Source organism: Ochotona curzoniae, unplaced genomic scaffold, assembly GCF_017591425.1.
Source record: "Ochotona curzoniae isolate NIBS_2020 unplaced genomic scaffold, NIBS_Ocur_1.0 contig_883, whole genome shotgun sequence".
Taxonomy (NCBI): domain Eukaryota; kingdom Metazoa; phylum Chordata; class Mammalia; order Lagomorpha; family Ochotonidae; genus Ochotona; species Ochotona curzoniae.
The window spans coordinates 50,490,726-50,560,744 of record NW_024466599.1 but is presented as its reverse complement, the minus strand read 5'-3'; the positions used below and the strand labels follow the sequence as shown (position 1 = coordinate 50,560,744).

The following is a 70,019-nucleotide window of genomic DNA, read 5'->3' as shown; positions in this document are numbered from 1 at the left end:
AACCTCAAATAAGTAAATAAAAATTGCAAGGTCCCCAAGGATAATGCTGAAATGCTGTGTAATATATCCAAGTGCAAGAAGCCTGTGCTGTGGTTTACCGAGAAAACACGTGGTAAACTTTGTTCAGGCTTGAGGTAATGTGAGATGGGCCACATGCCCAAGGTTAACAAGTTGACAGCAAGTTTAGATAATGTATCTTTACATAGAACCACACACTGTGCATCGATGGGTCGGTGGCCAGGTCATCGCGCCAGGCACTAACTTGTTCACCGCTTGAGCACCTGCAGCAACCTCGTAGACTATGATGATTACAAGTAGACAAACCACCTTCATTGTTATGCTGGGAGGTAAAGGAGAAAACAGAAAATACAAAATGCAGCTCCACGGTGATTCACATAGAGGTGCCTAAGGACCAGTCCTGGGAGGGAGCAGGATATTTTATTCTTGTCATCATCAGATCTAAGGGTCAAAACTTTGCAGCAGCCTTCCTTCCTGATCCACTAAAATCTGCCCGGAATTCCGGCATTCTGAACTCCTGCACGGTGTCTAGCTGATACATCCCTACACTGATGCACAGGACACCTTGTTTGGGTACACAGGCCTTTTCTTGTTTCTCCCTTTTCTTGTATTTTTGTTTTATTTATTTAAGGAAGCAGAGCATCAGAGAGAGAAAGATAGAGCTTGTTTTTTTATCTACTCATTCTCTCCACAGTGCTCACAATGGCCTGGACCAGGGCAGGGCCAGAGCCAGGATCTCATTCCAGGTCCCCTGCATGGTGGCAGGAACCCAGGTGCATGAAATGGCATTGGCAGAAACTGGAGTCGGGAACCTGAGTGAGGAATCAAACCCAGGTGTTATTTTTTTTTAAAGATTTAAAACATTTTGATTGGAAAGGCAGATCAGTTTTATGGAGAGGAAGAGAGATAGAGAAATCTTCCATCGATTGGTTCACTCCCCAACTGGCTGCAATGGTGAGAACTGAACCATCCCGAATCCAGGAGCCAGGAGCTTCTTCTGGGTCTCCCACATGGATGCAGGATCCCAAGGCTTTGGTCCAGCCTCAACTGCTTTCTCAGGCCACAAGCAGGGAGCTGCATGGGAAGTGAAGCAGCTGGGACATGAACTGGCGCCCATATGGAACCCCAATGCTCGCAAGGTGAGGATTTAGCCACTGAGCCATTGCGCCAGACCCAACCCAGGTATTAAGATGTGAGATGCAGGAATCTTGACCAGTAGGTGAAACGCCTGTCTTGGCTTTCCCTCTTAAAGGGTGTAATTGAAGAGGTGTTTGGGCAAGTTTGTTTACAGAAGACTTCTTCACAATAGTCAAGTCTCCATCAGCAGATTGTTGGACGAGTATCACGCAGCCTACGCAGGCAGTGGAATAGACCTCAATTTTGAAAAACATGGGCTGGCAGCGTGGCACGGCATGTTAAGCCTCTATGCATGTGGACACTGATTCAAGTCCCAGCTGATCCCCTCCTGATGCAGTTCCCTGCTAATGCGCCTGCACAGCACTGGAAATTGATCTAACTGCTTGGATCCCTGCACCCACGTGGGAGACCCACATGAAGTTTCAGGTTCCAGGCCTGTCTGTTGAAGCCATTGGGGGAGCAAACAAGTCAGAAAAGGACCAATGCTTACATGAGGTGCTCTACACAAATTCACAGCCACAGTATGAAGAGTGGAGGTTTTGGGGGGCTGTGGAGAGGGCAGAGCAGGGAGGAGTTGCTTGAACGGCCTCAAATTTCTGTTTTCCCAGGTGGAAAGGGCTCTGGAGCTGGATGCCACTACTTATTGTATAGAGCTGGGAATGTGTTTAGGGCCATGCACTTGCCCACGCTCCGCTGGTTCAGGTGGCACTTGAATAAGGTGCATTTTGCCATAACTCTTCTAAGAGCCCAAGAGACCCTGCCTACTCTGTGGATACAGATGAACCAAGTGCAGTAGCACTTTTGTTTTGAAATGGCCCAGAAGCAGAGGCAGCTTTTAGGGTGTGGGTGAGTTCCCACTGTGTCTTCCTGCAGCCCCTTGCTCCCAGGCTCCAGGCAGTTCCAACAGCATCCAGCAACACACGTGGACTTCACGGGCCTCACTCTTCTGGATCAGGGCCTTCTCCTGCCAGCCTGATGTTGCTGAGGCTTCCCAGGAGTCTGCAGTCGCTTGGATCCCAGGGAATGGTGGGAGGGACAACAGTGTCATAAAAAGTGAGACAAGTGGGAAGGAGAAGAATGTGGTATTGGCTGCCAGTGAGGATTGGCACAGAGACACCGCCCAGCTATGCAGAAAAACCTGCTGTCATGTACCCACTCCACCGCACCCTGACACCTCCCGGCTTCTGCCAGCAGACAGGCCGTGCAGAAGCTGCAAGCCTTCACCCTGCCCACGAGGTCATCCCTCGGGTGAGGGCTGTCTCAGGACCTCTCAGGATGCAGAGTTCACTGCGCCGTAGCAGGCAACCCCTGCCTCAGCTGTGCACCTGCCCGTGCCCACCAAGGCCACTCAGCTGCCAGCTGGGGGATCCCCCACCCTCCCCAAAAGGGATTCTGACTTCTTAGTGAACCTCCATCGGTCACCTTTTAAATTTGCACAAGGCTTGTTTCAAACAACATAAACATGGACATGGCCCCGCATTCCAAAACCTGTCCTCAACCTGGCTCTCCCCAGGAGCCAAGGCACTGTTTGGTGAATTGGCTCTCATTTCAGAATTATTCTGGGCATCTACAGATAAATGTGCTCACACACACACACACAGATAGACTAGTCTCTGCCTTCTACAGCTTGCTCCCAAAGTGGCCACGACAGCCAGAGCTGAGCCAATCCTAAGCCAGCAGCCAGGAGCCTCCTCTGGGTCCCAAGGATGTTCGACTGCTGTTCCAGGCCACAGACAGGGATGTCAGTTCTTCCAAACTGAGCTCTGGAGTTAAGACAATAAACAACCCAAGGGGTAGATTCCGACAAGTGATGCTAACTTGTGTGTACAGCAACAGGACTAGGCAGGGGGTGGGTCAGATATCTCTTGAAAGCAGCAGAAATGTGGTTACCCGCCCTTTCTACTCTTTTGGTGACTGTAGTTTTGTGGAAAGTTCCAGAACCCTTGTGTGATTCCTTCAGGCTCTGTCTGATCTCATGGTAAACAGGCTTCTCTTCTTTTTCTGAATTACTTTGTTGAGGTCAGCGCTGTGGCTTAGCATGTTAAGCTATGGCTGCAGTGCTGGCACCTCATATGGGTGCCAGTTCAAGTCCTGGCAGATCCACTTTTTTTTTGAAAGATTTATTTTATTTTTATTGCAAAGTCAGATATACAGAGAGGAGAAGAGACAGAGAGGAAGATTTTCCGTCCAATGATTCACTCCATAAGTGACCACAACGGCTGGTGCTATGCCAATCCAAAGCCAGGATCCAGGAACTTCCTCTAGGTCTTCCATGTGGGTGCAGGGTCCCAAGGCTTTGGGCTGTCCTCAACTGCTTTCCCAGGCCACAAGCAGGGAGCTGGATGGGAAGTGGAGCTGCCAGGGTTAGAACCGGCGCCCATATGGGATTCCGGCGATGCGTGTTCAAGGCAAGGACTTTAGCTGCTAGGCCACCGTGCCGGGCAGATCCACTTTTAATACAACTTCTGCTAATTCATCTGATAAGGCAACAGAAGATGGCCTGAGGTCTTGGGCCCCTGCACCCACGTGGGAGACCTGAAGACACTCCTGGTTTCAGCCCGGCTTCATCCATCTGGCCATTGAGGCCATCTGGGGAGTGAATCTACAGATGGAAGATTGCTTTTTCTCTCCCCTCTCTGTAATTCTGAATTTGAAATAGAGAAATTTTTCTTAAAATAAGATGTTATTTTGTTGGCCTGTAGAAGGGGTAACCCCTGCTTGTCCACATTGAAGTATAAGAAATAAGACCCTATGCTTGTCTTCAGAGGGCTGGGTAGGCACCTGCTGGATCTGCTAACTCCTCCCTTGATGGGCCATTCTCACTCAGCAGGACAAAGGGATGGAGTTCTGATGGGCCTGAGAATGGCAAGGGGTTCAGATTTGAAATGTGCTGAACTTGATGGAGTAGGACCGGGGCTGGGGTGATGTGAAGGAAGTGGCCGGATTGCAGGTGCTCACTCCCAGAATTGGGCACGTGCAAGGTGAGTCTCTGCAGAGGAGTGTCCCAGTGAAGAGGCCCAGGGGACAGGAGGTGTGTGAGGCTGCTGGCCGTAGAGAGGTAGGCTGAAGCGTGGGGGTCCTGAAGTCACCAACCAACATGGTGTGAATTTAACAGGAAACAGAGGGAGAGCCAAGGAAGGCTGCAGTGACATCACAGGAGGTCCCAGCGAGGAATTCAGAGAGAAACCAAACCTACAACTGAGCCACTTGGTGCCTGTGCCAGTCCCCTCCCTCCAAGCCTTCAAGGGGACACATAACTTCCTGAGCAGATGGTTCCTCCCCCGGGGCAAGTCCAGCCTGAAAGCAAAACAAAAAGCCCAAAGAGAAGGACAGGGAAAGAGACAGCGTCAGAGTTCCCCCCGAGGGACTTAGAAATGTCAGGGCAGAGCTAAGAGTTGATGGGAGGGGACCCAGAGTGCCCCGCCAGTCACTGACCACAGGGCCATCAGCCACAGGCCAATAAGTCTCACAGGGCCAGGCAGGCATGGGCAATGGTGCAGGGTGGCCTGAGGGAGGAGAGGGCACAGAGAGCCAACCATACAACCACACAGGATGACGCAGGCTGGGTGGCAGGAGAGTTGTGATCCAATACAGACTCCAGCTCTTTTATAGAGAGATGGTGACAGCCTGTTCTAGTCAACAGTGGCCTGAAAAACAGGTACACTGCCCAGAACAACAAGAAATGCCCCAAATTTGGATTTGTTTCCATGTGAAATATCCTGTTTTAAACCACAGCAACTTGTTCAGATTGGATTTAACACTGTGTTAAAGAAGACATTGCAGGCCGGAGTGGCCGTGAGCCCCTATTTGCAGTCCCTGAGCTTTCTGGAAAGACCAGCTTTGACTGCAGTTCAGAGGGGCTGGGTTTCCTTCCCCATTTCCCATTCACTGTTCCAGCTTTGGCTGAGCTTCTAGCCAGACAGAGGACTAGAGAGACTTCAGCAATGGGAAGCTGTCCCCCAGAGGCACCCCTCTGACCTTTCCTTCTCTTCCAGGTTTTCGGCTTCTTTGTCTGGGTCCTGGTAGCGGCCACCCATGTGGCAAACCCCCTGCTGCAAGGATGGGTGATGTACGTCTCACTCACTTCGTTTCTCATCTCTCTGCTGCTCCTGCTGTCGTACTTCTTTGGACTTTACAAAAAAATTGAGTCGTGGAAAGTCCTGGTAAGAACAGGAGGGGTGTCTCCTCCCAGACTGATGTGTGTGGCTGGAGGACAGCTGCCCTTCTGAGCAGGCTGGGAAGAGACCAGGGTGGGCTGGATCCCCATGGGACCAAGACTTTGGATGGGAGTATGCCAGTTGAAGCATGTTGATTATAGTATGCTTGTTGCAGCATGTTGATTGTAGCATACTGGTTGCGTTATGCCAATTGTAGTATGTTGATTATAGTATGTTCTTTTTTTTCATGTTGAGTCTTTCATCCTTTCAATATTGCATCACTGATGCTTCACACAGTCTATTATCTTGATCGCCATCTAAGAGTTTTCTGTGTTGAACAATTTTGAACATAGTAAGCGTGAAGAGGATTGCTTGGCTTAGAGGTTAGGAGGAGGGCCCATCCTGAATGAAAGGGGTCAGAGCCTGGCCTTGAAGTTGCTGACTGCTCACTGGCTTTAATTCCACACGCTTGACGGGGTTAAATCAGATGTGAAAAATGGTTTGGCACGATACACACAGCCAGTGCTTAAATCGTGTAAGCTGACACCATGTTGTGGGTATCTACGCACCCCTTGTTGTTTGTTACACAAAGCCAGAGCTCGGCAGGGGCCTTGCCCCCTCCCCACCCCACTTTCTCACTCTTCCCTCCTGGAGGTGAGAGTGGAGCAGGGAGAAAACTGCTCTTCCCGGTGACCCATTTCCAGGACAGCCTGTACCATGGGACCACCGGCATCCTGTACATGAGTGCGGCCGTCTTACAAGTACACGCCACCATCCTCTCTGAGAGCAACAACGTGCGGATCTACTACATCAACACGGCTGCCTCGGTGAGTGGCGGGGCCAGGGTGGCAGCCGGCTGCCTCGGTGAGTGGCAGGGCCAGGGTGGCAGCCGGCTGCCTGAGGTCAAAGTCAGAGCCTGCAGGCTGAGGAGCAGGGGGCAGAGGGAGGGGAAGGTGTGTGTGTATTGGTACACGCAGACATGCTAACATCTATGCCCAAGGCTCCTGCCTGTACTTCCTGCTTCGGCCAGGCCAACACAGTGCTGTCTTCAGGATGCTATTTTTTTCCCCTCAAATTCTAAGCTCTTGTCTCTATTGAAAACCCTCCAGTGGATTTCCTTGGCGGTGGAACCAGAAGCCCACTGCCCACTTCCCCACTCCAGCCTCTCGCTCCCTGTGACTGAGCTACTGTCTTTGCTTTCAATGACAGACCACCACCCCCCCCCCCGCCCCGCCACCGAGATGCCTGGTATGTCAACTGGCAGAACCCAAGACTAGTGGTCCCAGCCAGCTGTCTCCTCCCCAGCAGTAACCCTCTCACTTGCCCACACAATCTTCCTCTCCCTGGCAAATGGCACCCCCATGTGGCCGGGAGCTCAGGGCAGCAGAGGTCTGACTTGGAGGGCCTGACCCTCCTTAATCCTACACTAACACCACAGCAGGTCTGTACCCTTGCCCAGTGCCCATGGAGTGTGGGCCCCTGCTCCCCGCAACAGGCCTCAAAGTCGTGGTGGGAGGAACAGCTCCATGGTGACGTGCTGTCTCCGCAGCCAGAACCAGGTGCCAGGGATGGGTGTTGTGTGGGTTAAGCCACCACTTGGAATGTCAGCACCCTCTATGGAAGTGCCAGCTTGAGCCCTGGCTCCTCCACTTCCAATCCAACTCCCTGGTTATGCATCTGGGAAAAGCAGCGAGTGAGGGCCAAAGTGCCTGGAGCTCTCCACCCACCTGGGAGACCCAGATGGAGCGCCATTCTTCTGGCTTCAGCCTAGCCTTGCCCTGGCTGCTGAGGAGTCATCTAGCAGGTGAAAAATTTCCGTCTCTCTCATTCTCTCCCTCTCACCACACACACCATAAATACACGCTCTCAGTGGAAGGCCCATACTCCATGATGGCGGGGCAGCTCCCTGCTCTGTCCGGACTTTTCCCTAACACACCCATGGCCCATACTCCATGATGGCGGGGCAGCTCCCTGCCCTGTCCGGACTTTTCCCTAACACACCCATCTCTGTGGCTCGTTTTCCCTGGGGCCTTCCCCCTGCAGGTGCTGCGTGCTCACCTTCCTTATTTTCTGTTCCTTGCCCTGACACGTGAGCTCCAAGATTTTTCAGGGAGTGAATGAGCCCTGAGGGAGGAGGATAGAGCAAGGCTGGACGTGGAAGGGACCCACAGGGACAGTGGATTCCCTCCTGGGAAAACACAAGCACTGTCAGTCAGTTTTGTTCATGAAAACCACACAAACTGTCCTGCATAAAGGCATGATTATGTATATATTCTTGATCATCAATAACATACAAATTATTTATTATTCACAATTACACTTTCCTTTGGAGTAGATGAGATAGAGTGGGGACAGAGAAAGTGGAAGTGTCTGAGCTGAGGCCACTGGAAGGCCCAGTGTGGGATGACGGTGGCTGAGATCACAGGGATGTGGTGCATTTGCAGATAGCCAGGTGGCCATGGCAGGTGCAGAGAGAGAAGAGGCAGAGAGGGCCACAGGTGTCAGCTGGGCAGCTGGGTGAGAGGAGGTTCCTCAGGCCACCAAGAGCTTGAGGACATCTGAGATACTCACAAGGAGCAGAGGAGCACAGTGGAGGTTTGGGCCAGAGAGCGAAGCCATGGGAATCAGCAGAGATGCCCAGACTGGAGGGGAATGGACAGGGAGAGTGACCAGGGCATGGGAGTGGCCGGGAGGGAGGACAGCCTGTTCCATGGCCAGCCTTGGAGAATGCACCCATGGATGGGGGAAGAGGGAGAGCATGCTGAGGGCTGGGGAATGTCCAGTGGGACAGGGTTACTGGCCGAGGCTGTTGCCTTCAGTTCAAGCAGTGGCGAGATCAGAACACGTGTCCCTGTTGGGAGGCTGCAGGGGGACCCCTTGGGGGTCTACAGGGAAGGGCAGGGATTGTCTCTGAGCCAGTGACCCAGCAGCCCTCTCTCTTCCTCCAGTTCTTCGCCTTCATCACCACACTGCTCTACATCCTCCATGCCTTCAGCATCTATTACCGGTGAGGCAGCCGGCAGGCGTGCCCAGGGAGAAAGCCCACCGGAAGCCCGGATTGCCAGCCCCGCTGCATGTCTCCTCATTGGCCGTCTGCATGGTGAACAAAAAACTGCTGAGCCATCCAGGGCGCCAGCAGACTGTCTTTCCAGGCTGAGCGACGAACCATACTTGGCAGCTTTGTTCAAACACTCAAAGTTCCAATGATGTCCCCAAGAAAGTTGGTAGCTTCTTTTTCCCAGGAAAGTTCATTGTGTCTTAGAATTACCTGGCCCTAACTGTTTTAGAAAACTGCCACGCAGAGTCCTCACTGCCGAGTGTCCCAGCTCCTATCGGAGGACTTGGCCTCAGCAATGACTTCCCCATGGTAGGTAAGGGGAGCATCCCATCCCATCTCCTTAAACACTAAGAAGCCCAGTCGAGGCTTTTGGAGTTCCTGCAGGTGCAAAGATCTATCTCCTGGTGCTTCAACTGAAGGACAGCGAGCCCCATGGGCTCCACTTGGGGCAGCTACTGAAGACGGGCCATTTCTCCTCTTCACATCACTTTGTCTCACCCATAGCAAGTGTGTGAGTGGGAATTTGGTGATCGATGCTACAAATTAGGTAGGTCTGGGGACAGGAGCTGGGATGTGGACAGAAAGGGCATAGTCCACTTCTCCAGAACTTGGATCTCTTGGAAAACTGTGGGACTGCCTCCAGGAGCCCACTCCCAAAGACTGGAAGCCGCCTCATCTCCCAGAAAAACCATGGGGGTGTCACATCCTTGGACTTCCCCTCCTGGGCTCCTGCCAGGGCCACGTGGCAAGACAAGGGCCCTGCTGTGTCACCTCAGAGGGCTGTGAAAGGACCAAATACCCCACCCCAGGGACCACTTCCTCCCGCTCACACCCTATGTGGCTGAGTGAGGCCAGGGGGCCAGCTTGTGGCAGCCTGGACATTGCACAGGCTTTTGTCCACCAGCCCCATTCTCTAAGGCAAGGCCAGTGTCGCACATTCAGAAATGCCGATTCAAGGTGCTGGGCTTCAAAGCCAATGTTTTCAGAAGAAAGCTATGTTCTATGGCACCGTTCCAAGGAGGGCACAGCTGAGAGAATGCCAGTGCCCACCGTCAGCTTGAAATGCAATAAATGTTTATGTGGAAGGGCTGCGTGGTCACTGATTTGGGGGCTTCTGGTTTGGGATCTGCTTTTGTTGTTGCTGTTTGGTCGCCGGGGAGAAAGCTCTGGCTGCATCATGTTTGTGCTCTTTCTGATTGCCCTGTTAGCTTCAAAGCCTCCATTCATCTCTGGGTTTTGTGAACCGATGGCTGTCTGGGGTGATCATTAGTCAATATTTACCAAGTACCACATGCAAATAAAAGGTATTTGTACAACAGCAAGCACTGGAGTCGGTCGCCTCTGTCTTGCTGGCTGCTAGGACTGTCCACCCCTTCTTAGCTGCTGGCCACAGAAGTGGCCCTTGGAGCATTTTAAGTCCTGAGCACTTGAGTGTGGACAGAGGGGAGGGCTGCAGGGAAGGGAGGCCAAGCTTCCCAGGGCTCTGGGTCTGTGGCCTTGATTCCGCTTCAGTGAGGACAGAGAATAAACATGGGTAGCTGAAGCAATATCAGGTTGGGGGGTGGTGCACCAACCAGGCTGGGGGAAGCGAAGCATCCTCAGTAGAAGCACTCACCCCTTCCCTGGCTCCTGACGCGCCCCCCCCCATCTTACTTGCCCTTCTCTCCCCTTACACTGCAAGGCCTGTTCACATCCCAAAGAAACATGCCTCTACAGCAACACTCCCTGCCCCTGTCCCCTGCAAGCTGACCCCCGGGGCTGGGGACCGGCACCTGTAGCTCCTGCAGTGCTGCTGCCTTCCTGTAAGAGGCGCTCTTTGCCTGGAGGAATCCCCCCCAAGATTACTTGGTGGGTGTGAACCCTGGTGCCGATTTTGCTGGGTTTCAGTCTTCCTGACTCTGCACCCTCTGCACCTTCTCCACTGGGTCCCCAATGTCCTTCCCCTCCGGGGTTGGCTTTGGAGGTCTCAAGACAGCTGACCCCTGGGAAGCTGGGTCACGCTGAGCCATCCACCAGCGGGGGTTGATGGGCAGCTCCATCCAGGACAGCTTAGAGCAACAATAGAACCCAGATCTCTAGAATAGATGGGAAGAAACAATAAACTGTTGAAAATTGGAAAACCGTCTGGGGCCTGCCCGAGCCTGGTTGCTGAGCTTCCCATAAAGCACTAGAAGCACAGCCACTTGGCGACACCAGCATCCCACATCGGAGTGCCCACTGGAGTCCCAGCTGCTCTGCTTCCTGTTAGTGCAGCCTGGGAGGCAGCGGGGGATGGCCCAGGGGCTTGCATCCCTGCCACCTATGTGGGGGGAAACAGAGTGAGTGCTCAGCCCTTGGCTTTGGCCTGGCTGTTGTGGACATTCAGGAGGTAGATAGAAGAGCTGTCTCTTACTAACAATCTTCCTTTAAAATAGATGAAAACTAAATAGGTATCCAGTGGTCAGATGGGCTGTTGAATTATACTTAAAAAAAAAAAAGGTAGGAAAGAAAGAAAGAAAAGACAGACCAACCAGAGGTTCAACACAGTGAGCCTATCATGAGAGGTCTCCAAGGTTCCTTTTCTTTCACTAGGTTTTTGTTTCACACTCAAGAAGAATAAGGAGCATGGACAAGCATGAGTGTGTAAAGCAGAAGCAATTTCTTGAATGAAAGCAGAAAGTTTAGGACAAAAACAGAAAAATTCCCCAGCCACACTGAGGGTCCCTGAAGGAGAGAGCCATCCTAAAGCTGATGGTTTGGGGTTTTATAATATGTAAAGGCGGATGGTCTTGTGATTGGTCCAGAGAAGAAACCTTTTTTAAAAGAGTTTTTAAATTTACTTAAAAGACAGTGTTAGAGAGAACGAGTGAGCTCCCATCTGCTAGTTCACTTCCTAAATGGCCATAACATCCAGGACTAGGCCAAGCCAAAGCTAGGAGCCATCAGCGTCTCCCATGTGGGTGACTGGAGCCGGACTACCTGGGCTGTCCTCCACTGCCTTCTCAGGCCACAAGCAGGGAACTGGATGGGAAGAAGTGAAGCAGCTGTCATTCCAGTTTCAGAAGCTCCACATCAAAGACGAGAGTGGCATGAGGTGGGATGATGCCCAGGTACCTGGTGGCACCATAGGCATAGTCTGGGGAGATGGTCAGTTTGGCCCTCTGACCCACACCCCACACTCATGTGAAGTTCCCATGCTGATGCTAGGCCACCCTGCCCAGAGGTCTAACTGTGGTCAGCGTTTCCTGATTGAGACAAGCAGAATCACATTGCACGGAAGAGTAGGTTATCTCAGTGTGCAGGTGTAGGAAGGGAGTGTAAACCGCTCTTATCACCTACATGTGACTGATCAGAGAAAGAACATGGGGGATAGCAACAACATAGCGGGTTGCCAGGATATCGCTTTCACCCACCCACACATCTCAGGGCCCCTAGGAAACATGCAGTCTTCTGCATACTCATCTGGCTTCTCCATCTCCTGGGAGATCACATTGCTGTGCGCTGGCCACTGGTCCAGTTGCTGGGTCCCACATGCCTCCCTGAGCACTGTTGACCCCAGTCCACCACATTCCACCCAGCCCCAGAGCCCTTGGGCGTTGGGGCCAGAAGGGGCATCCTTGGCCCATCTGCCCCTTCCCTGTCCTACCCTGCCCGCCACAGCCCAGGTGCTCCCTTCCAGCTTCACTCCTGCCCCTGACTCTTTCATGGACATGCCCAGTAGGCATCCAGTCCTCACAGGTGAGAAAGAGGCCAGATTTCATATGCAGAACACATCCTCATTGAGCCTGAGATCGAGGTCTTTGGAGACTAAACCTAAGCGATCTCCATGTTTCCTTCCTCAGCCTGGTCCATGGTGGCAATGAGGAGTTTTTAAAGCATGGGAGACAAAGCCAAAACACTGCTAGTTGATGATAGCATGTAGAGTGTGGTACCAGGCTTGTGTGGCAGCCCCAAGCAACACTGTCCCCCACTTCCCCATGAGCTCCAGGCTGGGAGAAGAAACTGGTTATTTCATTTTAAAATGCCTCTGAACAAACCCCCTGACCATGCCCACTTCTGGTGTCATCTGCACAGAACCATGGGCAGTGCTTTGTCCAGGCTGCCTTCCCTAGGGGCTCCTCTCTGGCCTATAGCAACGGGGTCTCAGAAACCTTGGTTTTCCTGGTGAGTGTTGGACACAATTGACTGGCTGAGATGGAGCATCTGGGGACAGCGCTGAGACAGGCCATGTGTTTGCAGAAGACTTGCTGGGAAGAGCTCCCAACTGATGCCCCCAAGACAGGTGCCAGAGGTAGCACAGGGCAGAGGAGGGGCGGTCCAGCCCTGAGTTTGTCACTGAGGCTGTGGCTGCCCTGCAGACCTGCCCTGCCTGGGTCACTGGGGACACACACAGGCTTTCGTCTCCTGCATCAGCCAGGAGAGTTACTAGGGCAGGTCTGAGGCCTCCGTGCCTGGCAGTGGGAAGCACTTCTGCCCAAAGTGGTGATCTAGCAGGGCATCCCTGCACCTGCCACACTGCATCCTCTTCTTGCTTCCCTGAGCAAGGCCCTTGCAGCCAGGCCTGCTGCCAAGGCGCTGATGCAGACACCTGCCCAGACACTCTTGCTGTTGGACAAACTCCACTGCGTCTTGGCTGGGACTTCCCAGGGATGATGACAAAGTCCACCCACTCCCCACTGTGGTCGGCCCACTGACGCACGCAGCCTGGGAGGGGCGCCCTCTCCCACCCTCCACTGCACCTTCCAGCCTCATCCCAGGGACCCTGCCTCGCCCAGGCCCTTGTTACTGGGCAGGGCAAGCCCTACTCCCCTTGAACCTCAAGCAGCTATCTGCGACTCCCCAGCCACTCCCTCTCAGTGCCCAGTACTCCACCTGGGTGCTACCAACCACACTCTGAGTGTAGCCCCAGGATTGCCAACAGGAAGGGAGACTGATCAAGGCTGTGTCCAGGCTGCTGCAGCTCCTGAACCCCACCTTGTCCCCCCAAGTCCTCACCTCCAATGCCTTGGGTGTCCCTGTTTCTTTTCTCCCTGGACTTCCATGTGGCAGATCTGCATCTCCTTACCCTGGAGCCCCCAAGGATGCAGGAAGAGATGCACCGCCCACCATTAGGGGCCCAGTCCAGCCCTAATGGCATCTGGAGCCATGTGCTGTGGATGGGGAGGTCACCCCCTTGGCCCTAGTTGGCTGGCTGGCTGGCTATAAGACTGCCCACATGCCTAGTTCTGGGGGGACACACAGCCTCTTAGGCCCAGTGCATAGTAGAACTAATCAGAATGCATTAAAGTGTTTCCCAGATCCCCAAAGGGCTGTGTGTGGATTTGGGAACCACTAGAGCAGTACCTCTAACAAACATCAGAATCAAACTCCACAAACAATTGGACTTGGGGGACCCAGGAAAGGTAACTGTAGCCTTTGAGTCTGAGCTGGCAGGGTCCTTTGCTGCCCACAAGGAGACACAGGGAGATGCAGGCAGCCATGGCAGAAGCAACTCTTAGCATTCTGCCTCCTCAGGTTACTCCCCAGGAGACTGAGGGGTTGTGACTTATATTATGAAACAGAACTCCTAAAAGCCTTGGAATTGCCAAAGCCATGCCTTATCTAGGTGAATGAACTGGCTGGGGACTGGAGGCTGGGAGCGCCACAGTGATTAGGGACTCCACTTGTACCCCAGTCTCCAGGGAGGCGAGAGGGTAGCATGCAAACAGACAACGACTAATCACAAAAAACACAAGTTACCCCAGCTGTGGGCAATGGCCTAGGTTGCATTGTACCTAGGCAAGTGTTACACTGCTGGGAGAAAAGTGACTAATAGCTGGTAGGCATCATGAGCTAACCATACCACCAGGCTGGCAAAGTTGCCTAGCCTATTCTATTTTTTTCTAAAGATATGTGAGGGGTTGCCAGTTCTGTGAATGCGGGGGTTTGGTGGGGACAGGGTTGCCTGGTCCTTAGGCCCGCCTGCGTGGTGGGTACTAGGTCTGTGAGCCTCTGGCAGCGGTTGGGAGTGAGGAGGGCCTACAGGGCCCAGGTCGCCTTACCTGGAGCGTTAGATCTGTTTGCATGGTGGGTACAGTGTTCATGAGACTCAGAGGTGGGGCATCCAGCAGGGCCTGGGTCACCTGGCCTGCGTCCTGAGTCTCACCTGTGTGGTGGGTGCCAGGTCCATTAGCCCTGAGGGCAGGGTGTCCAGTGGGGCCCAAGCCACCTGGCCTGAGTCCTTTGTTCCACCTGCACGTTGGGTGCCGGTTCCATGAGCCCTGAGGAAGGGGAGTTTGGCAGGGCCCAGGCCAGGCCACCTGGGGTGCCCTCAGAGGAAAAGACAGAGTAGTGGACAGCTGCCCACATGCACACAGAGGATATGGCAGCCCATCTGGAGTCTGCAGAGGACATCTGGTACCATAGCAGAGGGAGGGTGGAACAAATCAACTACCCCAACCAAGCGATGACAGCAATTATCTGGGTGAATGGAGACTCTAAGGTGAATTATGTCAGCCAATGGACCTTGGAAAGATTTCCTTATCCTTGGATTGGCAAGATTGACAGCATTTCAGAACAACTAAAACCACTTAAGCAGAACCCTTGAACCATGCTCCACATCAGGGACCTTGGGTTGATGTTGGGTGGCCATTTCCTATCCCTGGGTACCCTGGGCAGTTGGGAGGCTGGGTGTGGCTTCTCCCCTTATCTATTCCCTTCCCCCAGATCAGGAAGAAGAAAAAGAAAATTTGGAAACAATGGTCTCATCCACTCTCCCCTAACCCTTGATCCTTTCCACCCTGATCAACTATGTAAACATTATAAAAAATAAAAATAAAAAGTCAGAAGCCAGTGTGTGGCTGAGCAAGTGATATGGCTGTGAGCACAATGCCTATAATCCAGGTCCTGGCTCTGCTGTCAGTGCCCGCTTCCCCCAGGATGCAGCAGGTGCCTGTTGCATACATAATGGCAACAAAAAAGCAAAGCAGTAAGAGCAGTAGCAGAGAGGAAACGGAGATTATGGTTTCAGACACATCCTCACTTTAAAGATTTACTTATTTTCATTGGAAAGGCAAATTTACAGAGAGAAAGAGAGACAAAAATCTTCTGTCTACTGCTTCACTCCCCAGGTGGCCGCAATGGCCAGAGCTGAGTCAATCTAAAACTAAGATTCAGGAGTTTCCTCTGAGTCTCCCACATGGGTGCAGGGTCCCAAGACTTTGGGCCATCCTTCACTGCTTTCCCAGGCTACAAGTGGGCAGGCAGATGGCAAGTAGAGAAGCCGGAACATGAACCAGTGTCCTTATGGGATCCCAGTGCATGCAAGGTGAGGATTTAGGCACTAGGCTACCACACCAGGCTCTCCCATATGCTCGCTTTAAGACAGGCTAGAACACAGATATTAGATGACACATGTCGAGCAAGGTTGCATTTGCCACACCTGCCAGATGCTGAAGATACACTGTGCACAGGTGGTAACCACAGTGTGGGCAGGGAGCCATGCAGTCCCTGCCCAGCATCACTGACGGCATGCCACTATCATGGAGAAAGATCCAAACTCAACTCGTGGAGAAGAGCTGCCAACGTGATTCCCTCTGCCAAAGTCAAAGCACCGTGATGCCAAATCACCTACCCAGGGAACTCTGCGATGCTACCTCCTGAACTCAGGGACCCAGACGGGCAGAGAGGACCGGAGTGTGGAGGCAGCCGCGTCCGCCTCGCTCAGGTAGGGCACATCACTATCACAAGCCGGATTGTATGGGGATCCTGCAGCTTTATGTTTATGAAGCAGGGGATGGGACCTTTGCCCAGGTTGGGTGATGTCAAGGGGCAAATGGGTTACAGTGTTTGGTTTTGATGCCTGACCAAATCAACAAAGTATGACCAAGGTGCAATTAGACCAGGAGTACAACAGCAGTAGGTCTGGGGCGGGGTGGGGGGTTGTGTTCAAGCCTGGCCAGGACCCCCCAGAGTCTCCAGCCATAAAAGAACCCATCCCACTGCCACTGCAACTTGCACTTCTCCCTACACACAGTTAAGACTGTTATTTTAAGGAACACAATTCGAGGATTCCTCTTGGGCAGGAAGCAGGCTGAAAAAGCACAGTTTTGTTCCCCGGAGCTCCACTAGGTGGCTCCTGGGTTCCTCTCCCAGGCCCGGAGGGGCAGCTGGTGTGAAAGGCATGGAGAGAGCAGAGCTGAACCTGGCAGGCACCCCTCCCTGCTCCAGCTGGCCCTTTGCGGATCTGTCAGGGAAGGGTGTTGCTGTTGCAGGGGGTGACACAGAGTTGTTTTCTGCCTCGGAGCTTTGCCTGCTGTCTCCCTATTCGTGGGGACATGAAGGAGGGGACAGAACACGCCCTGGCTGTGAAAGCTGAGAGAAAGGGGGCAGGTATCACACGGGTCGTATGGCAGCCTTGATGAAGAGGCCAGCTCAGGGTAGAGGGCGTGAGGAGGTGGACGACGGTGGCCTGAAGCTGCTTCCTGGCCAGTCACACTCAGCCCCATCCCTTGTGCTGTGCCCATCTCCGGGACCCTGCACCAGCACACATACCTACCCCAGAGCAGATGCAAGTCTCACTGGCCACTCCCAGGACAGCTGGAGGAAAGAGAAGGGAAGAACCCGGGCCCACAGCATTAGGGGAGAAGCCCAGCAAGCCAACGAGCCACATGGTAGTAAAAACTAGCTCTTTCTTCACAACAGCTACTGCTGCAAGTACCTGCCCAGGAATCTGGAACCTTCCAGGAGCCCCTGGAACTTCCCAGCTACTGTCCCTCCCTATGGCCAGCACCACACCAGGTGTGTTTGCACAGACATAGCAGGCTCAGCCTCTGCCTTTGGTGCCAGCCTCCTATATGGACACTGTTTCCAGTCCTGGCTGCTCCGTTTCCAATCTAGCTCCCTGCAAATGGCCTGGGAAAGCAGCAGAGGATGGCCCAAGCACTTGTGCACCCCTGCAAGGAGCTCCTGGCTTCAGATCAGCTTAGCCCTGTCATTTGTAGCCATTTTGGGAGCAAAACAGCAAATGGAAGATCTCTGGTTCTCCTACTCTTTCTCTGGAAATCTGCCTCTCAAATCAAAATAATTTGAATGATTTAAAAAATAATAATAAGCAAGCTCCTCCCAGCTCTAGGGATAAACACAGTCTGTAAGGTCCCCACCTTCCCTGGAAGCCCCACCTCCCACCCCCCAGCTCTTCTCCTGACCCTGAGGCCCTCTGGGGGTTGGGATACATGTGGATGCCTTGCCTCAAGGCTGCTGTTTGCAGTTACAAGTTCGGTCCAAGTGTTCTGCAACCCAAGGCAGAGACACAGGCACCAATCTCCCAGGTAACCCCTCTGGATGCAGATTAGCTCAAACACGCACCTTTCCTGAGCAGAGTCGGAGTGATGCCTCAAGAATGAATTCAAACTGAACTGTAACTAGTGGGCAGTCACAGCAAATGCTGATGGACAGCCAGCTGGCTAGGAACTGGGGGTTCCCTCCTGGCTGTTGGAGTACAACAGGTCTGGTGTCCCCAAAACACATGCAGATGTTTAACTCTCGATGGTGTGTGGGTGGAGTCCTGACTTGATGATGGCTGCGGGGGGGGGGGGGGGGTGGCCGGGAGCTGGTGACCAGTCTGCACAGCCCTGGGGATGTGCCTCCGAAGGCGGCTCTCACAAGACACCCAGTGATTTGAATTCCAATTCAGGCTGGATTTCTTCTTCCAGTCTCCTCACGTGATGGCTTACCTCTGCACCTGCCAGGAGCAGCGCCTGTCCGATGTCAGGCCGTGGGGCTGTCAGATGCTGTAAAAGCCAGCTGCCTTCTCAAAGAACTTCCTCTCAGATATTTTAGTCAAAGTGATGCAAAACAGTCTGATGTGCTGGGCAACTCATTCGTCTTCTCTCCTTTCTCCTGTGAGAATGAAGTAGCCAAATGTGGATCTAGAACTGCTTATAGGGGTCAGTGCTGTGGCATAGCATGTTAAGCCTCCACATGTAGCACCATCTTCCCATATGGATGCCAGTTCAAATTCAGGTTGTTTCACTTCCCATCCAGCTCCCGGCTGGGTGTACCTGGGAAAGCAGAAGGAGATGTCTCAAGTCCTTAGGCTCCTGCACATTAATGGAAGACCCAGAAGAAGCTCCTGGCACCCAGATTTGGCCTGGCCCAGCCCTGGTTGTTGTGGTCTTTTGAGAAGTGAACCAGTGATGGAGGATCTCTCTTTTTCTCCACCTCTTTCTTTAACTCTGCCTTTCAAATAAATGAATGATTAAAACAAAACAAAACAAAACAAAACAAACAAAACAAAACAAAACCTCTTCGTATTCTACTTCCAAATTTTTATGCAGCATGGAATCCTGGCTTGAGCTCTGGACTCAAACTTCCTGCCAGTAGCAATGGCTCCACTTATTGGCTCCCTGCCATTCACATGAAAAAAAGACCTGGATGAAGTTTGTAGCTCCCAGCACAGTCGGCCCGGGGCAGGCCCCTCTGTCGTACCCATGGACTTCTCTCAGCATCTCAGGCAGGCATCTGCATCTGCAACCATCAGAACTTCACACTGGAAGGCCAAGGCCACGCAGAGGGAATGCCTCAGAGTCACCTCTGTAAGGTTTCAATCTGGTAGGAACATGTCATGTGCTGCCTTGTCCTGGTGCCTAACCACAAAGTCCTCTCCCCTCTCCCGTGTCTCCTGGCCAAACACACTCCCTCTCCTGGGAGACGTGTAGATCCATGCTGATCTCTGGCAACCCATCACAGCATCAGGTGGGAACAGAGGTCCCTTCCCTCATCCCCTGGTCACCATGAAACCCATCTCGTGCAGCCCCTGCTGCAGCACCTACAATTTGTGTGGCCCCACAGGCCCCTGATGCCTCTTCTCTCAGGCTGTGAGTTTGTGTGATGCTAACCAAGGTGCATTTCATCAGCCAATGTCATGTGTCAAGGTCAGGTGTCAGCCAGCTACCCTTCCTTACCCATGGACACGATGGGAGGCAATTGGAACAGCCCTTACCCATCAGGCCTACGCTCAACCCCATGCCACAACAGTGCCTAAGGAAGAGTAGATTGTCACCAAGTGTGGAATCAACTTTAAAAAAGAAGGTGGTGCAAATCAAATCTGGCATGGACTAGGGTGTCTCATGCTCACCCCAGAGCTAAGAGCTGGCAAAGGCAAGAGCAGTGCCACATTGGCCAGATCAGAGCATCTTATGGGCTATACTGGCCGGGGACAAGTAGCTCCAGAGTGTGAGGGAACAAATGCCCCAGCTACCTGCACCTATGGTGAGGGGATTTTGTGATTATTTTTTATCGTCTGGCCCCAGTATGGAGGCCCTGGCTGGAGGGCAGTCAATTTATCTTCTTTTGAGCAGTTCATGAACCCCATACCCCAGCCACTTTCCTGATGGGGATCTCACGTCCATCCCCATTGAGCACCAGCCCCCATCAGAGCCCAAGTATTATTAGACACCTGGAAACAGCCCTGTGTCTTATGAAGCCTTGAAATGAACCAATGCTCCAGGGAGCCTGTGGACACTAGCTGCCATCCTCACCCACCCTCAGCCACCCCTGCATGCCTAAGCTGCCCCACAGACTCCTGTCTCTGGTGCACACTACCCCCTCCCCGCACCCCCGCCTGTCAGCCTGCTCTGGTTTGCAGTTGTGAGTCACACAGAGCTCTGCCTTTCATCTGAGCGTCTTTGTGCTGTGCTCATCATCAAAGAAGCTTTAAACTTCATCCAACAATCGGTGCTGTGAGCAGGGTGACGTGCAGTGACCGCTGACTCTCGGGCAGCTCTCGGCTGACTGGTTGGCTCCTAGCTGCCTTGAGAAGGGAATTGAGCTAGCGTCTTGACCCTGTGGCCTGCTGCTGTGCCTGCTAGAGGCAGTTGAATCCCTCCTTACCTTCCTCACACTTGACACTGACTTTATTATTATTATTATTATTATTATGAGTTACAACACAGTTAATAGAGTTTATTATCATGGCAACAGAAGGTGACAACCTATACTTCCCTCTACCACCAGCAGGGACTTTTGTTGGTGACAGAACAAAGGGTGAGCCCTGTCGGGGTTCACACTGGGGAGGGGAGTGGCAGGAACCGGGGTCACACCCGCGAGTTCACTCACAGAAACACCAAGTGCGCCTTCAGGCCTCCACAATGCCAGCACTGCGAGCTCACTTGTCGTGTTCGAAGGCAACTGGGTTCTTCCTTTTGGACTTGGCAAACTCCTGATGTAGACCAGACAGAACACAACGAACGGGGGTACCGCGTGAAGGGCAGACTCCCGGGCGCAGCACGTCGGGGATGCCCTTGCTAAAGAAGTGCAGGAAGACTCACTTTTTGAAGGGCAACAAACAGTAGCTGACCACCTGCTGCACCTGTGCCAGGTTCACAAACTTGTGGCCCTGAGGGAACCAAGGCAGACAAGGACCATTGGCTCAGCCTCGGGGTGTGCCACAGGCCCAGCCACCCAGGCAGCACCCTCAAACTCCTGGGGACCCCCCACCAGCCACATGAGCCCCAGGACGGACACACTGGGGTCAGTTTGGCACCAACTTTAAAAAATCTTCATATCTTCCTTGAGTGAGTTTCATGGGACATGTGACATATTTCCATATATGAAAAGACTCACTATGCATAAGATTGTCTTATGTCTTTCTACCATCCTTCTGGATTTTTCACCCTGTCCAATTTCATAAAGGCTGGGGTGGAAAACCCCCAAACCAGAGCTTCCTAGAACTCAAGTGGGTGACTGGACACTTCAGGTGGCCCAGCTGCATGATGGTTAGCGAGTGAGGTGGACTGCTGAAACACCCATAGGGGTGGGAATGGCCTTAGAACAAGACCATGGAAGCATGGTGGGGGTAACCAGCTGGCAGTGCTCAAGCTACAACATGCACCGGATGAATGCGTACACCGCATGCATTGCATCGGGAGTCTCTCATTCAATAATTGAAGTTTAATGGCAGAGATTTTGTTTCGAGGGACCATCCTCGTTTGCTTTCTGGAATATTTGACATATGCCCCGAGGGAAATGCTTCCTAACAAGGAGAAATTCTTACATTTAAAAGTTGTGGTTTCAGGAGGTACCGACTTCCTAGAAGATGATAGAGGGGAAAAAATGTCGAAGAACCAGGAAAAGAACGCAATGGTGACACTTGTCATTGAATGCATTAACACTGCAGTCGCCTCTCTGGAGCTTTCTCAGAGATTCTTCGTGGGGGAAAGGAGAGCTTCTCTGAGATCAACTGACTTGCCAACTTCAACTTCTGCATGCTGTTTCTGTAGCGTTACCCCTCAAAGGGTGCAACTATACAGTTAGTTATGATTACTTGCATTTATTTAAACATTTAGATTGGATTGCAAGCTATTGCTCCATGTGAAGATAGGTTATCTTTCAGAAAACTACATTTTAAAATTTCCATTAAAAACTGCAGCACATATACTCAAATTGGAACCATAAAAAAATGCTACTATTTTTTTTCAAGAGAGAAAAATATAAACAGTTGATTTTAATGCACTTTACAGTGACTGCACGTTACTATCAGAGACCATCAACATGTCAAATTTACTCCCTCAGCCAATGTTTTTACTTTTCTCCAGTAATCCAGCTATGGTGCTTAGAGCTGGCACCTTCAGGAGGGGATTGGATTGAATCCTGATGGTCTTAGAAGACATAGGTGGCAAGCATGTCCCCGTTTCTTGCCCTGGACTCTTGCTGCGGACCGCCGGCAACAGCACCATCCGCCGAGTCCCAACTCCAATCCTGGACTATGAACCTGCAGAAGAGTGAGCCAAAATAAACCTCTTTCCTTTACCCCTTTAGGCTGCTTCTGATACTTCAAGAGCATGATGCCAAGTTGACTCGTACAAATGGTGACAGCTCATCCACCTGAAACCCCAACTCCGGGACCATCACATGAGATACCACCTGTCACATCTCAGTGCCCTTGAACAAGCCAGGGCTGCTTTTACCCACGCCCATACTGCATACTGTCACCAAACCAACACAGACGCCCGTTTTGTGCACTCTTCAAGAGCTTTGGAGAAGAAGCTTGGTCTGAAACGGATCTAGACCAGGACTGGAAAAAGGGAGATGCCCCACCATCACCACCACGAGCAACCCTGAGAGCTTCCCATGGGTCTTAATGCCCCAGCGGATCTGCACCCCAGTAGCTTGTTCTATCTGCAATGAAGCATGAGGCAGGTGGACACCAAATGAGAAGGCAATTTTTACCAAAAGTCTTCTACTAAAAAGAGCAGAGGGGAGCTCCTGAGAAACAATGCGGAAAGAAAAAGGGCCCTGCAGGAAAGAGATCTGGGGGGTATGATGGAGATCTTTGGAAAGTTCATGCCAATTCCTTTAAAAAAAAAAAAAAAAGCGCATTTTCTGGGGCTAGCTCAACAGGCTAATCCTCCACCTGTGGCGTCAGCATCCCATATGGGTGCTAATTTGTGTCCTGGCTGCTGTATTTCCAATCCAGCTCCCTGCGCATCATCTGAGAAAGCAGTAGAAGAGAGCCTAAGCCTTGAGACCCTGCACCTGTGTGGGAGCCTGGAAGAAGCTCCTGGCTCCTGACTTCAAATTGGCTCAACCCCAACCAACAGACGAAGGGCTTTCTCTCCATCTCTCCTCTCTCTGTAAATCTGCCTTTCCAATAAAATAATTTTAAAATGTTTTTAAAAATAAGACAAGATAAGAAAAACATTTCTTGGGCCCACCGTGATGGCCTAGCAGCTATCATGCTTTGAACGTGCACCAGGATCCCATATGGTCACCGGTTCTAATCCTGACAGCCCCACTTCTCATCCAGCTCCCTGCTTGTGGCCTGGGAAAGCAGTTGAGGACAGCCCAAAGCCTTGGGACCCTGCACCCGTGTGGGAGACCCGGAAGGGGCTCCAGACCCCTGGCTTTGGATTGGCTCAGCTCCAGCCATTGTGGCCACTTGGGGAGTGAATCATCAGATGGAAGATCTTTTTCTCTGTCTCTCTTCCTCTTTGTATATCTGCCTTTCCAAAATGAAAAAATCTTTCAAAAAAAAAAAAAAGAAAGAAAGAAAGAAAAAAAGAAAAAGAAAAGCATTTCCTGTGCAGCCAGTTCATCCTCCTTTCTTCTCTCCCTTCCTCCCCTGTGGCTGTGCCCGACACAGGACAGAGGAACAGTCTGTCTCAGGACCTCTCTGGGGGGCAGCTGTTTGTCTTTATCCTACCCCCCAAGCTGAGCACTGGCACCCCCTGTCACCTGGCCTTCTGGGTGACCTTGGCACCATAGTCTGCTCTTTTCCCCATAATCAACACAATTCTTTGTGCCTCTTTGACAATCACACTTGCATTCTAGCTCAGGCCTTCTTTCCAGGAAGGCTAAGATGCTGCTCATGACATGCGGGGCCCATGACTCTCTCTACCCTTTCATCATTCCCACTGTGACACCTTTCAGTCCTAGGGGGGAGCAGGAGGACAAGGCGGGAACCCTGGGGGCCAGACTTTGAGGCCAGCAGGTGCCTCCCTGGGGTGGGCAAGAGCACTCAGTCCCCTTGAATTGGCAGTGCCAGAGCAGGAGGTCAGAGGTTGTCCCAGAGACTGAGTGGGGACGTTCTGGGATGGAGGCCAACTCAATCCTACGAGCTCAACAGGCCCCTGTCCCGCCTCACAAGAGGCCACCGGCAGGTGAAGCCTCCGGAGCCAGCTGACAAGCTGACTGAGCCCCAGTGTTGCCCAGCTTGTGCAGGTCAGGACACAGTGCCAACTGATGGCAGTGATGACCGGTGGAGACAGACCCCTGAGGGTCGATTGTCCACTGGAGCTGGTGGGAACTGAGACTTCCGAGGATGTAACACTCACACTGCGAAACCACAGTCCCTTCCAGCATGACCCTCGTGTTGACCTCTCTGGTCTAACAGCAGGTTGGGCCGGCTTTGTGGAGTGGCACAGAGGTGGTGGGGGGTGCATCTCATCTTCCACTTTGTGAGATTTCACAGTGCGGTGCTCCTGCAGTGACCAGAACAGGAACTTCCACTCACTCGAAGGGAGGAGAGGCTCAGAAAGAGCCTCGGGTGTGGGAGGTGACCGCCTGGAAATTAGGCAGAAAAGCAGGTGTTTTAAGCACACGTCAGTGCGTTCTCCCAGGGAAACTCAACCCGGTGAGAAAACGCCGGAGAGCCCAGCTCTGTGGCTACAGCGTATTAGTCGGCTCTACCTGCCAGGAGCTTCTTAGAAAGAAGGCTTATTGTGGCTCCCAGTCTGGGGTTCACACTGGGCAGCCCCCTGGGCCCAGGCATTTGCTGAGGCCAGAAGATGAGGCTGGGGAAGGACCACAGTGGGAGCTGAGAGGCCTAGAGAGAACTGAGCCACCTTCAGCTTCTAGCCCAAGCCCTCCCGTGAGAACCACGTGCCCAGGTGTGCCCCAGAGGGACCTCAAACCTGCCCCCTTCTCCATCCCCCACTCTACCCAGGCCCACCTGCTAGAGGCTGTGTCTCTGCCCTTAATGCATCAACCACGAACATTCAAACATTCACGAGGAACATGAAGTTTGGGACATCAGCATCCGCATGAGTGTGTAGAGCAAAATCCAGCTCAAACTATGACACAGGGCACACGCCTGGGTGATGGTCTCTGGCAGTGCCAATGCCAGCTTCTGCATGAATGATCCCCTTTAATCCACAAATAGCCCAGAGAGAGCAAGACTGGCAACACCACTATAAAGGAGAAGACACCGAGGCACAGGCAGGTTGAATGATCTGCTTAAAGTGCACAATGAATGAATAGCTGGAAATGTTTGAGCTGATTTTATTATTTATTGATTTTTTTTTTATTTGAAAAAGCAACCATCAATGAGAGGAGGGCATGGGGAGAATCTTCTACCTACTGGTTCACTCCTCAAATACCCTGGACATTGGGAGCTGAGCCAGGCTTGAACCAGGAGCCACCTGGGGAGCAGAAACCCAAGTCCTAGGGTCATCTTTGGATGAACTCAGACACTCCTTGCAGGACACAAGTGTCCCAAGTGGCTCTTATCCCATGTGCTACAATGGCCACACCAGAAGGGAGGTTTTACATGCAGCCTCAAGTTCACTGTGGAATATGGTGGCTCTCAGCTGTCTCTGTGCGTTCAAGGTGGGACCGGAAGGACGGCAAGGGCTGTAAGCAAACAGAGAAGCCCAGGCCTGACCCAGTTTGTGCCTGGCCATAGGGAAGGTGACACGCAAAAGGAAAGGCCAGAGTTCCCTGTGTGGCTGGGTCCTCCCTCTGGAGGACCAGCATAAAGGTGGGGGGTAGGGGGGACTGGAGCATCAGTAACAGCTTCATTGCCAGAGGAAGCCCAAGTGAGCCAAGAGGACAGATGAAATGTTTGCTGGCCTTGGGGACAATACCCAGGCTGTCCACCCCGGCCCTGGAGACAGTACCCAGGCTGCCTGTCCTGGCTCTGGGAATGGCACCCAGGCTGCCCTTCCCAGCCTCAGGGAGGCAGCTGCTTCTGACCTTTGTCTTACATGTGGGGACACTGTAGGGATGGGGAAAAGAAAAAGACTGCTCTGAGGAAACTCTAAGGGTCAAGTTCTCCCCCCAAGCCGCAGCCAGGTCTGTAGCAGGTGGGTGTTGCCCGTAGAGTGAGGGGATTTACCTCCTATGCCTGCTTTCCTTCCATAGGCTTTTCAATTATAGGCTCTGCGTTGCATGTCCACTGCTTCCGTGTCACACCCTAAGCCCTGCCTCTCTCCACTCTCCCATCATGCCCAGGTTCTGCCAGGGACTTCTTGCTCTGTGTATTACAAACGGACACATTCTTAAACAAGACCACATTATACTCCCCCTTCTGCCTCGAGTCACTCTCCTGCCGTCCCAGCTGCCACACAGCCTGAACATGGGCCTCCTCTGTCTGGGTGACAGTGCTACCTGGAGAGGACTCTAGCTAGGGGCTTGGTGACAGTGCAATATCCTTTTCTATACAAGGAGCAACCTATCAGGAGGGAGAGGTGAAGCAAGGCTGTCCCATCTCATAGGCTTTAGAAGGGCCATGATCCTGGTCTCTCTGGTCTAGGAGTCAGTGGGGGACAGGGTGGGTCTGTGAGAGGTGATGGGGCTGTGGGAGGAGATGCTGGGTAATGGGGCTGAATCACTTGGTGACGCACAGGTATGCCCTGCACAGTCAGAGATGCTCACCACATGAACCGGGCCAGCCAGGCAAGGACCCGTCCTCCCAGCAGGCTGCTGTCACCTTCCACCTGCTTCTCCGGCTTTGCTTCCTCCACACCTCTGGGTGCCCCTCACTGGGTGCCTTGTCATTGGGCGGGGCAGAGCCAGCTTCCTCCCTTCCTTCCAAGGCTCAGAGTGAGAGATCAAGATCAGGGCAGGGAAGAACTTTTTCTTCCTCATCCTTAAGGCTGCATAGCTGGAAAAATGGTCCTTTTGGTTGTGGCCAGAACCAACGCAGAGGGCACACTGCATGTCCCAGGTTGGAAATGCAAGAAACCAATGGAACCCAGCATTGCAGAGCGTGAGGGTGCCTCGGCTTTTCAGGCACTGGCCCACCCGCTTACCTGTGCCCTGGTTCTTCTCCCTGACTGTAAGCAAGCACCACTATCTCCCCCTGCACCCCACGGGCAAGGCCCTGCGCTGCAGCTGGGGCACAGAGAGCTGAGGTCCCGAGTTCACGCGACTCCCCCTGAGTTCACGTGATTCATCTGGCAATAAGATTGTCTTTTCTGCTTGGGTGAATCCTTATGGTTCCAGGGCAGTTGCTGGTGTCCAGAGTTGTTGGATCATTGCAGAGGCATGTGGGTTGGTCCTAACCCTGCCTTGTCCGTTTCTCTTGCCTGTGTCCCTAGCCCTTGGCATTGGCTTGGCATTCCAAGGACAGGAGAAACTCTGATGTTTGCATGACTCCACTTCCTGCCCCAGGCGAGGGTTCACACTGACCTTGGAGAAGGCCATGATGGCCCCCATCCTGGCATGGCTGCAGGTACAGTGGCCTCACCTCCAACCTCTCCTGGTACAGCCTGGTTCCTCATACCCCCAGTGGCTGGAGTGTAGCGGCCAGAGGGTGTGATCTGGTGCAAATGAATGAATGATGTGCCACTTGGTGCAAACAAAACTTCCAAGAGCCTCCTCCGGAGTTCTCACGTATGATACACAGAAAGGAAAAGTCAGGAAATGTTTGTACAGGGATGCCCTTTTTTCTGTTTTCTAAGTGTGTAGGTCTAGTCTTCCTAACAGGAAACTGTAGTGCATAATAATATGGGAGCATCCCAGGAGTGTATCTGCTGCCTGGCCCATTAAGGAGGCCGAGGTTTCCTTGTCACACCCCTTACCTTCTTTAGAACATGAGTTTCCCACACGAGGCCACTGAAAGAAACCCCAAGTTGACGTATGAGGTGGGTAAAGCCACCACCTATGACACCTGCATCCCATAGGACTACTGGTTGGAGTCTTGGCTGCCTCACTTCAGATCCGGCTCCTTGCTAATGTGCCTGGGGAAGCAGAACATGGCCCAAGAGCTTGGGTCCCTGCAACCACATGGGAGACCTGGTCGGAGTTCCATGCTTCTGGCTTCAGTCTGGCCCAGCCCTGTATGTGATACCAGCCCTGGCCAAGTATCAATCTCCTGTATAGGGGTGGGCCAGAGGGTGGAAGAACTCTCTCTCTGTCTCTCCCTCTTTCCCTATAACTCTGCCTTTCAAATAAATAAGCAAATTTCAAGAAGGAAAAGAAGTAGGAGTTTGAATACGAACTGCCTGGAGGCCACGGTTGTTTCCAGACACGTCTTGCGCGCTCTGGCACTTACTCACCCTCAGCTTCAGAGGCTCCAGAGTCATGCTGAGTGGCAAAAGCTGCCCAGAGGGTGTTGCAAGTGAAACCCGAAAGGCGCTTAACACCTGCGTGAGGCCACCAGGCCGCAAACCTGCCAAAACTGCATTCCTGGGACCCACTGGCCCAGCCCTCCTCTGTGTATCTTAGGTTTCCCCGCGTGTCGGCCAACTTGGGCCAAATTCCAGGCCTGACTTGCTGGGCGAGTGGTGAGCTCCCATGTAGAGGCCCAAGGTCAGGCCGCTCTTTGGGGCAGAGGGGAAGCGCTCTGGACAGGAAGATGAAAGGGCTGCTGTGCTTGAAGAAATGACCTCGGACCACGGTGCTGCTTGGCCTCTTGCCCTGAGCCTGCCCTAGGCGGGGTGCCCTTGCCCCCGCTCCCCCCCAAACCCCAGATCAAGGCCCTCCTGCAACCGGGACTTTGATGTAGTCTGCTAAGCCTGGCCATGTCTTCCCTTCCTCTTCACATTTACCTGCAACCCAGCCACACAGGCCCCTCTTACGCTGCCTGTCCCAGCTGCTGTCTTCCCAAGCTTGTCGCCTCTGCCCTGGACTCCCAGCATGATTTGCTGAACTTGGACGAAGGGTGGCAGTGGTGGGAGGTGGGCTTGAGGGCAAAGACCTCTATCCAATTGACTGTTGCGTCTTCAGGGTAGGAACGGGAAAGGCAGCCCTACAGGTGCGTTCAGACACAGGGTCCATTCCTGCAGCCTGCCTCACCATACCCTTGTGGAAACGCTGGTCCATGTGTGCACCTGCTATGTTCTGTATACTTATGTTCTGCTCCCCTAGCCCTCTCAAATTCCTCCCTGTGGGAGGCTGAGTCGTCACGGGAGGAGTTGATGCGTGATAACCGAAGCCTTGGAGAGACCCCTTGCCTCTTGGGCACAGCCAGCAGTGCCATCCATGAGTCAGAAAGCAGGCCCTCAGCAGACACTAAATCTTGGTCTTGAACTTCTCAGCCTACAGAATACAGAAGAGCAGGCTTCTGCTCTTCACAAGCCACCCAGCCTAGGACATTTTGTTATAGCAGCCTGGATATGCCAAGACCCTACACTCAGCGCTTGGCCTGCCATGAAGTGAAAGGCGGCCTGTGTGGGCCCAGCTCCCAGAAGGGCCTGGCCAGGTATCAGTCTCCTAGCATGCGTCCCTTTTAGAGGGAGCTGTCCGAGGGAACAAGGATTCTAGCTTCTCAGTTCATCAGCACTTTCTGTCAGAGAAACACCCAGCCAACACCAGCCCCTGCTTTGTGTACAGAATCTCAGGGTTAAGCCACGTCTTTCTTCAGAGTGTAGGAGGATGCCATGTGTCTCTGCATAGGAGCTGTGGAGCCTAGAGAAACTGGGAAACTATGATGGAGCACCACTGCCACTCACTGTCACCAGCAGTCCTAAGGCACACAACATCTTGTGGGCCCGGCCAGTGAAGACTGTCTTCCAGCAAACAACACCACATCTAGGGGGTCAAATGTTTGCATCTGGAGCAGCAGGGACAGAGGCAACCAGGACAGAGCCTGACCCACAGGTCGAGTAGTTCACCTCCTACCCTGAGCCTGTATAGTCTCTAGACACCTGCTAGACAAGAGGTTCAACAAGGTCACATGGCCAAAGTGCTTGGGGGTTATAGAACCCTCAGTAGGTGCTCAGTGATGCCCACTCCTGGGCCTCTTGGGAGCCGGGAGATGTGTTAATCCACCTTGCCAGCAGGGGGCCTCAGTGCTTTAGGCCAGCTATGGGCATGGGTGGTTATGGGCAATTGGGCCAGACAGAAAGTCTTGGGGTAGGCACCGGGAGCTCTCTGAGTTCAGGCCTGCACCCAGCTTGCTCTTCCATGAATGAGGGTGAAGATATCCGACTTCCTTGTGTTTTTGTTCAGGGGAAGAAAAGTCTACAGGCCCAGCTAAACCAAGACAAGAGCGCAAACTTGGATTGGGAAGATTGCTGATGGGGCCATACAGGGTGTGGCAATTGATTGTCTTGAACACGGCCTTTATTGAACATTTGCTTTGTCGCTTTTATTTGAAAGGCAGAGGGAGTGAAAGAGGCAGAGAGCAATCTCCCATCCACTGGTCCACAACCTCCAAATGATGCCGGCAGTCATCTGGGCTGGGCCAGACCAAAGCCGGGACCCAGGATATCCATCCAGATGCCCAAGGAGAGTGCCAGGGGCTAAGGGCTGCCCCACTCCCCGGGGTGTGCATAGCAAAGCAGAGTGGGGACTCAAACCGAGGCCAGTGAGAGCTCCTCAGTGTCTCGGAGCCTGTACTAATCTCCATCAAACGGGAGTCACCTCATCAGCCTTAGACACAAACCGCACCTGCTACTATTTATAGGCATGTCTTTCCCTGAACACGTCCCTCTCTTGCAATCTGCTCATCCCCTCCTCCTTCCCACAACCCGGCAGTGACCTCTTGCCTGCAGCGCGCTGGTACAGCAACCACCAATCTCCAGTTTCTGCCCTGAGAAATGCTGTGCAGTTGACAGTAACCAGATTCACCACACCGATACCCATATTCACACCCACTACACTGCTAGGAAGACAGAGGGATGCTACGATCAGTTTTTATTGCCTGAGCTTGCTGTGTCATACCCTGCTGGCTGTTGAAGTATGATACAGGCCGAGGATGAAGACTACTACCATTTCTTTCTCTTCCTCCTCTTCTTCTAAAAGTATGTATTTATTTTATTTGAGAAGGGGAGAGAGATTTCTTTCATCAGCTGGTTCAGTCTCCTAATGCCTGCCAAGAGCCAGGGCTGGGCCAGGCTGAAGCCAGGGACCAGGAGTTCCATCCAGGTCTCCCATGGGGGTGGCAAGAACCCAAACACTTGGGCCATCCTCTGCTGTCTCCTGCATACATCAGTGGGAAGCTGGATCGGACCCAGAGGCAGGGCATGCCCCCAGGCATTCTGCCATGGGACATGGGTGCCCCCAAGGGGTGGCAGGCTAATCCACTGCACCACAACACCTGCCCCCAGGACTTCTTACAAATATAAGCCACTTAAATCATCCACAAACCATCCAGAGTTCCTGGGGAAACTCTCAACAATGTCCTTCATGGTCAAGGTGGGTCACTCTGTCCTCCTGGGGTAGAAGGCACAAGCAGTGCACAGCCACCCCTGCACCTGTCTGAGCTTTCCTGAATACCTCCCAGGGACCACATCCTGTGTCAGGTGGGGATGGGACAGACTGGCGGGAGTGGGGTGCCCCAAAGAGAAGACAGCTTGCCTGACCAGGAAGATAAACCTCAAATGGAGGCAGAGAGGGGGAGCTCCAGGTGGAATGGTGGGGAGCAGCAGTTCCCAGAGACACGTGACCTTGCTCAGGATGTCTTCCAAATTTGTCAGCCACCTCTTTGAGAGACTCCTTTTCCCAGGAGGGCTGGAGCTGTGGCCCAGCTTCACAGAGGGGCCGGCAGGTGAGGGACTGAGCCATAAAGCCTGAGAAGCAGGAAGCAGGCAGCAAGCCCTGAAGGGCAGGCAGAAGTAGTACTGGATTGATCAGATCTCGGGATTCTTACTATGATATGAACTGCTGGGGGTCATCACCCTCCAGCTGGCTGTGGCTACCTTGCCTTGGGCTGGTCCCCATAGCATCCTGGGAGGAAGGAGCAATACTGCCCAGGTGCCAACGGTAGGCTATGAGATGTCCAGGGTTGATGAGATGCTGGCTCCAAGGACACCGACACAGCCGCAGTAGCTTTCAAATCCTGGGTTCCCGTCCATCCATGGCTAAAATGGCCAGTTCAAGGGCATGGGTTTTGCCTTAGAAAGTGCGTTCAGAATTTACTTCTCCCCTTAGGCTCTGGGAAGGACAAAGGGCTGTCTTGAGGGAGAGTGTGAGGGTTCCATTTGAGAGATGGAGACACCTGCTCCAGCAGCAGGGGAAGCCCCGAACAGGGTGTGGCAGTGGGAGATGGAGGGCTGGGGGCCGGCTGCAGGCACAGAGCTTCTTTCCCTGTTGGCAGGTCCTGGGCAGGTGGCAGAGTTTATGCCTTGGCATCTGTAGCAGAAAATTCAGCAATAACACTGTGAGCATTAAACCCCACAGGCAACTCCTGATGTGTGATCCTGGCTTTGAAATCCAGGAAAAATAAGGTGAGTGAGTTTGGAACTCCAATGTCCCAAGCTAGAGTATCTGAGTTCAAGTTCCCACTCCACTTCCAGTGCCAGCTTCCTGCTAATGCTCACCCTGGGTGACAGCAGGGATGAGCTGGAGTTCTGGCTTAGCTGCTGAAGGCATCTGGGGAGTGGCCCAGAAGGCGAAAGAGCTCCTGTCTGCCTTGCAGAGAAATTTTTAAAAATTTCCTTTTTAATAATATTTTTTAAACTGCAGTACAGGAAAGTGGAGAGGGAAGCCAAATAAACAAAAACCCAGCAGTCAACAAAGGACATTGTTGGGGGGTGGGGGGAGGAAGAAGGTGTGGTCTCATCAGACACTGTCAAAGCAAAAAGTTTCCCACTCCCAATGAGAGAAATTTCTCCCCGTGTTCCCTCTTGCAGTGCCGGTGATTCAACTCAGGACGCCCCTGGCCCTGCACACAGCATCCCCTTGCCTGCGTCGCCCCCATTGCCAGCGGGGCGCGGGTTGCACCGGCCCTTTCGTTCCCCAACCCAGCGTGGGTCGGGAGAGCGCAAGACAGGGTCAGCCACCAGAGCCCGGGTCGCCGCGGCGCCTGTAAACCGCGCCGCCTGCAGCGCCAGTGGGAACTGGACACCGATCCCATCGTGCGCCTGAAAGAGCAGTCCGTACCCTGGAACACATCTGGAGCAAGGAGGAAGGACATCCCATGGGTGCCAGGGTGGGGCTCAGGTATTGATGGCAACGGTCATTCTTCAGAGGTAGTCATCACCTGCGAAGCGTAGGAGGCGCCTGGACAAGCGGCTTGGTCTAGCTGCTCAGGAGGTGGCACCCAGGGGTGGGATGCGGGAGTCAGGCTCCCACCCAACCCTGGCTGTGTGTGCTAGAGGGCGGCTCCGGCACAGCGCCCAAGCCAGGTCCCTCGGGGTGTGGGGTGGAGGGCGGAGACCCGGGCTGGCGGACCGGGCTCCTCCCTCCTCTGCCCCGGGCTCTCTCCTGCTCTTAACCCGCGCGCAGGGGGCGCCCGGGCCACTGGGCTCCGCGGAGCAAGCGAGCTAGCAAGCGGTCATCGCCGAGCCAGAGCGGGTGACGCCGGCATGGCCCCCGCAGCGACGTCGGGTGGCAGCAGCCTGCCCAGTGGCTTCTCCGTCTTCATCACTTTCCCCGATTTGCTCTTCATCTTTGAGTTTGTGAGTGGCTTGCGCGGGAGTGCCGGGAAAGGGATGGCTGAGCGGTGCGTTCTTGCCGGGGGGCTTTGCACCACTATGGGGCAGAAGCCTCAAGGTACCTGGGTTTCTATCAAGGACCGGGGTCTGGGGAAGAAGGGACTGCTCCCGGAAACCCCACCGCCCAGCACACATGCACCTGCCGTTTGTCCTCTCCTGGAGCCAGGACCAGGAGGTAAACAGGTGGTCAGAAGTTGGAAGTGGCCAGCGGGCTGGAGCCTGGGAGCTCTCTTTCCCAAACTGGGCGAAACAGCTCACACCCCGACCCCGCGACAGGCCCTCTAGCCGAGTCTTTGTGGAAGGTGCTGGCATTTCTTAGACTAGGGAAGGAGGGATGTTCGTTTAAAAGGGAAAACAAACAAATAAACACAAAACCAGCAAAGGAAACTGGTTTGGAGATTGGAAGGAGCTGGATCTCGGTGGCTCGGTTCTGGCCAGTATTCAGCACAAACTTGATCTAGCAACCAGAAAAGAGGCCACCTCGTCGGCGCCGCTGCGAGGATTGGGCCCTGAGTGGAGGCTGGCAGACAGCGGAGGGAGCAAGGGAGCTGGCGGGAGGGGTCCACGTTCCTTGGCTGTTCCGAGATCTCTGCACCTGCGGCTGCTGCGAAGCCTCTCCTAATGCCGGCTCCTGGTCAAGGGCTTCATGGATTGCTTGGCTTTCGACCCTCCCCCCTCATTCCCCAGGGGGCCACCTAGAAGGGTGTGGTGCTTCATTTACCGGGTGTGGTGTGTCCAGGCCAAGGGAAGACTTTGTTTTGTGTCAGTCCCTAGTTAGATGCAGTGAGCTGGCGAGAACTGTGTGAAAGAAAATGTTGGAAACTTTTTCAAAGGCAGGACCCAAGATCCTAAGGTCTGGGAAATACAGGTCAAAGAATGACAAGAAGGGAGCTAACTGCCCCTCTGAAGGGTTCTGGGGAAAGGAAAATAGGGGTCCACAGCTGCAGCATAGCGGGGTATCTTTGAACCTGCATGGAGAGAGAGCAGCCCAAACCAAGCATCTCCAGAGTGCCTTCAAGCCCTGCAGAGAACTAGAATCAAAGACACTGCGGGCTGGCTCCAACACTGACACACAGCAGGGACTTGCCTGAGGTCTGTCCTCTGTTCAGCTCGGTCACTTGTCTTTGCTTAGTCCAAGGCCAAGATTGCCAGGCAAAACTGTCTTAGCCCAGGAACCAGTGGGCTGAGCTTGATCCAGGCAGTGACAGGTGCAGGAATTCCACAGAACCGGCCTTTATCCGAGAACACCTCCAGATAGCTCCTCTCCCCACACAGCTCTCCTGAGCATTTCTTTTGATCACTTCTTAGCCTGTTTAAACTCAAGATTGGGCTTCCAAAATTGACCGTGGAAAGGAGAGAGTTTCCCAACTCAAAGAGGTTGTGTAGGTGCAATGGACTGAGACCAAAAACAAAGAAAAAAAAAAAAACTTAGGGTCTCTTAAAGTGCCTTAAGGATTTAGCCTCCCCCTGCTGCTATTTGGGAAGTGTCAAAAACTCAAGGGGCTTGCTGCTTTAGCAAAGCACTCCAGGGCAGGAACAATCTCTTGCCCTCAAGGCAGCCAGACTCAGCAGGGCTAGGGATCGGCTTGAGCTTCCCTGAAGGGCCAGTCTGCTGCTGTTCTCTCTGCCTTCTCATAGTAGTTTAGCAGGGGAAGGAGTGGCCCTGAGGGTGAGAACAGACCCGTGGGACAAAAAACAACAGGATCCCATTCAACCCACTCTCCTTTTCAGAGAGAGTCAGGAGGGTGGGAAATCTCCCCACCACCGGTTTTGTGACTTGTGGTAGTAGAAAATTCTAGAACTAGTTGCTCTTTCGGGAACCCCTTACTTTCCTTACTTGTTTTTTCTTCCCACCTCAACCTTTGCTCCCCAGCCTCCCATCTGCTGAGAGTCCTGGATGCCAGGTTTCTTGTCTCTGAATTTCCTCCTCTCCAGATTGGGGATGGCTCCCTAAGTGCCTGGGACACAAGGAAAGGAAGCAGACACGAGTCTTTTCGGCACTCCTCTGTGTGGACTATAAATACCAGGTGGGGCTGTCCCTGCTGTGTTGTGCACAGGAGTGTAGATTCAAGGGCAGAAGAGGCGCTGGCCACTTCCGGGAAGGGTTCTTTACAGTAGTGGAATCTTACATCTCAACAACCAAGACAAACCACTCACTGGAAAACTGGCAAAGGTCTTGAACAGATATTCCCCCAACAAAAATATGCAGATGGCCAACAAGCACATAAAGATTGTCAACACATCATGAATCATTAGGAAAATGAAATCAAAATCCAAATGAGCTTCCACTTCCCACCTACCAGGATGGCTATTTTTTTTTTAATGGAAAGTAACAAATGTTGGCCCAAATGTGGAGAAGTAGGAATGCCAGTATGTGGCTGGTGGGAATGTGAAATGGGCGGTTCAGTTGCTATGGAAAACAGTGTGGTCATCCCTCCAAAAATTTATGCTGTGAGCCAACAATTTCCCTGGGAAGTCAAGAAAGAGAAGATTCCAAGCAGGGACCCAAGTGAGTTCGTGTACATATGTGTTGGTAGCAGCACCATTCCCAACAAGCAAGAGCGAAGCAGCCCAAGTGTCCAGCAACAGCTGAATTGGCTAAACAAGATGTCCTATACCCATCCCTTGGAGTATTTAGTCAGAGAAGGGAATGAAGTACTAGGACACACTGCAACAGTTGATAAACCATGTGCAGTGCATACTCAGGGAAAGACAAGGTCACACAGTGAATGGCTCTGTTTATTTAGAAAATCCAAAATAGGTCAATTAGTAGACACGGAACTCCTCCCTGGGGCTTGCCAGAGACTGAAGGAGGAGGCAGTGGGGACCAGGTGCTGGCTGCACACAGAGTTTCCTCATGGTGGAGATAGTGGGTGCCCAGCATGATGAATGTATGAAAGGCCCCTGGCCTGGTCCATTGGAAATCTTTTTTAAAAAACAGAGCGGGTATTTGGTCTAAAGATTAGTATACCTGCGTCCTGCATTGGTATGTGTGATGTGTGGGCCCAGTACCCGTCTTAGGCTCCTGGCTCCTGACTCCGGCTGCCTTTTAGTGCAGTCCCTGCAAGGCAGCAAGCAATAAGTAGTCAGGTTCCTGCCACCCATGGAGGAACCAATATTGAGCTCCAGCTGCTGGCCCTGGCCCTGACCCAGGCCAGCTCAACTGAGTATTTGAGGAGTGAACTAGCAGATAGTTTTCTGCCTCTCAAAATTTAAAAAAAGAAAGAAAGAAAAATGTCAAATCCTATACCAGAGTAATGCATTCAAAAAGGCGGTGGAAAGTGAAATTCAAAAGATAAATGTGTTTTGGTGCCAGATACTTGTTGAGATCCATGCATAGTTTCAGTTCTCTTGTAATTTACATCGTCTCTGAATTTTGAAAAATCAGTAACACTTTCTTGGGCAGCCACATAATTATGCTGAAATTTGTCAAATCTTAACATGTTGACTTACTTGCCATTTAGCGTTAAGAAAGTAAGTTTTTTGGCTTGACACCTAAGACCCTTGAGTGTCCTGTCACTCTGTTGTACTCTTTGCCTCTGGACTTAGGGCGGACCCCTCTGCCATTGCACCTGCAACCCCAAACCTTGCAGGGCGCAGTCTGTTGTACCTCCAGGGAAGACTGGATTTTCTGGGTCCTGGGGCGTGTACATCTTGGCTTTCTAAACCCCCACTGTCCCATTCATACATCCCAACCGAGGTTTACCAGGAAACTGAAAATATCAGGTTATGCTTGGGATACCCACTGACTGGGGCCACTTCCAAGATTTTACCTTGATGTTTTATTAGAATAAGCTTCAAGCCACCAGCAGCATATGAAAGTCCCCCATTGATCTTCATCCTTGCCACTCTTGATAGCACCAGGCTTGGTAATTTTCTGCTCCTCCAATGGGTGTGAAATGGCTGATTACTTGTTAAATCTTAGTCCAGTGGGTAGATGGTGACTCAACGTTCAGTTTCCCATGGCTGACCTCCCAGCAGCCTGGGAGGTGCCACTGCCCAGGAGTGATCAGCAGGGTGGGACTAGATGCCACTCCTATGGCAGGGGCAGCTGCCCTGTGGAACAAGGACTAGTGGCAGCTCTGGGTGGGGCCTGACAAACTCACCTTAGCCCAAAGTCCCCATCCCACAGCTCCTTAGGTCTGAAAGCTTGGGGACAGGATGTGGTCGTGGTGGGTGGGAGCTGCTCACGGGATGCAGAAGTGGCAGCATGCCCCTGGGCACACACCTGCAGCAGGTAATGGGCCCCAGGTTTATCCTTTGCCCCACCGTAAAGGCCTTGGAAATGGAACAATCAAAATATGCTTCCCTCCTCCCATAACTGCTCAAGGATTTTGGTTTTGGTCTAATCCTTATAAAAATAGCTCCACCCATGGAGGAACTTCTCTCTTGGAAACCACAGTGTGTGTTTCCTCCTCCTCCTCTCTCCTGAGCCAGCGGCTTCGTCCCCTGGTACCCCCATTCTGCGTGCAGGGCGTTGGCATGGGATTCTTGCTTGTGTGGGCTGTGGCCAAGGCTAGAAAGCCAGCAGGAGAGACCAACTGCCCCAGCCATCCAACCCCCTTCAAGCCTTACACAGGGAGTTCCTGAGAAGGCTCTTGAAATCATTAACCCACCTGTCTGCTTCTCCAGCGCCCCTCTCGCCAGCCCCAAGCTATGGAGCCAGAGGAGGAAAAAAATAAATGGTTGAGAATTCAAAATGGTTGAGAATTCAGAGAATAAATGTCTAGGGTGGAAATGTCGTAGGAATGCCTGGGGCCTCCAGGTGCAGGGGTTGCCTTCTCTGTGTGTGTGTGGCTCAGCAGGTGGGCAGAAGGACAGGGCAGCTGGTGATGGCAGCACTTTGAGGGGCCATGTTGTGGGTGAGGACGGGGTATGTTTGCAGTTTCAATTCCTGCAGTGGAGTAGATACAGCCATAACTAAAATTTGACATACTTCCTGTGACTCAAAATTACCAGAGACTTTTTACAATTTGAAAATGACTAGGCAAGTCTTGGAACCTCCCTAGATTGGATTTTTTACCTGACTGGGAAAAAACCAACCCCACAGAGGCAGGTCTGGACCTCCAAGTGGTAAAGCAGTTTTCTTTCCCTTTTGTTCCTTCCTTCTTTCCTTCCTTTCTCTCTTATTCTTTTTTTTCTTTTGTTTCTTCCTTTATTTAGCTCTTTTTAAAATTTTATTTTTATTTTTGAATGTCTCCAACATGGGTTCTTGGTTTTAATTGACAAATAGTAGTTGTGTATATTATGGCATAGAGTATAGCATTTCAATCCATGTATACAACATATTAGGATCGGATGGTACAACTTGGCACATCCATCATCCCATGTATGTATCATCTCTATAATTTGGAATCTTCCCTACTCCCTGGTTTGAAATGCACAGTTAGTGTTTTGCTGTTCATGGTCATCTTACCGGTCTACAGACCCCGAGGAGCTGTGCTGTCCACCCGCACCTCCACACCCGTTGGCCATTCCCTCCTCATCCTCTTCTCCATGTCCTCTGGGGACCCCTATTGTACTAGATTCCAGCCTCACTACTACAAATGCCAGGATTTTTGAGTGTCTCATATTCTGTTGTGTCTAGAAGGCAGTGCTTCACAAAGGCACTTGGAAATGGAATTGAAAGGTGTGTTTGTGCTGGTGGGACATATTCCGAGTTGCAGAAAGTTTGAAAAATTAAAAAAAATGCATGGAATTCAAACATTTCTTGTATCCAAGAAATCTTGTCTTTAATTCCATCTTCCCACCAATTTGGGGGGCTCCTCAACCTGTATACCTCATTTTCTTTGATCAAGCAGCTTGACATTAGGTGAGCCCTTTTCCTGGTTCTAGAGCAAAAGCAGGGCTTGCCAAGAAGGTGAAAGATGGAGAATCACAGAAATTTGATTTTCAGAACTGGGAGCCACATGGAGGTTGAGAGAAGCAGTAACTTGCCCCAGGAGTGCCCCTGCCTTCAGGTTACCAGGAGCAACTCTTCCAGGACTAGCAGGTCTCCTGCAGGCTTCTGTGTTCACTCAAAACACCCAGAGTGAACTTGACCTCATCCGCAGAAGGCTCAGGAGCAGGTAACTGCCTGCCCAGGAGCCCTGGGCCAGGCTTGGGTCCCTTCTCTCCCCCTAGCACCTCAGGACCTCCTTGTTAAAACACACCCTGTGGTCTGAGTCATGCTGGTCTAGGCGGGTCCTAGCCTGTTGCTGATAAGCACTGCATACCCCTCAGAGATCCAGTGAGATTGGCACTGGCCAGGGGTGACATGTTGGTAGGGGTGACAGAACGGCAAGGACAGCTCTCAGCAGGTGGCTTTGCAACAAACCAGGGGTTCTGACAGTCTCACAGGTTCAGACAGCCACGGACCCCACCCACCACCCCACTTCTGTTCCCAGAGAATTTTCCCTGCTGCCACAGCTAGGAACTTTCCCAACAGTCCCCAGGGAGTGGGGCTGGCCCTTCTGTAGCCCTGTCCCCTGCTTGTGCGGCTGTAGAGAGCAGCCTTGCCTTGTCCTGCCCTGGCCTTCTCTCTAAAGAGAAGAGGAGTACAGTGAGAGGTCTCCCAGGGACTCCTTCAGGTAACAGCACAGAGAAGTGACTTTTCTGGTTTTGTGAAAGCCAGAAGCTTGCTTTGGACGGGGTTTGGGTGACTTGGGTCCTTGGAAACGGTGACAGCAGGCTGGGCTCTGCAGGCTTGTTGTGCTGGTGTCATCAGAACCCAGCTGTATTTTCAGATTAAATCTCCTTGCCACCTTGGGAGATGAGGAAATGGCCAGAAGTGGGGTCAAAGCACCTCTGGCAACCCTCTCCATGCTTTCAGGAAGGCAGGGTAGGTGAGGGGGGGCAGGGGCTGTTTGCTGCACCAGGCTGCAGGAAGCGCTGCTGCCGACCAGGGCCAGGCTGGCTTTGTTCTAGACTCAGGACAGTTCCCTGAGAGAGAAGGGACTCAGTAGGGGAGGGGAGGGAGCCTCCTGTCAGTCTGGATGGGCAATCCACCATGGATTCCACACGAGCACCCCCTGCTTTCTAATATAAGGGTCTGATCAGGTGGTACCCTGACCCTAGCCAGCCCAGGACTCCTTTCTGGGTATTTCCTCGAGCGTTGGACCCTGGACATGGTGCTTTTTTACCCTCCATCTCCGGGAACAGGCACTGACCAGGGAACCCTGACAGGTGCACCCTCCGGCTGTTGTTGCACAGGAAGACACAGAAACAGCACGCTGTGTCCTTGAGGCAGGAACGCCTGACTCCTTGTCACAGGTTTCAGATTGTTCCCTGGGGTTCAGAGCAGGGGGCAGGTCCCCAGATGCCTCCAGATCACTGTGGCTCCAGATTGTCTTCTATTTCTGCGGGGAGGTTTGTGGATTCCTGGGGAGCTCCTGGTTGGGTACCAGCAGCGTAATTATTTGCCAGGATCATAAAGGTGTTGATGTGGTGTCTCTGCCACATTTAGTCCCTGGCTTTCTGCTGTTCCCACCTGGTCCTTAGCTAATGTTCTTCCCTTGTAGGTAGGCAAAACAGCCCCAGCATTAAATCAATGTAACATACAAAGGTTCTACAGCCTGATAAAAAAAAGTGTATAGGAATTCACGGGAAGTCTTATCAGCAATGGTAATGTCTGGGTGCATGGGGCAGTGGGAGACACAGTCAATTTGAAATCCCTCAAGACCCACTGGGAAGGAAAGAGAAGGACTCACCAAAAGAGAAGCTCTCCAACTTCAAGAAAGGTCCCTAGAGGGGCCAAAGGTCCTGGCTTTAAGAGTGGGGGACCCCAGGACAAGGGCAGACAATGTCAGACAGAAGGTGACAGGGTGATGGTGGGGTCTCCTCTCTGACCCTTGGGACAGGACGTGCAGGTTTGTTTTGGGAACAGGGAGTACCCACTTTGTGGTAAGGGTCCACTGGGACTTAATGTCCCTCTGAAGCCCACTGCAGCACCACCTCATTGGCTTCCCACCAGCTGGAAGTCAGGTGTAGACTCATGGGCTGATCTTCCCTCTCTTTGCTGTTGATAGTCTCATGGCCACCTCTAAAACTAAGTCTAGTTGCGGGTAAAACAGTGATGGGACATCATGGGTAGGGACCATGCTCACCAGGACTCTCAAGCCAGCAGCGGAATGTGGGAAGTGCAGGCAGACCATGGAGCGTCAAATTTTGCCTCAACACAATGGAGTCATAATAGAATCGGCATGTCTTGCTGAACCGTGTGGTCGTGCTTTCCAAGAGATGCATCAGTAGCAGGGAGCCCATTGGCGGACTCTGTAGAGTTGCTTGATGCAGACCAGCACAGCCACAATGATGCAATCACCTGGGGCCCCCTCTGTCACATGTGGCCTAGTGTTGATTGGAGCATTCTGTAGCACATGCATAGTTCATACGACATCACATCTTTGCTACTTAATACCATTTGGGCACCATTGTTAGTAGTGAACTGATCCCCCAAACACCTGCTCTGGGACCTGCTGGCCAAGCTGTACTGATGCAGGGCAATCACAGGGCCCAACCCTCATCCCCCTTTGCCTTAAGTGTCCTTCTAATGCCATTCTCAGGGCAGTGGATGGGTGAGACTTGGGCTTGGACGAGGCTGTGGGGGGCACCTAGACTCATCCCTGGGGTCACCTTCTGTAGGGCTTTCCTGTCATCGAGAAGGAATGTGTGTGTGTGTGTGTGTGTGTGTGTGTGTGTGTGTGCCTGCCTTCTGCCAGAAGCTGCCCCTGGCCATCCCTACGGGTGGTGTATGATAGAGTATGGCGACAGCACCTGCTGCCCACTGCCTTGGGTGTGGGGTGCTTGCTGAGCCAGCCTGGTGCCAGGAAGGGAGAAGAGAATTTGGTGAATTTACAGTGAGACGCAAATCGCTACGTCTCCCTGCGGGCACAGGAGCCCTGCCCTGTGGACCCCAGACCTAAACCTCCCCAAATGTGACTTGTCCTCCGTGTCAGTGTACTGAGAGTCTGGAATGGCATGAGTGCAGGACAGGAACCGCCTCTGGCATCCCCACTTTCCAGCCTTCATCCTGCCCTTTGGCTGTTGTTGACAGGCTGGGCACAGTAGGATTGAAGGGCAGGATCTCCTCTTGGGGGTCTGGGCCCTCATGTAGCTGTGCAGCTCACCCACATTCCTCTATGGTGGAGACACTTGGGAATGCTGCTATTTGGGACGTGAGCCCTCAAGCCATCACCTCCACCCAGAAGCCCACCCTGATGGCACCTTTTGCTGGCCCTGCACATATGTCTCATAGGCTCTTGCTTGTGGTCTATCTCATATCTGCCCCCTGACTCGACCCATGTCCCCAGCACAGACCTGGCATGCAGAACAATTGCTCTGAATGATTCATTTAAAAGGCAAGAGAGGGCCCGGCGGTGTGGCCCAGCGGCTGAAGTCCTTGCCTTGAATGTGCCAGGATCCCACATGAACGCTGCTTCTAATCCTGGCAGCTCCACTTCCCATCCAGCTCCCTGCTTGTGGCCTGGGAAAGCAGTCGAGGACGGCCCAAAGTCTTGGGACCCTGCACCCGTGTGGGATGCCCAGAAGAAGTTCCTGGATCCTGGCTTCGATCGGCATAGCATCGGCCGTTGCAGTCACTTGTGGAGTGAATCATCGGACAGAAGATCTTCCTCTCTGTCTCTCCTCCTCTCTGTATATCTGACTTTCCAATAAACAATAATAAATCTTTAAAAAAAAATGCAAGAGAGAGAGAAAGAAAGATTCACTGGTTCATTCCCCCAAATGGGCCAGGCCAAAATCAGGAGCCTGGAATTCCATCCAGGTTTCCCATGTGAGAGGCAGGGCCTCAATACTTGAGCCATCTTCTGCTTTCTGAAGCACGATAGCAAGCAGCTGGATGGGAAGTGCAACAGCTGAGACTCGAACTTGTGCTGATATGGAATGCTGGCATTGTAAGTGAGAGCTTAACGTGCTGAGCTACAAAGCTCAGAGCTAGCGTCGTGTCTCCCACTTGGCTGATGTTCACCAGCCCAAAGGTGAGTCCTTGACCTCCACGACAGACAGACAGAAGGTGAAACCAACAATGGTCCCTGTTGCCAACAGGAGCACTCCTGGGACACCCCAGGGGGCACCAGCCCTCATGCCATTCTGCCCTGGGTGGGCAGTTGCTTCTCGTGCTTGCAGGTGTATACCTGATCTGTTTGTTCACCCCATGACTAACCAACCTAGTGACTCCTATCAGTCCTTCTTGTTTTCCTTACACAGAAGCCACTCCTTTCTGGTCTGGTGTTTCCATGGATTTTGTCTTTTTAACAGATGGCTTACCTGGTATTTTTTTTTTTCCGAAGCAAACTCCTTGTTCCTGTTGATCCTGCAGGGTAGAGTGAGTGAGAATAGGGGTGGCAGGTGAAATTTTCCATCCACACCAGGACATGCCTGTTGTGTCTGGGTGCGAGAGTTTTCATTCATTTAAGAAGCAGTGAGGGTCCTAGGTCTTTTGCTGGGGTGGGTGCTGTGGGCAGAAGGGATTTGGGACAGGTGGGGTTGAGGCCTGAGCAGCAGGCTCTTTCCAGCTATGCTGGCTCTGTTAATATCGACAGCAGCTGTGAACTTGATTGAAGTCTTTTGGGATCACAACTCTCTATGCCTTTTTGCAAACAGATGCAAGACTCCCTGGGTTCTGGTCTTACCTTCAGGTTGGATAAAGGGATCTGGAGATGGGTGATAGCAAAGCTAGGGCTCTCTGGAAGGAAGGGGCCAGGAGGGGAGAACATCTGATATGGGTAAACTGAACTAGGTAGTTCCAGCATCACTCCTGCTCCTCACCCTCACTGTCCTTCCACTTGGGAGAAGAGGCAGGGGTCCCCACACACAGAATCCCTCCCATCCTGTGTGAGGTGTTTAACTGGGGCCCTGACACTTTCCCAGGAGCCTGAGCCATCCCTTAGCATACTCAGAGCTGTACCAGTAGCAATTAGAGACAAGGCTGCAGGAGAGAGGAGAGAGGGGAGATGGGAGATTGGCCTGGTGGGGCTGTTGGAATACAGCCACTGTCCTGTGTGTACCTGCCCCAGTGCTGGTCCCAGGCGCTCTCAGCACCTGTTCATTGCAGATCTGAGTGGACAAACGAATGAAAGATGAACGAGCGAGTGGGGGCTGCTTCCCTCTGACTTGCTGGCACCTGGCTTCCTCTGCGCCAATTAGGAGGGGCTGGTGAGGCCTGGCTGTGTCTGCCTCCTGCCTTCTTTGCCTTGCCTGGAAAAGGGGGCCCAGCCCCTCGTCTGAGCCACAAACTGGAGGGAAGGCATCATTGTCTAGGGTCTTGGGGATCCCTGACTGTGCCCCTGTCTGTACACGTTCATCCACCCACCCTTCAGGCTTCCGCCTCACCCCACAGCCTGCTGTACCCTGATGTCATCAGCCAGTCCTGCAGCAGTCCATCCTCCCCTGTCATATGTCCCTTCTCCTACACATGCACACACATGTGTGCATGTAGGATCTTTGATGCACATAGACCCTCATATACATTGGTGTATAGACCCTATACACCTCTATACATACATACCCAAGCACACACATATGCACATGTGTGCATGTACACACACATATGCACATACACATGCATATAAGAGCATTCGCGCACACACACAGAGAAAGTGAGAGAAAGCCCACTACCCTCTTTCTCATTCACAAAATTGTTGAATCTTTTGGCCAGTCGCAACCCCAGCTCTTGAGCCCCTCCTGAGTACGCAGTGGCAGACGCCGTCCAGGTCTTCTACACCAAACATCCTGCTGACGTCACAGTGACTCTGGGCTGCTCCCAGAGTACAGGGTTTTGCCAGTGGCACCTGTTGGCATTGGGCTAACTTCAGAGGGCCTGGGGCTCACAGCAGTGCCTCTCCCCCAGGGCCCTCTCATACGTCTCTCTTGGCAAAGTGGCTTTTGTCACTTGGCCAGAGTGGTGGCACTGGGGCACAGTCTCTGTTCTGAAGCCACGCGCCAGGAAGGGCCACGCTGCACTCTCAGAGCTGGGCTCTGAGACCACACGCCAGGGCAGTGGGCAGAAAGCCACAAAGGCAACGTCCTCTGCGTGTGTCTTTGGGGGAGTTTCCAGAGACCCAGGGAAATATGCCGAGAATTTGACCTCGCCATCGAAGTCTCATGGCAGAAATGCTGGTGACTGAAGGAGAGCTGTCAACCACATGTAGGCTAACCCTGAGAATGTGCCAGAACATTCCTTGGCCCCTGTGTCACGGAGGCGCATTGTCTAAGGAGGCCTGGCTTACATCTTAAGCCTTTTGTGCTTCCTTCTGTAGACACACACACACATCTATCTCAACTGTCAGGTTTTGGGAGCTCCTAGGTTTTTCCTCTCATCTTTGAGGCCAATTTTAAATTCTGGCTCTCAGTGCATTTGTGGGGTGGCGTTATTGTGCCTATGAAGATGGTGGGTGACCACTGGGTAGGGGTGAGACATAGCTCCAGTCTGTAACGATGGGGCAGGATCAAGTCAGAGGGCTTGCTTGTGCCAGGTCACCTCCCAGCTGTTTCTTGTCACTGCTGTTCAGATAAGAAGGCCAAGAGGTAAAGTGACTTGGTTGCCCAGCTAAGAAGTGGCAGTGCTGGGATTCGAACTCATAGACCTTGCCTCTGATGTCTACAGACCCTTAACCACCCTGGTTTTACAACCCAAAGGTCTTCCAGAACCTAAGGGTAGTGCTTGCAGCCGTGCTGGGTCCTTTGGGGATGGGACCCATTTCCATTTCTGTCGGACAGGAGTGACAAGGACTTTACCCAGACCCCATGTTAGGAAGACGCATAGCAAGCAGGGCCTTGGCAGAGAGCTTGAGCTGTCAGGTTCCTTGTTTTGCTTCTCTCAAGTGGAATCAGACCCTGTGCGTGATTCCTGGGCATGGGTGTGGCCCAGTGGGGGCAGGCACTTGGCACAGTGACTAAGACCGTGGCTCGGGGACACCCCGCCCAGTGTCAGAGTGCCTGGATCTGAGTCCCTTTGTCACTCTTCATCCCAGCTTGCTGCTCCCAGGCACTCATGTGGAAGACTTGCCTGGCGTTCTAAGCTTATGACTTTGGTCTAACTCAACCCTGACATTCTGAGGCCCAGAGAGAACTCAACCCAACTAAGAGACTTGTGTTTGAGCACACACACACACACACCCATCACAGGTACACCTCACTGTTCCAATGAATGGTGATGGGTGCAGGTGGCCTGGGGCGGGGAGTAGGGACAGCAGGAAGTCTGGCTTTGGACAGAGATGAACAGATCCCAGGATCATGCCTCTGCTTGTGGGTAAGATGCTGTCAAAATCATGGCCTCTGTGTGTTTGCTGCCTGGAACCTGGGAGCCACCTACAGGCTTTTTGATAAAAGGAAATGCTTGAACCCTCACCTACCCTCTTGCTCTCGACAAATATTTGGCCAGGGGGACCCGAGGCCAGGCTGCAGTGGACAGCTCACTGCCCAAGAGTGCCTTATCTTTGCGGTGTGCATAGCGCACCCAGCCTTCAGGCCCACTGTGCACTTAGGAGGTGGAGCGGGGCGGGGAGCAGTTCGGGCTTTCGTGATTCATGGTGAATCTCAACCTGCCCTGTGGTGGGGCTCGGAAGCCTGCACAGTCATGGCAGCATCCTCTGGCATTGTCCACCTGGCCCTTTCACTGGGTAACAAGTAAAGTTCACCTCTACCTTCAAGACCCCACTGGGACCACATGCCACTCCAGACTGATTGTCAGTATCCACAGAGGGGTGTGGTTCCAGGACACTATAGATGCCAAAAGCTCCCTGTGCTCAATGAACTTATCTAAACTTGCAATTAGCCTCCCTGCATCATCCAGTATACCTTTCTTTAAACTTTTTATTGGGAAGAGAAATTTACAAAGAGAAGTAGTGACTGAGACAAAAAGCTCCCATCTGTTGGTTCACTCCCCAGGTGACTGCAACAGCTAGAACTGAGACAGTCTGAAGTCAGGAGCCAGGAGCCTCCCACAGGTCTCTTGCACAGATGCAGTGTCTCAAGGTCTTTGAGCCATCTTCTGCTGCTTTCCCAGGCCAGGGAGCTGGATGGAAAGTAAAGCAGCGGGACATAAATCAGTGCCCATATGAGATCCTGGCACTTGCAGGAGGGAGGATTATCCAACTGAGCCATAGTGCTGCCCCCGCCCAGTATACTTTTAAGCCATGTCTGTCTTACCTGTAATACCCAATACAATGGACATGCTACATATGTGGTTATTAAACTCAATCATTTAGAGACAGACAACAAGGAGAGTCTATTGATATTCCATGCTGATGCAATTCCCACTCACCCTCAAATATTTGGGAATGGACAGGCAAGAGTTGCTGTGATTGGCTGCTTGGGCGTCTGTTCCCACTGGGTGGTCAGCCTCTTGGGTGAGCAGTGTCTTACTCCTAATGGTTGGGTGGTGTCAACAGTGCTCAGCCAACTCACCCCAGCCCACAACGTGAAGAAACACCTTCAACGTTGCCATTTACGGACACAGAAGCTGTAGTACAGAGCTGAATCACCTGCTTCCACCTCCTGGGTGTGGAGAGCCAGCCCCTCTTTGGAACCCAGTGGGTGGGGAGCAGGGGGCCTTCACTCCAACCTGCCTCTCTGAGCTGGATTTCCCCTTGCAGCCTATGGCTCTTCTGTGGAGAAGTGGGGCGGGGAAAAGCTGGCTTGGAGCAGTCCCTCAGCCTTGACATTCCCCCTCCCTTACTCCTTTTATTTCCCTGACTGCTCTACACCCAGTCCAGCCCAGCCCCAGCTGGCCTCCTGCATTCTTTCTCATCAGAACTGTGAGAGGCCTCCCCTGGGAGCACTGCCTACATTTGCAAGGATTTCATCCAACCTCAGAAGGCCATCTCCAAGTGATGCATAGCTTAGCATGTGTCTGTGGGCACATGGGATTAGGTGATATATGTTCTTGGAGCAGCGTCCCTGGGAACCAGTGGCTCTTCAGCTCTTTCTGGCTCCACAGAGATAAAATACATTCACCTGGAACCCCACCCCCCCCAACAGTGGGGGACCAGAATGGCCATGGTAGGGACTGTGTTGGTAGAGCTATTTTGTAAAAGTCACCATTGAGAGAGAATGTTTCATCTTGAAGACCTTACAGTGGGTGGATACTTGGCCTAAGTGACTAAGATCGTCGTTAGGATGCCCTCAACCCGTTCCAGAAGGACCAGGTTTGATCTGCAGTGCCTGACTCCAGTTTCCTGCTAATGCAGACCCTCAGAGGCAGTGGTAATAGCTTAAGTTGTTGGGGGTCCTGGCCCCCACATGGGATACCTGGATTGAGTTCCTGGCTCCTGGCTTTACCATTAGCCCAACCTTGACCACTGTAGGCATCTGGGGAATGAATCAGCTCATGATTCTGTCACTCATTGCTCCTTCTGTCTGCCTCTCAAATAAAAATATATTAAACTTTATGAAGTAAAGAAGGCAGTCACGGATTGTTACATGATTCACAAAAGGACATCTAGACAGACAGGAAGCCCATAAGTGACGACTGAGGGAGGAGCAGGAAGCAATGGCTAGTGAACATGGGGTTTCTCTTAGAGGTGATGAGAACATCCTGAGATTGGCAACTGTGAGGTTGCACCTGTCTGCAAACACACTGATGACCACGGAGTGGGTTTTTGAGTCTCGGAGGAGGCATTGTGTAGTCCATGAATTACATCTCATGATGTGAACCTGCTGCTGGAGAAAAGACCTGCAAAAAGGAAATAAAGCAAGAGTGGACCTTATTTTTTAAAAAAGATGCCATTCATAACATGGCCAGAGGCAGGGTAGGGTCCTGGGGTCTGCCTGGGGCTTGGGGGTGGGCTTTGTCAAACGACAACTGTGAGCAGAGATGGCTACCATAGAGTCTAGGAATCTGCATGAGGGTGTGGGTGTATGTGTGTGTGTGTAATGTGAGAGCACGAGTGAGCGAGTGAGTGAGCGAGAAGTGCTGGAACATTGTCTTGATCAGACCAAAGCACACCCCAAAACAGACTGACTTCACTTTGAGGCTTCCATCTGCGGCTGCTGGGAGAGCAGCACCAGGCAAGGTGCAGGCACTTGTCTATTCCTGGCAAGCACTCAGCAGGGTGCCTTCTCACTCTGCCTGCTGCCTTCTCTGCCCTGCTCCTGAGTCCCAATCAGGCTTCTGTCTCGAGGCACCTGGGGAAGAATGGCACAAACAGAGGTGGAGGGAGGAGACTGTGTAGACTGGAGCCTGAGAACCACTTTCTCAGATCTTGTCACTCGGGCCAGGTGACGCCTCATGCAGTGATGTACCTCACATGTAATGTGATGACTACCTGAAGCTTGGTTTTAGTACTTGGTTCCAAGCCACTCTCCAGATCGCTTTTGCTTACCTGTGTTTAAAGAGGACTTCACACCTCCCTGCTGAGCCACCTTGCACAAGTGAGAAAAGCGGAATAGAGACGTGCTATCCCGCTTTGTCTGCAGTGTTCCAGGGGGGCATCTGGAGCACCTCTGATCCAGTGGGTGCGCCCTTAGGTCCCATAACAAGGCATTCTTCCAGCCACTAACAAACCCTGGGGCTTGGTTTGTTCATCCACCAGGGGACTGAAGACCATTTACCCAAGCTAGACACTGACATGTGGCCGCATGGGTCTTTCCTATGTCCCCTGTTGTTCCCATCATCACTTGGCCAGGAAATTCTATCCCCAGCCAGCTACATCTGTGTCCATGCTGAGAGCTTCAAAGGACTGAAGAGCAGGGTCCCCAGGAGCATGTGAACTTGACTTGAATTGATCCACCAGTGGTCACCAGGTGACCAGGAGAAAGTTATTCAGGAGTTGGGCTCCTGACCATTGCCTCTGTCTGTCCATTGGCAGAGATGTTCAGCCCTCGAGCCACCCATGTCCTTTGCTGGTGTCCATCCTGGAAAAGCCAAATGGTCTACTTGAACTTGAACTCAACCATAGGTGAAATCTGCACATACTTCCTATTCTATGGTCTCCTAAGGGTTTCTGTTTTTCTAAGGAACTGTATGTCTCACTGGCTGTATCGCATTAATCATGCAATCCAGGACTCTCGTGTGGAGGTGCCCACCTGTGGTTCGTTCGGCACAACTTGGTATTGATGAGTCCATCGTCACACTGATTTTGCTACTCAGTTGGGATTCTCTCCTGGTGCTTCCCAGTCAAGAGTTTCAGAAAGTACCTGCAAAGAGAATGTGCCTCTTACATAGCAGGTGGGCAAGAGATCCCGGGAGATGTGGTGTAGCTGTGGGTCCCCACCATGGGGGATGTAGGACAGGAAGGCAGCCCCGTGCTCAGCTGCAGATCTCAGAAGGTGCCATGTCCCACAGTGGCTGCAAAGCCACCTCCACACGTGCCCCTAGCCCACTCCTTATCTGGGGACACATGGATGAGACTGGGGTGAAGAGGGACATGAGAAGAGAGGCAAGCAAAGAAGGCCCCAGCCCAGGGTTTGTGCATGGTTGTTCTCAGCAAGGAGTAGTAGGGGGCTGTTGCTGGCCCTTGTGTCTGATCTGGGTTTCCAGGGTAATCCTGAGGGTGGAATGGCCTCATACCCATCCTTGGCCATCCCAGGAGCCAGGGCTGACCTGGGCCTCTCCACTTGCACAGTCAGGGTATTTCCTGAGCTGGGGAATGCAAGGGGTCAAATTTCAGCAACAACCATTTAAAAAAAAAAATACCTCTAATGATACTGCAGCCAATTTGTTTTACCAAGTAAAAATGCAAAGCATCCGCTGGTCACTGGCATTTCATAACAAGTAGGACATTTTAATATCAAAGAAAATAGAAGGGATAGAATCTCATAAAAGAGAGAGCACACACAAGCCAGCCTGGGGCAGGTGTTTGGCCCAGCAGTTAAGACGCTGCTTCAGATGCGCATTTCACATAGGAGTGTGTGCTTCAAGTTGCTGCTTGCCTGCTTCCAATCCAGCTTGCTGCTGGTGCATACCCTGGAGGGGCAGAAGCAGATGATGGGTGAAGTGCTTGGGTCTCTGCCACTCTCACAGGAAACCCAGGAGGAGTTGCAGGCTCTTGGCTTTGGCCTGGCTCAGTCTCGGCTCTTGTGGGCATTCAGGGAGTGAACCAGTGCATGGAAGTGTGCTCTCACTCTCTCTCTTACTTCCTCTTTCTCTTTTTCTCTCCCACTCTCCCTTTCAAATAAATAGATAAAGTATGCATTTTAAAAAAGGACAGCTATTCTAACAATAACACTGAAAAGTCACTTAATTGCCATGCGCCTCAGTTTCTCCATCTGGCAATCGGATCCATAACTCCCTCAAGGAATTGTCGTGAGAATCAGCAGAGGTGCTGTTTGTAAAGTGCTTGGGACAGTGCTCCGTTGTTGGTGTGCTAGAAGTGTTTAAATTTTTTCAAACAATGAAATTACATTTGAAAAATAATAAAAGTAAGCCAGCAAGGCATTGGCAAGTCTGGGATTAAAGAGGCATGGGGGGCCTTAGGGATGTTTTGCTGGTCTCTAGGCCCCCGGAGCCTCACTGTGACTGCGGGGTCTGGGCTCGGGACCCTCCTGTTGGCTTGGCTCTCCTCTGACTCCAGTCCCCTCCTCCCTGCTCTCTGCTGCAGGTCTTCGGGGGCCTGGTCTGGATCCTCATCGCCTCCTCCCTGGTGCCCATCCCCCTGGTGCAGGGTTGGGTGATGTTTGTGTCTGTGTTCTGCTTCGTGGCCACCACCTCCCTGCTCATCCTGTACATCATGGGCGCCCACGGTGGAGAGAGTTCTTGGATCACTCTGGTGAGTTGCAGCCCAAGTAGCCCAAGGCAGGGTGGGCCCGTACTGGTCCCTCTATGCCTGGGAGGGTAACTTTCCCTGGGGCAAGTCTTAGCTGCAGCAACCGAGGGGAGAGCAGGAGGAGGAGGCACAGATTCATATATGCACAGGTTCCCAACGGGTCTGTTCTTTTTTCTCACATGACTGCCTTGTTCAGGGACAATCATCAGTAGCCCAAGCCCTTCCCTCACCTTCCGCACCTGCCAGGTGTCTACTAGCACCTGCCATCATCTGGGAGGTGTGTAGGGTCCTGGAGGGCAACCCAAGCTGTGCCTACCACTCAATTGCTTTCCACTACCTTCACGCAAGGTGGCCGGAGAGCATTTGGGAGCAGAAAAATGGCCTGCTGACTTGACTATGAACTTGGCTTTGGGGCCCAGAAAGGGGGCAGCATCCACAAAAGGGATGCCTGCCTTGGTACCTGCTGGAACAGCAGTGGGGGTCATTTGGAGGGGCCTCTCACTCCCAGTTACAGCCACACAGCATGCTATTCTAGAGCTTGTTATTTTTGTTTCTTCTTTCACATATCCCAGAACCCTGGGGAGGGTGGGGAACCCAGCCTAATCAAAGATGTATGGGAACAGCCTGCCTCCTTCTCTGGCTCCAGACCCAGGCAGATGGTCCTCAAATGGGCAGCCCTGGTCACACACAATCCTTTGAGTAGATGTGGTAAGGGTTGGGGAGTGGTGGGACTCAGAAGCTGTGACAGGGGACCTGAGCCCTGCCCGTCTCGCCTCATCTTTCTGTCCCTGCCTTCTCTGGCCCACAGGATGCAGCCTACCACTGCACCGCTGCTCTCTTTTACCTCAGCGCCTCAGTCCTGGAAGCCCTGGCCACCATCTCCATGCGGGACGGCTTCACCTACAAGCACTACCATGAAAACATCGCAGCTGTGGTAAGTGCTGCAGAATCCTCACCCACAGGCAGAGGCGCTGATGCAGCCCACCGAGGCCCGGCTCATCACATTTCTGAATTCATTAACTTGTTGAAAATGGTTTTCTCTCCTCCCTTAACAGTGTGGTCAGGGCTGGGCTGGACCTCCGGGGGCTCATGGTCCAGCTGGGCTGCACAGGGCAGATGTGAGAGGAACAATCTCATTTCACTCTCACCATAACCCCGTCACGTGATGGGTACTGTTGTTATACCCATTTCACAGATGGAAGGGTGAAGCACAGAGCATGTAGAGGATTTGCACTACCAGGTATTCTGACATCCGAGGAGGATGGAGGTGGGTGGGTCGCTGCGGACCAGTCCCCTGCTCAGGGAAGCCCCATGTTCCCCGGAAGCTCCCAGCCTATAACCATGTTCCCACACGGCCCCCTCAGGCATCCTGCAGTGTGGAATTACCACCTAGCACACAGGCTTCTGTGTGACGTGTAGACAGCAACCTCGTGGTACACGGAATCACGCCCCCTCTGCTCCATCTGCCTCTCCCAGGAGCTCCTTGACTCCCCTCAACCCATCACAGGAGCCCCTACTTTGTGGGAACAGTGGTAGCAAGCTCTGGACAGGATGAGTGTGGTGGGTCAGCACCTGGTGCAGGGGGCACGCACACCCCTGCCTTTGGCAGCTTCCCATTTGTCTCCTGCCCCACTCCTGCTCCAAACTAGGACATGAAAAGCAGAGCTTCACCCCTCTCTCCTTGGCAAGGGCCAGGGCTTCTGTGCTGGAGGGCATCCCTGGGACTGGTGGAAGTTGACTGAAAAAAGTTAAAAGATTTTTTCTGGAAAAATCTGGGTTCTTCTAGAGCTTGTCCATGGTGGGCAATAATGGTAGCAGTTGAGGTAGGAGCAGGGTTGGTTTTGTGAGGCCAAACGTGTCCATGCATGTCTCCAGCCATGGATGTTTCCCATGGGGTCATATCTTGGCATCACTGGAAAAATAAATCCTTGTTTCCTGTTCCTGCTGGGAACTTCCCAGGTGCTCCTGCCAGAGGTTCTTACTGGGTCTGCAGTTCGCACCTACTGGGGACAGGTGCCATTTGGGGGGCTGCTCACTCTCGTATGACTGCTCTTTTCTGATGAGTTCTCTGAAATGTGTTGTTAAATAACTCTGCTTACTCATTGCCTCTGGCCAATGGGGGCCCGAGCGTGCTCCTGGGTGCAGGGGCAGGGAGAGAGCAGGCACGGCATGGCTGATGTTTACGAGCATTTTCAGGAGTCACAGAAGCGTGGCCGCCCTGAATATTGTGCTTGAGTTGGAAACTCTCGACAACCCCCACCCAAGGTCACAAAACCAGGTGCAGGAATTGGGCTCGGGCAGGTGAGCCATTGGGAGGCCAGCCACCCAGAGTAGGGGAATGTCATCAACAGGGGTGAAAAAGACATTGCCTTGGGAGCCTGCTTCTCACATCAGAGGGTCCCAGCTGTGCTTCCCTTCGTGCAACACCTTCCTGCTTTTATGCACCGTGGGAGGCAGCCAGAAATGCCTCCAATATTGGGGGCCCCATCACCCATGTGGGAAGCTTGGATGAGCATTCCTAGCTCTGGCTGTAGCCTGGCCCAGCTGTGACTGGGGTTAGTGAACCAGTGGAAGATCTCCCCACCGTGGGCCCACTCAAGAGCCTTTGTTTTGCTTGCAGGTGTTCTCCTACGCAACCACTCTGCTCTACGTGGTCCATGCCGTGTTCTCTTTGATCAGATGGAAGTCGTCATAAAGTGACAGAAGCACCTGAGCTGAAAACCCTGACGGTGTGAACCGACTGGCCCACCTTCCAGTGTAACACTTTACAATGCAGAAGTGCTTCCGACAGTGGGAAAAACAAAACAAGCACACACCTACACACACACACACACACACACAGTGTTCACTACACTCACACACACAATGCTGTTTCTTGCAGGTGTCATGTTTACTCTCCCATGTGGCTTCCCTTCAGGGGTTGGGGACTTAATGTGTTTAACCTCCAAGTATTGAGCTGTCTTTCTAGGGTCACTTCCTGTTTGTGAAAGGGACTGATGTTGGGGGCAGTAGGGGGGCGGGAGGTGAGGACTGTTATCTGAGAAGGAAGCCAAGATCCTCTGGTGAACCCTTGGACTGAATCTGAGACAGAAGCACTGGAATTTTCCATGGGCTGTTTCTGGGCCGCCTCAATGTGGGGCCTGTCTTCAGGTCTTCATGGTTAGTCTGTGTATCTAAAACTCACCCAACAGATGTTTCCAGATCTCCACTTCATAAAGTACCTTTGTGTTCACGACTGCTGTGGCTGCCATGGGGTTTTGTACTCTATTGCCAGCGTCACATCCATCAGCCTTCTTCCCTGGGAACCCTGGCACCGTACCTGAACCCCAACAGGTGGCATCCAGGAGCAGTCCCAACGATGCCATGCACACACCATCTTGGCAGCTGCCACCAGCTGTCCCTGCTTTGGAAACTCTCCACATGGCGGCCTGGTAGGGCAGGGGTTGGAGATGGAGACTCTTTCCTTTTCCCTGTGGTCTGTGTTCTGTTAGAACTTCCTCAAGCCCACAGACAACAAGGTGCAGGGGTGTGCTGTCACCCTCTGCAGAGCTGGTTCTCTCTGTTCTGCTGCAAGCAGCCGTGGGGCTGCTCGGCTGGGTTTATAGCATCTTTGGGCCACTCTGGAGTAGAGAAAGGAGACACCCCCTTCAGAGTGATAGGGAATGCGGTGGCATGTGGGGACCACCATGGATCTGGGATGAGATGTGTGGGTTGGAAGGAGATAGGGTGGTGAGGAAGAAACATACCAAGTCAGGAATCTGGTAACACATCCTGTTGTGATGTGTTCCTTTACCCATAGCTTGGAGATACGTATAATGTCATAAAGGTGGGGTCCCAGATCACAGGAGGTACCTCCACACAGGTGGAGCCTGGCACCCTGGTGCCAGCAGCCCAAAGATCCAAGCCTTGGGCAGAGGGTTTAAGAGGTTCCCGTGTTACTCTCCTTCCCACTTGGAGATGGGTCCCATGACTAAATTGGATTGAGGTGACATGTTCAGGAGGTCCTGTGTGACCCCAAGGCCACTGGACCCAGGATTTGGCCACTTTTCTTTTCTTTTTTTTTTTTTTTTAAAGATTTATTTTCTATTATTATTTTTTAATTGGAAAGGCGGATATACAGAGAGGAGAGACAGAGAGGAAGATCTTCCGTCCGATGATTCACTCCCCAAGTGAGCACAACGGGCCGATACTATGCCAATCCGAAGCCAGGAGCCTCTTCCGGGTCTCCCACGCGGGTGCAGGTTCCCAAAGCCTTGGGCCGTCCTCGACTGCTTTCCCGGGCCACAGGCAGGGAGCTGGAAGGGAAGCGGGGCTGCCGGGATTAGAACCGGCGCCCATATGGGATCCCGGGGGTGCAAGGCGAGGACCTTTAACCACTTGCGCCACCGCGCCGGGCCCGATTTGGCCACTTTTCGTGGCCAGCCCAAAATACCATCACGAATCATGAGCCAAAGGTTTGATTGAGTTTTATTATGAAAAATTAGGTAACAAGAAGTGATAAGAAGTTTATGACATGTTTATCAAAATGTGAAATCAAGTGTTGATTAAAGGACAGCTCGTTGTTTTCAATAAAACTGCTCCATCACATTATAGTAAGTCCAACAGCATGATGATAATGAGGCTTGCTTTTATATGCACCATCAAAAGAAGAACAAGAAGGAGGAGGAGCAGGATTAGAAGAAGAGAAAGAAAGAACTTGAAAGTTGATTTCCAGTCTCAGTGTTTTGAAATTGGGGATTGGCGGGGGGCAAGTGTCAGGCCTAGCCCCCACATACCTGTGTGCCTTGTGAGAGTGCCTGGGTTGGACCTCTGATCCTGGCCCAGCCTCCTGCTGGTACAGACCTGGGAGGCAGCCATGATGGGCCAAGTAGTTGTGTTCCTGATGCCCACAGGCAAGGTTTGGATTCGGCTCTAAGTTCCTTGCTTTTGACCACAGCCCTGGCCTAGTTCCAGCCATGGCAGATTTTGGGGAAAAATAAGCAGACACGAGATCTCTCTTCCCCTCTCCTCTCTTCCTTTTTCCTCTCATCTCCCCTTTTACTCTGCCTCTCAAGTGATCTTTTAAAAAAATTTTTTTTTTCAAAAAGAAAAGTTAACCATTAAAAAAAAAAACAATATGCTCTTTCTGTTTTTTTTTCTCTTCATCGGTTACAAATTGATCTCACTGGGTCTTTATTCATCAAAATCTTTGAAAATGATTGTCTAACATGACTCTCATTCCTTTTATCCTGAATGGTAGGTGAAAGGTAGTTTCATTTCACGTTTGATTTACAGCTGTTGTTTGCAAAGGGATAAGCAAGGTTTCACCTCTGGTGTTAAACAATACCCTTTCCTGGGTTGGCTTTCCCTGCCCTCTGGAACCTATCCCGGCCCAGATCCCTTACTCCTGCTTTTCAAGCACCTGCAGAGGGCCAGTTCTGCTGGCTCCATCACTGCTCCTCTGGGAGCCTCTGACATCCTCGAGGAAAGGGCCGGAAACTGAGAGTCATTTAACAAACCCACTAGGCAACCATCAACAGGACTCAGCCTGCCAGGAATTGCCTGGGCCGAGCATTTCCACACGCTGGGCCATGAATCCCTCTTTTCTTCTCCAAGGATGAGAGTCTGTACTGGCCCCAGTGTTTACTGTTGCTGACATACCTTGTGTCTGTTTCTGAATCTCACGTCACAGGGGCCACCACAGGGACATATCTTGAGGCCAGCCCAAAGATGTCCCTTGCCCATGGATGGTGTATCTACCACAGCCTTACTGCCAACTCCCAAGATGCTGGTGGACAGACCTACATACGTCCAGGTTTGAACATGTGCAAAGGGCAGAGGGAGCTGCCCCAAACCCAGCTCTGCTTCTCACTGGCTGCAGACATATCCTCAGATCCTGCCTGAGCAGCGGCCCTACTGGATATCAGAAATCAGGTGCAGCAACATGCAAATACAACTGCAAGAAGACCCAGGTTGGGGTCCATGTTACAGTGTAGCAGATTAAGCCATATGCACATGCCATTTGTGTCCCTTGTGAGCACTGAATGGGGTCCCAACTGCTCCACTTTTGATCTGGCTTCCTACTAATGTGTCTAGGAAAGCAGCAGAAAATGTCCAAAGTACTTAGACCCCTGTCGCCCACATGGGAGGATCCAATGGAGCTGCAGGCCTCTGTCCTGGCCTGCATTCATTTGGGGAATGAACCATGAGATGGAAGACCTATCTCTTTGTCTTTGCCTGCTCCCACCCCTCTCTTTCTGTCATTCTTCCTTTGAGATAAAGGAAAGTTTTTTTTAAATCTTAGAGAAAAAATAAAGGAGCCAGTTCAAACGTGTGTCCGTCTTGTCTGGCGTCTTTGGGGTTCTGTCTTGGGCCAGGCACTGAATAAGGCAAGGGTACCTTGAAGCGTTTGTGGAAAGTAGAATTGAAAGTTAAGTTTCATTGGGTACAACAAAATGTGAAAGACGTGCATGCAACATCTTGAGAGTTCATGAAAGCACGAAAAGGCTACGCATGTATGTTAACACGGGATAGAGCTTCCTGCCATTTGTCCAGGGGGCTGCCACATCATCCTATTGGAGAAGAAATACAGATGCCTGCAGCCAGTGAGAAGCAGAGCTGGGCTTGGGGCAGCTCCCCCTGCGCTGTGTACATGTTCAAACCTGGATGTATGTGGGTCTGTCCACCAGCATCTTGGGAGTTGGCAGTAAGGCTGTGGTAGATAGACCATCCATGGGCAAGGAACAGCCATGGAGCACCGGCGGGCCTTCAGCAGACCACATGGGCCAGTGAAGGTCACGGGTTCGTCATCTTACAGCTGCTCCATACTGTCCCCGAGACATGGCAGCGCCAGGTGAGGTAGCTCCTGGGTTCCACCAAGCAGCCCCGGGGTCAATGGCACACCATGTCCAGTAGATACTTGGCAAAGAACATAGAGAACAGAGTGTTTCTAAGCACCTCCAGCAATGACTCCAATCATTCTGTGGGCCTGAGAAATGATTACAAAGATGCTGAGATCTGTGACATAGCCAAAAGCCAGAGCTTGCAGAGCTGACCAAACCAACGTCAGCCACTCCATTTTCGGTCCCATGAAAGCATGGCTCACAGAAGAGAGAAGGCCTGGCCCTGTTCCTAACTCCATCCTAAAGGTTTACTGCTAAGGGCATCCTCTCCCTTCTCCACTACCTGCCCCACCACTGTCCCCAGCCATTAGTGCTGAGGATGCAAGTGAACATTCAGCACCCACTAGGTTCCAGGAGGGGCCCAGGGCCACTGCTCCATGTAACCTGGGTGGCATGCATGAGCAGGACCCTGTGCCCCAAGATAGCACCCAGCCACCCAGCCTCACCCAGGTCTGGCCTCTGGCCAGCATGTTGTAGAGAGAGGCCATCTGGCAGGGCATGTCCTGGGGTGCAGTCTTTGGCACAACACGTAGAGTGTGGTGGCCTGACTTTGATCTGACAGTGAGGAGGGTCAGTTCGTTCCTTCCCTTCTGCCCTCAGCAGCAATGCCCAGGGCTGCTTGTGGACAGCTTGGGGGAGGGTGTGCCTTGTGGGAAGGCGAACAACAAAAGGCAAGCAGGGATCAGAGCCAGCCAGGGCTTGGACGGGCATTCTTCACCAGCTGGAATGCCCTTACCCGCCTGGGGCCTCGGGAGGTGCCTCCTGGGAGCCATTCCCATGCAGGGCAGAGTAGCTGGGGGCAGGCTTGCATGTGACCCTTCCCCCCGGAGACTCATCATTTGGCGGGGGGGCTTCACACAATGCCTTCCCCTACACCTCCAGTCCCCTCCACCTGCCCTGGGGATCTACTCATTTGAGACCTGAGCTTGCTTGGTGTTCTAGAACCAAACCTTACCAAGCAACTCCACAAGAACCCCACCAGCTGTGGGGTTCCTTTACAGAAGCCTGGTCCAAACAGGACCTCAGGGCATTCATGCACTGATCTTAAAGAGACAGCACAGGGCTCGCGCTGCCAGCCGTGGGCTGGAGCGGGCAGGCCTTGAGGCCTACACAAGGGCCCGTTGTTCCAGGGAATCAAATGGGGCCGATGTGGGGTCACAATGAGGTCTTTGAAGGGGACAGAGCGCCTCTGGCCTGGCTGAGTGGCCCTGCACACGTGGGCAGCCGCCCAGGGCATTGAAAGTAGCGTGATTTGGGAAGAAATAAAAACAGATTTAAAGTGATTTTGCCCAAGCTCTGTTTGGTTCAATAGCCTTTGTTCTGTCACCATCGCAGCATCTAAGAGCGGCAGCATTGTAGGCAGACACTGGGGTTCCTGGCTGGGATCTTTTTCTCTGGCAAGAATAAAATCACAGTGCCAGACACTCTAGATACTGCCCAGAGAGGTGTGACAAACACCGGGCACCCTCCTAGAACTTTCTTCTACAATGCATGCTCAGCAGGAGCCCTGCTAGGTGGTAGCATCCAGGGCCACAAACCAGGCTCTGGGTGCAGCTGGAAGCACTTCACTTGCAATCATCCTCAGGACAACTTTCCATGGCCAAGAGTAACGAATATAAGCCACAGAGAGGTGATGTCCTCAAGTTCACACAGCAAGAAAGCATGGATTCCAGGTCCTGCAGCCGGGCTCCAGGACCCCCTGGTATATTGTCTTGCCCCGTGTCTTGCCATGCCAGGGTCCCTGTCTGCCCCCTGGACCCTGGGAGCGGGAGGCACAGACACGCCAACAACTCCTGCACAGCCGCCGTGCTGGTTCTGCCCATTCTGAAGGTAAAGGAGGAGGAGCATGGAGCCCAGCCAGCCTGGTGCTGGAGAAGCTGGCAATGGCCACAGGTGTCAGGAGGATCCTCCCTGGGCACAGCAAGGGTGATCCCTCCCAGCTCTGTTAATGGCTGGGGCAGGGTAAGCGGAGTGGGGGTAGTTGACCTTGGGAGCTTACAAGCCTGTGGGTGCTCCCAAGAGCCGCAGCTTGGCTCTCACCCAAGAGACAAACCCTGCAGGACTGCACGCTGGGCAGTGGCAACCAAGCAGCTGAGAGGTGCTGCAGGCCTGGGCAGGCCGTCTGGCTGAGAGAGGCAGGGTGGAGGTGGACTTGACCAAGAAACAAACATCCAGGAGCAGGGAGTGGCCAAGGGCCCAGACCCCCAGGCCAGCCTTAGTGGGTGGGACATTCCTTGACCTCAGCTGCCTATTTGCAGACTAACGCTGTTCATAGGAACTTCCAAAATGTCATGGGAAAAAAATGGAATGAAAAGATCACTTTCTTTGGGTGCCAACAATTTTGAAATCCATGCAGAGTTTGTGCAGAATATTCATTTTGTGTGTGTGTGTGAGCCGATGGAAGACCATTCGTATGCATGGATTTCACATTGCTTTGTCCCTCAAATTAACTTAGCAGCTAATTTTGTTTTCCATGAACTTGATGAAGTATCCCACAGTTGATCTTGCCACAGAGGTTGAAGTGAGCTTTTGAGAACTTGGCTCAGCATGACCCTGAGACCAGGGAGAGCTCAGGCAGTTTCAGCTGTGGATGTCATGGTAGGAAAAGTCTAGAAGGATCCCAGAGGCTTTTGACTGGGACACATGATAGGTATTCATTAACCATGTTCCTGACACCCTGCCGTAAACCTGGATGGATAGAGTGGCTTTCCCCTACCACAGAATTGAGTGTTCGGTCAACCATGACCTTGCCTAGACTAGTCCCACCTGTAACCCAAGCTAGAGACCTTGAGAAGGGAGGCCACGCCCACCAAAGCCCTCTGACCACTACTAAATGAGAGGCTGAGAGGGTCACGCTCATGGCTCCCGCCAGCTCCACCCAGCTGGGGGACACAGGGGTACTAGAGGGCACTGGAGAGAGGGCATGCGCAGAGGAGGAGCTCAAGGACCCTGGAGGGTATCAGACCCTCCAGAGCGCCAGGCAAGCCAGCAACTCAGGGGCTTCCTCCACTTCCCGCCCCCACTGCCTCCTCTTTGAAGCTGTTGCACAGCTTCTGTGCTGGGGCAGGGGACAGAGGCAGGGACTGCCACAGCAACCCACACTGCAGATGAGGTGAGTGGTGGGGAGGAGGGTCCCCAGAGTCTCATCAGACTTCAATGTCTGCCAGCCACTGGGAACCCGGCCCCCTGTAGCCTCTGACCCCAGCACTTAGAGGTGGAGCAAATGGCACCTGTGCCCACCAGTGGCTGGGATGAGGGACGTGGGGTCTCTGCACCAGGCACATTAGTGACAATGTTCAAGTCCTGCCCATCCCACAGGCCCCCTCTCCCTACCCCATCCCACTCCCGCTCCCGGGTAGGCAGTTCCTCATGTCCCCATTTTGAAGCTTGTAGATGCCTCAACCACACCTTCATGAGCCCCCTGCACCCCAAGCAGACACCCACCCTGGGTCCCTGCTGATGTTACCCACAGCCACCTCCAGAGTGAGGGCTGGAGGGGGCTCTGCAGAGCGAGGAAGAGGCAATTTGACCTTGACCCTCCCCCACCATGACTCACAAAGTCAGGAAGAGATGGCCTGCAGGGGAAGTGCAGGTGGACAGACAACATATTTTCACAGACATTTACCCCCTTCAATCTGAAATTGGGGTGTGCCCACCTTGAGCAAACAATGACAAGAATGCACCTGAGACAGCATGCCTGGCCAAGCCAGCTTCTGCTACCAGATGCTCTGATAGCACCTTAGCCTCCCCTTCACCCCACATACCCTGGGCAGGCAGGGTGCTGCAGGCCCCAGTAGCCGGCAGGTGAAAAGTGCCTCCCCCAGGTGTAAAGAGTACCCCAGGGTGCTCTCCCACCCCCAGCTGGAATAGCACAGGTAAGGGGCTTCCATAACACTTGTCAGGGAAATAAGGGAGAGGGATTCAGGGATGAGGGGGAGGGGAAGATGACAGAGAGTCAGTACTGAAGCCTCCTGCAGCACAGTGCTCCCTCCTGGGGCCCAGGTGGTCAGTTGTGCCCCCACAGGACCCGAGCTGCTGCCAGCTGGAGAGATGCGGCCACTGTGTGCCCAGTAGCACAGAAGGAGGAGTGTTGGAGAGACAGTCCCATCCAGCTGACACCACCGCCAAGCGGCTGAGACAGGTCTTGCAGCAAGCATGGTGGGTCCACAGGAGCGCACACAGATGCCAGGTGCCCCACGTGCAAGCACGCCGACCACCACCTCCATGCCCTCCCCAACCCTACCTGTGACCCAAGACTTGATTGAGATACAGGTTCTCAGCCACTCCAAGGTCTCCACTGAGGATTCAAAGGGTGTGTGAGCCAGACACCCTTGGTCCACAGGAGGCCATGCTGGAGGTGCCCGGGGCACCAGAACAGCTGCTTCCGAGATTTGACAGGAATGGAGCTAGCTCTCTGCAGCAGGAACCCAGCAGGCCACGCTGAAAAAAACAGATAGTGACCCGGTACTGCCCTGAGTTCTGGCTTGGCCTGGGAAGTGGTAATCCAGGAGTGCCTGCCCCACAGCTGGGCCTTGTTCTTGTTGCTGGCATGGGAGAAGTCGCGCCCCAGCCACCACTTCCCCCATCCGTGTATAAGGAGCAGACCGGCAATGCTGTTCGCCAAGTGAGTTCAGAACAAGCGGTTTCCCACACAGCTGTGGTGGCTGCTGGTGCCAAGAACAGGTGCAAGGGAGGGACAAGGACTGGCGGGGACAGAGAAGGACGAGGGGAGAGCCCCTGTCTTTCCTGGGCCCTGCCACCCTGCAGCTGGGGGTTCTGTGTCCCGGTTTTCAGTAGTTTAGCTCCATGGGGGCCTTCACCTTCACATAAGTTTGCAGGTGCCAGGTGCCAGGCTGCTCTGCTCCACCCACCCAGAGGCCAGGGAAAGGGAAACTTCCTTCCTCCCCGTCAAAGAAAGCATGTTCTATCTCTTCCTCTCTCCTTTCTTCCTTCTCTCCTTTCCCTCTCTCTCTTTCTATTTCTCTCTCCTCTCTGCCTCTCTCTCCCCCATCTCTCTTCTCAGCTGGTGCCTCCAGCCTTCCCTGCCTCCAATCTCAGCAGGATCTCAACCAACAACTGAAACTCCTGGGCACCCCCTCCTGGCACAGAGAGGAACCTCATCCCTGCTTCAAAAATTTTTTTCATTTTTTAAATTTCCTTTTAAAAAATTGTATACATTTTATTTTTGTTAAGTTTTACATATTTGATTAGGGTGCAAAGGGTCAAGAGCTACAGAAAAGTGAGTGAGACCATTGTTTTCACATTCTCATTTTTCCTTCTTGCATCTCGGGGGAAGGGAGAGATAAGGGGAGAAGCCACACCCAGCCTCCCACCCATCCCAGGGTCCCTGACATGGGGCCTGCTCTGAGGGTCTTGCTCAAGTGGCTTTGATAGTTCAACATTCTGCATTGCTGCCAATCTTGCCATTCCAGTCACAATGAAATCTCTTCAGACTCCACTGGCTGACATAGTCCACCTTAGAGACTCCATTTGCCCAGATATTCACTGTCAACATTTGGCTGGGGTAGTTGATCAGTTTGTTCTGTGTTCCATCCTCTGTTATGGTACCAGGTGTCCTCTGCAGGCTCCAGTGTACTGCCATATCCTCCATGTGCGCCTGGATATGCTGTCCACTGCTCATCTAAGCCACTGAGGAGGCCCAACTCTGACACGTGCATTCCATGGTCCGACCTTGGCACCTGCAATTTTCTCTATGGTTGGCGTTCTTAGTCCAGCAGTTCAGTTTGGGAGATTCCTAAAGAAACTTCATCTGAGGTGATCCCAGACCTGATTTTTGTGTGTGCCAGTGCAGGATCCAGTACGGTCTATTACCAAGTAATAGACCAACAGTACGGTCTGTTCCCAATTGCTGGGTCAGTTGTACCTCCAGCTCTGCCTTCTATGCAAACTAATGGGTGTTGCAGTCCAGCCCGATCCACCACACACTTGGCCCCTACGCAAACCAGTGGGAGCTGCAGCCTAGTTAGAGCGACCCACAATAACCCCACCAGGCCCACCCCCTGCCCTGGTTCCTGTACTTGTCAGTATGTACAGCAGACTGGTCCAGTTCCCATTCAACTCTCATACATGTCAATGGGCACTGAAGCCTAGTTCAACCAAACCAGCCTCGCTATCCAGCCTACACATGTGCTTTGTGTGCCATTCTCTGTCTAGCAATGCCTATCCCAGTCCTGGTTCTCATGCTCACCAGTCATAGTGACAACCCAAGAGGGAGGTGCCTGCTGTTTTCCTACTGGTTCCACTCATACTCCTGGATCTTGCACTTTCCAGGTGGTACTGCAATTTAGCTCAACAGTTCCTGCCCCCCCCCCCATGTCAGCATCTGTTAGCTGATGCTGCGGCAAAGCCCAATCAACCCACACCCACTCTGGCTTATGCATGTACCAGTAGGTAGTCAGCCCAGCTTGGCTTGTTCCCAATCCAGCTTAGATGCAGGCTACCAGGTGTTACAGCCCTGCCCGGCCTGGTCTGCCCCCAATCCCAGCTTTCATGTACACCAGTGGGAATAGTGGCCAATCAGGGGAGCTCCCTACAGCCCCCCACCAGGTTTGCCCACTCTCCACTGGGTCTCAGGTGTGCTGGTTGGGCACTGTGGGTCAGTCTGGCATGACCCACATCACACTGACATTTGACAGTGGGTGCTGTAGCCTGGCTGGACCTGAACTGCCCCCAGTTTCAGCTCATGCTGGTAGGGACTACAGCACATCCCAGCCCAGCCGGCCCCCAGTCCTGGCCCTCATGTGAACTGGCTGGTATTGTGGCCTGACCTGGCATGACCCACACTCCATTCTGGCTCTCAGATTTGCCAGTGGGTGATATGAACTGGCCCAGTCTGGCTCGCCCCTAACCTGAGCCAAAGATAAGCCTGTGGGTACCATAACATGGCCTGGTCTGGGCTGCTCCCTATTGTGGTTCTTGTGCTCACCTGCAGGGACTGTATCCTGACAGAGAAGTTCCCCAAGCTCTTCCATCAGAACCTCTCCCACTGCCAGATCTTGTGCACACCGGTGGGTCCATGGGCCAGCCCTACTTAGTCCACCTCCTGTTATAGCAGGAACAGTAGCCTTTCCTGACTGGCTCTTACCTATTCCAGTTCTTTCTGTTGAATGCTATAGCCCAGTCAAACCTAGTCAACACCCAGACACAGCTCAGAGATGACTCAGCAGGGGCAGAGACTTAGCCCAGCCCATTCTACACCCATTCTGGTTCTCATGAACACCAGTGGATGCTGTAGTCTAGCCCAGTCTAGCAAACCCCAGATCTAGTCCACACACAAGGGAGATTGCAGCCATATCCAGACCAGACCACAGCCCCAACTCTGACCCCTGTGCTCACCAGTGGGACCCACAACCCAGCAAGGGCATCCCTTTAGCTCTCCTACCAGTCCTGTTCCCAGCCACAGATCTCGTGCATGCCAGTGGTGGCTCTGACCCAGCTTGGCATAATCCCTTCCTTGTCTTGACCTTTGCCTTAGATGTTGTAGCCTGGCCCAGGCCCAGCCGGCACACAGTCCCAACTCTCACTGGCAGATGCTGCAACCTGGCCCTGCTCAGTCTGCTCTCATCCCTGGCTTGTGCAAACCAGTTTGTATGGCAGCCCAGCCCAACATGACCTGCACTCCAGCCTGTTTTCTGCACTTGCCAGTGAGCTATGGTTTGCTCAGCCCTGTCCGGTCCACCCGCTTCCAAAACCAACTCACACACTTGCCAATGGATGGAACCACCCTGCCCAGCCTGCCCAATACCCAGGCCTGAACCACATGCTCATCAGCAGGAGCTATGACACGCTAGAATAGTTTCCCAGATTCCCCCACTCAGGTCACTCCCAGACCCAGATCTCATGCATGCCAGCGGGTGCTTGGCCCTCACCTGGCATGGCCTGCCCCATTTGTCCCAGCCTTTGTGTGAGTTGGTGCAGCCCAGTTTTAGGTGTGCTCATGCAGGTGCTGCAGCCTGGACCTGCCCCACTTGTTCCTAGCCCCAGTACTGGTGAGCATCGGTCAGTTCCATAGTCATGCTTAGCTCAGCCCATCACCATCCCAACTCTCCAGCTAACCAGCAGGAGTTGTAGTTCTTTAGAGTTGGGCCCATATAACCCCACAGAATCCAACTCCAGACCTGGTTCTCCTGGCTGCTCATTGGTGTCACGGCCCAGTCTAATGTGACTCATCCCCTGATCTGACACTCACTGTTAAGTACTGGGATCTAGCCCTGCCAGGCAGGCACCCAACCATAGCTGGCATGTGCACTGGTGTATAGTGGTCAGCCATGTTCCATGCTAACAAGCCCTACTCAGGACTCCCATGTGGGCTGGTGCATCAGTCTGACTCATAAAGATCTTCAAGTCTCTCCTGACCAAACCAGCAAGTGTTAGCTTACCTGAAAGTATAGTGGCCCTGTTGTTGGGTGTCCCTCAACAGGTGAGAATTCATTCCTCACCTACATGTACAGTGGCCTTACCCATGGAGGTCCCTAGGTAGTAATTCCATACCCCCAAGACCCTAGAGTTCACTGCCGGGCAGCCAGTGGGTAGAACCCAATGTCAATTAGCGCTCTAGCCACCCATAAATCCAGGATTTGCCCACCGCTTAGGAGTGGTGGACAGGGAGCTAAGATCCCCAGAAGGAAACTTGGCCCAGGTCGTGTTTCCCCAGCCACAGCTACCTTAAATTTGTTTTCAAGGGTCTGCTTATCAGAGTCTCTGCACTACTTTACCCCCACAAGTCCCTTCATACCTGCTTCATCTTAGTTATTTAATTTATTTGGAAGGAGATTGAGAGAAAGAGAGAGAGAGAAAAAATATTCCCCCTCACCTTCTGTCTTCTGGCTTACTCCCCAAGATGTCCTCAATAGCCAGGACTAGTCCAGCTAAAGCCAGGAGCCAGCAAGCAAATCTGTGACTCCCACATGGGTGGCAGGGACCCAAGCGCTTGAGCCATCACCTGCTGCTTGCCACAGCGCACACTAGCAGGGAGCTGGAGTCAGCAAAGGAGCCAGAATTTTCCCCAGTCACTTCAGTAGGAGATCCCAGCTTCCCAAGGGGCATCTTACCAGCTCCACCCAGCACCCTCCCCTGGGAGACTTTAAACGGGAAGCATCTCTCCACACATTTAGTTTTAAACTTCCCTCAGCAACGCTTTGTTGTTTCCCAGATACAGATCTTGCACGTATTTTTGTTAAGTTGCTATTATTAATGCTATTGTAAATAACACTGTCTAAAATTGTTGAAATATTTGGTACTAGAAAGAGAAAGATTGAGCTTGCATTATCTTGCTAAACTCACTTCTTGGTTCTCATAGCATTTTGGAGATTCTTTAGGATTGTGGACAAACATGCACAGCCATATTATTTCCAAATCAGGACAGGGTTGTTGTCTTCCTTTCTGTCTGGGTGCCTCCTAGCCCTTCTCCCTGTCTTCCTGCCCTGGGGAGGCCTCAGACGCAATGTTTGACTAGGTGGGGTGAGAATGGCCATGCTAACCGTGATTCCAATCTTGCAGAATATTCTCTCACTGCTGAATGAGTGTTCTTGTGTTCTTCACCATCCTGAAGAAGCTGCCCTCTTATTGCCCATCATCTCAGGGTTTTTAATCATGAATAATTGCTGGATTCTATCAAATGTACCTCCTTTAGTTGCTGAGAGGATCATATAGACTTTCTCTATTCAATTAACAGGATGACTCATGACAATTGCTTCTTTGATGTTAAGCCAACTTTGCATGCCAAGGATAAACTCCAGCTTGGGTGTGCTCTAGGTGTTTTTTTGTTGTTGTTGTTGTTTTTTTTTTTTTTTTTTTTTTTTGCTAAGTTCAACTTCAAATATGTTGCTGATGAGGTTCATGTGTGTGTTGTTGATAAGGCTTATTGGCCTAGAGTTTTCTAGGCTTGTGCTTTTATGGACTTTGGATAGTGTGGAGGAAGGCAGGCCCCTTCTGTCTTAGTCTGCCTTCCATTGCTTATTAATAACAATACCAGGGACTAGGAAAGCTATAAAGAAGAAAAGGCATCTTTTAGCTCATGATGCTGATCCAAGATCAAAAGACTACATGGGCTAATGGCTGTCTTGTTGGCGGATCCCTGAGGTTGTATAGGGGTATTCCAGAGGCCCAGACAAATGAGCTTTTTTTCTTTTAACAGACTTAGCCAACCCGCTAATCATGTGAAAAACTCATCACTCTCTCAGATCCAGCTGTTTCTGTATTTTATTAGCTCACAATGGCCAGCAAACTTCAACAGTAATTCCAGAGCAAACAAAGCATATGCAAACCATAGCACCTTGCTTTTTCATCTTCTGAGAAAGTTGGGGCTGTCATTTTGTTCTTTAAACATCTGATTTAGGAGTTAGTGTGGAGGTGTAATGAGTGAAGCTGCTGCCTATGTTGCCAGCATCCCTTAGGGGCACCTGTTCAAGCTCCAGCTACTCCACTTTGAATACAGCTCCCTGCTAATGTGCTTGGGGAAGCAACGGACAACGGCCCAAGTAAACAGGCACTTACAATCCAGATGGGAGACCTGGATGACACTCCTGGCTCCTAGTTTTGACCTGACCCAGCTCTGGTTTCTGTGGCCATTTGGAGAGTAAACCAGCAGATGAAAGATCTCTTTCTCTCTCTGCCTTCCTTACCTCTTGCCTGTCATCTCTCATTTTTTGAAGCTGCTTGGAGTTCTTAGCACAGGGCTGGGCTTCCTTGCATCAACAGTGTCATGTGTTCTGCATGGGCTGTTACGAGGGGCACTGGAAAGTTGCGATCTTAGGTTCCTTCTGCTTGCCTGCTCAGAATCCCCAGCCGTTCCTCCATGCTCCTGCCTTGAGGTTGTATTGGCTGTCATCTGGGAAGATCCTAGAGTGTTAGCAGCCATCAGTAGGCCTCCCAGGTCTCCCAGGGGTCAGAGCACAGCACTGCCCTTCCCACCTGATCCAGGCTCAGGTGCCCCCAGTTCGCTGTTGGGACGAGGCTGGGAGCTGAAAGGCTAGGCCTTAAAATTTTAT

At 52.5% G+C, this 70,019-nt stretch overlaps 2 protein-coding genes across 6 annotated transcripts in view; both read left to right on the top strand.

Annotated features, from left to right (window-relative positions):
- Window positions 1-8,375, top strand: part of MALL (mal, T cell differentiation protein like) — an 18,702-nt gene extending 10,327 nt beyond the window's left edge. The window contains exons 2-4 of one of the 2 annotated variants that reach the window (XM_040994073.1): window positions 5,151-5,318; window positions 6,017-6,139; window positions 8,261-8,375. In XM_040994073.1, the coding sequence (XP_040850007.1) occupies window positions 5,151-5,318; window positions 6,017-6,139; window positions 8,261-8,323 (354 nt within the window). In that variant the 3' untranslated portion in view covers window positions 8,324-8,375. The remainder of the gene's footprint in view (window positions 1-5,150; window positions 5,319-6,016; window positions 6,140-8,260) is intronic. The other variant, XM_040994074.1, reaches the window with a different exon arrangement.
- Window positions 8,376-33,264: 24,889 nt separating this feature from the next.
- On the top strand, window positions 33,265-55,365 carry MAL (mal, T cell differentiation protein). 4 transcript variants are annotated; one of them, XM_040994069.1, is made up of 4 exons: window positions 33,265-33,392; window positions 51,965-52,132; window positions 52,938-53,063; window positions 54,750-55,365. In XM_040994069.1, exons 1-4 carry the CDS (start codon window positions 33,300-33,302, stop codon window positions 54,822-54,824), a joined length of 462 nt encoding a protein of 153 aa, XP_040850003.1. In that variant the 5' UTR covers window positions 33,265-33,299; the 3' UTR covers window positions 54,825-55,365. The 4 variants fall into 4 exon arrangements, with proteins under 4 accessions (XP_040850003.1, XP_040850005.1, XP_040850004.1 ...); XM_040994071.1 differs by lacking the exon at window positions 51,965-52,132; XM_040994070.1 differs by lacking the exon at window positions 52,938-53,063.
- Window positions 55,366-70,019: the final 14,654 nt, after the last annotated feature.

Excerpts from the sequence above, each read along its gene's own strand:
- MAL (XM_040994069.1), top strand. The coding sequence starts at position 33,300 with ATGGCCCCCGCAGCGACGTCGGGTGGCAGCAGCCTGCCCAGTGGCTTC. Across the intron at positions 33,393-51,964 it reads TGCTCTTCATCTTTGAGTTT|GTCTTCGGGGGCCTGGTCTG; the intron begins GTGAGTGGCTTG and ends TCTCTGCTGCAG. Across the intron at positions 53,064-54,749 it reads ATGAAAACATCGCAGCTGTG|GTGTTCTCCTACGCAACCAC; the intron begins GTAAGTGCTGCA and ends TTTTGCTTGCAG.